The sequence below is a fragment of the Muscardinus avellanarius genome (assembly GCF_963383645.1).
Source record: "Muscardinus avellanarius genome assembly, chromosome: 11".
Taxonomy (NCBI): domain Eukaryota; kingdom Metazoa; phylum Chordata; class Mammalia; order Rodentia; family Gliridae; genus Muscardinus; species Muscardinus avellanarius.
Window position 1 is genome coordinate 63,860,689 of NC_137797.1, and position 71,608 is coordinate 63,932,296.

A 71,608-nucleotide genomic window follows, 5' to 3' on the forward strand; every position below is an offset into this window, starting at 1 on the left:
TCCACTCCTCCTCCAAGCTGCAGGGCTGCCTGCCTCTCCAGGCATCTCCCATGGTCCAGAGACGCCTCTGTGTGGAGGAAGAGGGCTTCCTAACCCTCTCGGGGGTCCCCAGGTCTCACACAAGCCACCTGGACCTGGGTCCCTGTTTTGTAGGATATAGGGTCAAGGGTATGCTGGCTGGAGGGGAGTAAAGTTACACACTGAGATAAAATGCTCAGAACATTTTTGTATGATCTCCTTTTTTGATGAGGACAGGTTTAAAGGAAATTTGCACAAATCTGTGAGACAGACTTTTCTTTTTCTGTAAGTATCAGCCATCATGTTTTATAATTTGAGGACTTAATTTTACCATGGTTGGTGAAGAAGTTTTTCAGTTTCATTACTCTATGAAGCTGAATTTAAAAAAAAGGCTCCCTTAACATAAAATCAGTCATTTTAAGCAACAGAGTGGTGCATCCCTGTGTTCCAGCTACTCAGGGAGGCTAAGGCAGGAGGATCAAAGGTCAAAGCCAGTCTTGGCAACTTAGCCCTGTCTCAAAATAAAAAGCCGGGCATGCTGGCACATGTTTGTAATCTCACTACTTGGGAGGAGGATCACAGGTTTGAGGCCAGCCTTAGCAAGTCAGTGAGACTCTCAGCAACCTAGCAAGACCCTGTTTCAAAACAAAAAAGGTTTAAAAAGGGCTGTGGGTGTAGCTCAGAGATAGACTGCTTCTAGGTTTTATTCCCAGTATCTCAAAGTGTTCAGTTCAAGGGCATTTGGTATACCCACGGGGTTGTGCAACTCCTACTTCTAAGTCCCAGACATGTCTATCACCCCAAAAGAAAACCCTGTGCCTTTTAAGCAGTCATTTCCTATTTCTCCTTTCCTCTAGCCCCTGGCTGCTGCTGCTGCTCCTCCTCCTCCTCCTCCTCCTCCTCCTCCTCCTCCTCCTCCTCCTCCTTCTCCTCCTCCTCCTTCTCCTCCTCCTCCTCCTCCTCCTCCTCCTCCTCCTCCTCCTCCTCCTCCTCCTCCTCCTCCTCCATGGTATTGGGGATGGAACCCAGGGCCCTTCTATCTCGGGCTACACTCCCAGACCTATTTTATATTTTGTTTGGAAACAGGGTCTCTTAAGCCAGCTGAGGCTGGCTTCAAACCTGTGCAATCCTCCTGTCTCTGCCTCCCAAGCGCGGGGATTACAAGCGTGCGCCACCACGCCTGGCTCTTCTTTTTCTTCTTCAGTACCAACTTTGCTGAATCCCTCAGCCCTTATTCTTTCTCCTGCATAGCCTTGGTTCCATGGAGACACCGGGGCTGGCGGCGAGACCCACTCAGTGGCTGGCAGAGGCGTCTCTGTGAACAGTGATGGGGTTGCCCATGTGCCAGTGGTTACCAGCTGGGAGGGGACGCGGCACAGGGCTCATGGCCACATCCCGCATGGTGGCCAGCAGTTCTTTGACTTATTACTTGTGGTAAGCCCCGCTGCCTTCAGAATGAGTTTGTCAATCCTGCCACTGGTGGCCACACCAACCATACCTCTGTTGCCAGAGGAGCTGACACTCAGAGAGCAAAGGACAGCATCATGCCGCCATCTTGGTCTCAGTGGCACTGTCTCCAGAGGCTTGGGCCAGGCAGCGCCCAGTCCTCGGGCTTCTCCCCCAGACAGCACATGACACTCCCAGGAACGCCACCATGTTGAGCTGGGCCCGCTCACTGCGGGACGCCAATGGCCCGTGAGGATGTCCTCCGCGGTGATAAATAGCTCCATCTGCTTCTGAAACTGCTGTCCTCCACCGTGCCCTTCACGGTGTCCTCCACACAGCTGTGCGGTTTGGAGCCGCTCCGGGCGCACAGCACGGTGCTTTCCAAACATGCAGAACACATAGCCCGCCCTTCCTTTCCCGCGGATCCTGAGGCCAGGGCGGGGGGCCTGCTCTTAAACTGCCCGAGAGACCTGGCAACCACCAATCTGCCTTCTGTCTCCATGGATTTACCTAATCTGGATAGTGACTGGAAATGGAATCATACAACAAGTGACCTTTTGTGTCTGGTGTTTTTCACTTAGCATCATGCTTCCAAGGCTCACCGCGTTGTAACTCGTGTCTGTATTTCATCCCCTCTTCTGCGTTGTAACTCGTGTCTGTATTTCATCCCCTCTCTGGCTGAGTAATGTTCTACCATATGGACATGCTATGTGTATCCGCTCAAGGAGGAGATGCTTTTTAGGTTTGCTAATTATTATTTTTAATTTTTAATATTTGGTACGAAGGATTGAACTTGGAAAATTCTATCTCTGCATTATTTCCCTAGGCTCCCCATTTAAAATTTTTGAGACAGGTTCTCACTAAGCTGCTGAAGCTGCCCTCGAATCTTCAATCTTGTCTCAGTCTCCTAAATCCTGAGATTACAGGAGTGCACCACCAGGCCCGGCTAATTAATTTTGTTATTGTGGTAGCTAAGACATATGGGCCATTTATCATTTTAGCCATTTTTAAGTGTATAGTTCAGTGACATTAAGTCCATTTCCATGGTTGTGCCACTGTCAAATTCCCCATCTCCATGAGAAGGATGTTTTAAATTTTGCAGTTTTTTTAAACCCTCCCTTCACCTATTAGACCACTCTCAGACCAACACAGCTGTCAGTCATGGGCTACAGTGTGAATGTGGTTTACTTTGATTTCTTAGATAGTTCTGCATTCTTTCTCTCTTTCTCTCTCACTCTCCCTGATCTTAGTTTCTATCCCATTGGTAGACTTTTTTTTTTCTTTCATTAAGGAGCCTTCCAAAGATTTCTGCTTCCTGCTCGACACCTTTGAGCCCTGCAAACCGAGTCTCTGTAGACCAAGCTCCTTCCAGAGAGCGACTTTGTTCTGGTCTCGGGCCTTCCCACAGGGGCCATGTTGATAGTGATTCCCATTCCTTTTCTTTGTGTGTGTATGTGGTACTGAGAATTGAACCCACAGGCCTTCTACCTCTGACCTACACCCCCAGCCCTATTTTATTTTATTTAAAAAATTTTGAACACTGCCGGGCGTGGTGGTGCACGCTTGTAATCCCTGTGCTTGGGAGGCGGAGACAGGAGGATCGCCCAGGTTTGAAGCCAGCCACACTGGCTTAAGAAACCCTGTTTCCAAACTAAAAAAAATATATAAAATAGGTCTGGGAGTGTGGCCCTAAGTTAGAAGGGCTTCCAGGAACCCCAGTACCACCAAAAAAAAAAAAAAAAAAAAAAAAGGTTTTTTTTGAACACTAAGTTGCTGAAGCTGGCATCAAATCTATACTCCTCCTGTCTCAGCCTCTGAAGTACTGGGACTACAGGTATGCGCCGTCATGCCTGGCTTTCATTGTGTGTGTGTGTGTGTGTCCCTTTTTATTATCTTTTTTTTTTCTGAAATAGGGTCTCACTACGTTGCTGAGGCTGGTCTTGAACCTGCGATCCTCCTTGTGCTGGGATTTCAGGTGTGCACCGCCATGCTGGCTCCTTCCTCTCCTTGTAAGACTGCATTTTAGTGGCTTTTGTCTCTTGGGTCTCCAAACCTTTTCTGCTACGTGGAAACAGCGCCCGGCAGCCACCTGCTCCCTGCCTCTGCCTGTGCCACGACCAGCGCACATTTGCAGCAAGGCGGCTCCTCCTGGCAGAGGCTCAGAGGGAAAGCAGCTTCCTCGGGAAGAAATAAGTGAGAGTTGGCAGGGGCCGCAGAGACGGCGAGGAAGTGGAGGGGGAGGGGGCCGGGCTCCTTGCCAGCCTGGGGGCGGGGCACGCGGCTGCTTTAAGCAGCAGAAGCAGCAGCCCTGAAACAATTCCTGGAAATTTACTCTTTTTCCCTCACCCTTGACCCCATTTCTTCTTATTATCTTTCCCCCTAAAATGTAGACAAGACAGTGTGATCAACAATTAGAAAGGAAGGAAGGTACAGGGAGGAGGTGTTGAGAGGCACAGATAAGGGCAGGCAGCTTCCTGGGGCTGGGCAGAGCAAAGGGCAAGGCAGGCTGTACCAGGAACCCCCGCGCTGCCTGGGGCCAGGGCGACAGGGCAGGTGAATGGTGGAAAGGTCAGGCTGGGGGGTCGGCAATGATTGGACTCCAGTCCCAGCATGAGCTTCCAGAAGGTTCTGAGTGAAGAAGTCATGTCTGGCTAAGGTTATTCTGCCCTGCTGCCACCAGAGCTGCAGCCCCTCTGGCCAACCGTCCTGGGAAACGGGCTCCCCAGGCTCCACAGAGGCGGAGGTCCCCGTCCAGGGCTTTCTGTGCTCAGCTCCTCCCTGCTCACCCGTCCTTCAAGGCGCGCAGTGGAGGTGGTGCCGACCCAGGGACCAACCTGGCTTTGGCAGCTTGTTCCACCACTGAGTGGCTCTGTGGCTTTGGGCAAGTCATTTAGCCTTTCTGAGTTGTTTTTTTTTTTTTTTTTTTTTTTTTTTTGGTGGTACTGGGGGTGGAACCAAGAAGCTTTCTACCTCTGGGCTATCCTCCCAGACCTATTTTATATTTTAAACAGGGTCTCACTAAGTTGCTGAGAGCCTCACTCAGTAGCTGAGGCTGGCTTCAAACCCGTGCAATCCTCCTGTCTCAGCCTCCCAAGTGCGGGGATTACAAGCGTGCGCCACCACGCCCGGCAAGTCATTTAGCCTTTCTGAGTTTCTTTTCTTTTTTTTTTAATGTGCAAAGTAAGACTAATGATGCTTCTCTCACAGAAGATAATACACCTGAGAAAGAGGGAAGAAGGACTCTCCTTTTGTGGGATTAACATTGAAACCATTTTTTTCTCTGAATCAGATTAATACCAACTTCCTCTTTGATTTAGTTATGTTTCTTACATAGAAGGGTGGGGCTCTTTCCAAATACTACTACTGAGTTACCACAGAGGCGATGTAGTAATAGTGATGTCACTGGAGAGGGGTCAGAGGAACCCCTCCAAAGGGGCAGTGGGACCCCAGCTCAGCCCAGGAGGGCCCTTGACGTAAGCTTCTGAAAAGAACTCCTGAACACATCACAGCAAGGCACCTGAAATAAATAAGGATTTATTTAAGGGTAGCAAAAGGGCACACACTCCAAAGGCAGGGCGCAGGTGCCGCTCACCTATTGGAGAAGACAAGTGACCCAACCAAGCTCCAACCAAGGTCAAGCTCTCTGATTATATATGATTTTATTTTATTTTTTTTTAGTATTCAGACTTGAACCATGTGGTATTCCATCTCTGAGCTACACCCCAGCCCTATTTTATCTTTACTTTGGAACAAGGTCTCACTAAGTTTCTGAGGGATTCAAAATTGCTGAGACCAAGCCAGGCATGGTGGCGCACACTCATAATCTCAGTACTTGGGAGGCTGAGATAGGAGGATCACAGGTTCAAGGCCAGCTTCAGCTACTTAGTGAGGCCCTGTTTTCAAAATAAAGAATAAGCCGGGCGTGGGTGGCGCACGCTTGTAATCCCCACACTTGGGAGGTGGAGACAGGAGGATCACACTGAACCAGCCTCACTGGTTTAAGAGACGTTGTTTCCAAATTTTAAAAAATATATAAAAAATAGGTCTGGGAGTGTAGCCCAGAGGTAGAAGAGTTTCCAGGAACCCCAGTACCAAAATTAATTAATTAATTAATTAATTAATAGAATAAAAATAGGGCTGGGGGGGTGTAACTAGGAGGTAGAAGCCCCTGGGTCCTGGGTTCAATCCCCAGTACCATTCATCCACATACAATTACTGAGGCTGGCCTTGAGCCTTTGATCCTCCTGTCTCAGCCTCCCAAGTACTGAGCTTACAGGCATGCACCGCTATACCCAGCTCATATATGATTTTCTTGGGAAGAAATGCGCAAGTTCTCAGCCGAGCTTTGAAAATCATAGCCCATGTCAATCATCTCATATTTGGGGTTCAGAATGTTTCTTTTTAGCTAAGCATCAATTGTGGCTAGATTGTATAAATCATGGGCAAATTGTGCAAGTCTCTGAATCTGACCACATTTAAATTGCGTTTTCATCCTAGTTAATTTGGTATAAGCACGTGTGGGGGGTTTTTCTCATTAAATAAAGACACAACCTGACTGATCATGCTTGTAGATCTGGTTCTCCATCTATCAGGGATCTTTTTTCTCTCTCCACAAGTGCCTACTATCTCAGTAACAGCTAATATTAATTGAATATTTGCCATTTGTTGGACACAGTTGTTGTAAAGGGGTATCTATGTATATGTTTGTTTTGTTTTGGTTTGGTTTTGGTTTCTTTGGTGGTACTGGGGTTCCTGGAAGCCCTTCTACCTTCGGGCTACACTCCTGACCTATTTTATATTTTTTATTTGGAAACAGGGTCTCTTAAGCCAGCGAGGCTGGCTTCGAACCAGCGCCATCCTCCTGTCTCCGCCTCCCGAGCGCGAGGATTACAAGCGTGCGCCACCACGCCCGGCTATGTATATGTTTTTTAATCCTCATAACAGTTTATGAGGTGGGTATAGTCATAGCTGAGAAACAGGCACAGAAGGATTAAATAAGTTGCCCAAGCACACTGCTAGTAGTTCAATAAAGCCATATTAAGAATTTTTTTGTACTGAAGGTTGAACCCAAAGATATTTTACTTCTGAGCTATACCCCATCTCTATTTTATTTTTTATTTTAAAATAGAGTCTCACTAAATGGCCGAGGTTGGCCTCAAACCTGAGATCCTCCTGTCTCAGCCTTCCAAGTCCTGGGATTACAGGCAGGTGCCACCATGCCCTCTCCATATTCAGAGTTCTTAACTGGGATTCTTTCGTAATGGTGTTAGATATGATCGTCCCTCAAAGGACTACGTATGTAAAATTTTGTGTTTTGTTGTGCATTTTTAGGGGGACTCAAAGCCTTCCTTAGTCATCAAAGGTGTCTGTGAAGTCCAAAAAGGTACTGTTATCAAAGGGGTCTGTGATGTCCCAAAAGGTTAAAATGACTGCCTGTTAAGAGCTTCTTTTAGAAGGAACTGGATTGAAAAAGCAAAGTTGGACATCTACTTCTGCAGGTGGTTCAGCCCTGGGAAAGTTCCTGAGTGAGGGAGGAGGGATCTCCTTCCTGGACTCTAAAGGATGGTGAGCCTGCCTGGAGAAGGGCTTAAGAGAGGGAGGTAAATCCTCTCTGCTCCCCGCCCCGCCTTCCATAAGATGAAGGACAAGAGCGAGGATGTCCCAAGAGGGAGGAGAAGGTGCAACAAGAGTTTAAGGAACAGGAAGCTGGGCAGACTGATAAGAGGCCGAAGCCTCAGGAGCCACCCTCTCCTCCCCCTACAGATACCACCCAGAAACCTCCCAGCATGCCTCTGCCTTGCCCCTCCTCAGTTTCCCCAGCCCTACCCCAGCTTCTGTTTCTCCCTCAGATTCTCCAGCTTCTCGGTGGATGTGGTGACAATCCCTTGCTGATTGCGGACTTTTTCAGCTTTTGCTAACTTTTTTTGAGCACCTAGTCTACACTGAAAAGTTTCCCCTTGAATTCCCCAGTGCTTCCTGACACCCCAACTTCCTAAATTTTCACCATTTTGATAGACATATGGATTCTTAGACTCTCCAAAAGTTGGAATTGGGAGGACTTGCCAAACTAATCTTGATTCTCCTCCCTCATGATAAGGGTAAGGAAAATGGAGGCCTCCAGGAATCTCACACTGCCAGACAATGTATGAAATATGGATGAAAATGAAAAGTCCAGCTAGATGTGGGAGTGTCATCTAGCTCAACATCCATTCTTCTCTGAGGTGCCCAGCACTGCCAGGTGCCAGAAACACAAAAATGGTTGGAGCTGGTCCCCACCCCTGGGGTGAGGAGACCATCACAGGCGAGTGTCCAGCACACTCACTGGTGGTGTCCACTTTGCTTTATCCAAATGAAACTATTGCTCAGGCTTAAGCCAGAGCCTCTAGATTCTTATCATTTTTCCTTCTCTGAAAAAGATGTTGGTAATAATATCAGTGGTCTATTTTTAGATCCTGGGGAAAAGTGTTTAAGAATTTATAGGCACACGCCTATAATCCCAGTGCTTGAGAGGCCAAGGCTGGAGGATCACAGATTTGAGATGAGCACACAATAACTTAGCAAGATGCTGTTTCAAAATAAAAAGGGCTGGGGTGTAGCTCTGGGGGAGCTCAGAGCACCCCTGGGTTCAATCCCCAGCACCCCCCCCCCCCCCCACACACACACACACACACACACACACACACTTCTCTCCAAGAACATCAAGGAATGGACTGTTTCTGGTTTCCTGATGGACACAAGCCACAGGCACTCACGCCAGGACCCACCTGGGGCTGCACAGTGGAAGGAAAGCCACATGAAGAAGTCTGAGATGCTTGAGCTTCTCAGTCCCCTCAGACCCCCAGCAGGCCCCACTGCCTTCCCCCTGGAGAAGCCAGGTCCAGGACAGAAAATGGCAGAGGACTGGAGCCCAGCCCTGTTCTGGTGCATGGCTGCTATAAGGAGAAGCTCTCACTCCTTCCCTTTGCAGTCCTGGTTCTTCTGAGGAGTGGAAGGTCACTAACTCTCCACTTCTCCCCTCCAGATCTTCAATTTCTGCCAGGAAGGAGTGTGTCTTTTCAGATTTGGGTTCTTGTTCCTAGCTTAAAGGATTCTACATGCACGGTAGGGATGAAAACAGTTTTGTACCCTGAGAGTGGAGAGAACGACCATTATAAGGGGCTGAAGGGTCTTAAGGGTCCACGGTGGCCCCTTTATAAGGGGCTGAAGGGACCACGGTGGCAGATCCCACACCAACACTTGCACTGAACTGAGACTGCAGTGCCACAGAATCACCACCAGAGGGAGCTGCTAATCGCTGGGCCCTGATTTCTACAGGAAATTTCTCTCAGCTGGTCTACCTGCCAGTCTTCCCTTTACTAAGGGACAGAAATTTGGGTAAATGTGGACAGTCAGGGGCTGCTCAGAGCCCAGAAACCCTCGCTTCTGTCCTTTCCCACTCCTCTGCCTCCCTGCTCCTCTTTGCCCCTACCACGTGGTGAAATGGTGCCCTCTACCTCATCCTAAGCCCAGCCTGTCTGGTCTCCTGAAGGGAAGCTCCCTCATGCAGTCATGGGGTACCCACTGCACAGACACCTCCTCAGCTGTCAGGGCTCAGGCCTCCGCAAGCTGTAGGACGCTCACAAACTCTGTGCTGCTGGTTCAAATGTGTCTTTTCTACTTCTAGACTCTCAGTATCTGAGGGGTTTATTTTCTGGATGTGTGACCAGAAGGGTAGGCCCCAGATCAGGAAGGGAACAGTGACAGGCATGGAAGGCTGGTGGTCTAGAACAACTTGGCCCTTGTGGAGGAGGACCAGCCCCAAGGTCAGAAGAAACAGACCTTCTCGGCCATGAGACTGAAGAAACAGACGACAGAACTAAGATTGCTCAGGGTGCGCTTTACTGAGGGACTGAACCTAAGGAAGCATGGTCTGAGTAGCAACAGCAAGAGATGTGTGTATGGGTGGGACAAAAGTGACTCCATCCTAGCTGGAATTTACCTGGTTTGTCTTAATTTAAGCTGGTATCAAAGAGTTAGACACATTTCTGATGCCAGGGTCTGACTGCAGCTGCACATCCCACTCGAATGGCTTCATCTATTTATAGTTTTTTTTTTTCCTTTGGTGGTACTGGGGTTCCTGGAAGCCCTTCTACCTCCAGGCTACACTCCCAGACCTATTTTTGCATTTTTATTTGGAAACAGGGTCTCCTAAGCCAGCGCGCGCGGCTAGCTTCGAACCTGCACGATCCTCCTGTCTCTGCCTCCCAAGCGCAGGGATTACAAGCGTGCGCCACCACGCCCAGCCCACCTATTTATAGTTTGCTAGACCAAGGTTTGTCCTGGAGGCAGTCATGGCTCAAGATGGCTGCAGTCTCGTCAAGCTGCTCCATACAGCTAGAGAAAGGGCATCTTCAGGAGGTGAAAGTTCAACTGTTTAAGTCATTCTACTTCTCCTTTCCAGCAGCTCTGAGTCTTATTTCTGGGGGTTCCCAGCCCCATTTCCTTTCTTTCCCCCACTCTTTGCCTTTGAGGCCAGACTCCTGTTTGAGATCCTCCACTCCTTTCCAGACTGTTACACCAGGAGGGCACCTCTTTGTGTCCACTCCTCTGCCCTTTTCCTGTGGTCTTAGAATGACAGCGACTCCACATACGTACTAAGCCTGATGAGGAAGCTCAGGTTCAAAGAGAGATTTCATTGTAAATAATACCTTAAGTTGGGAAATATAGGTTCCCAATGACACCTCCTACACCTCCAAGTTTATGATCTTCATGATACCTAAAGAAAGTCTATAGCTGGACATGGTGGCGCGCACTTGTAATCCCAGCACTTGGGAGATTGGGACAGGAGGATCGCACAGATTCAAAGCCAGCCTCAGCTACTTGGTGAGGCTCTCTGCAACTTAGTGAGACCCTGTTTCTAAATAAAATATAAAATAGGTCTAGGAGTATAGCCCAGAGGTAGAAAAGCCCCTGAGTTCCACCTCCAGTATCTCTCTCTCTCTCTCTCTCTCTCTCTCTCTCTCTCTCTCTCTCTCTCTCACACACACACACACACACACACACACACACACACACACACATACACACACACACACACACACAGAAAGTCCATGGTGCAGGGGTGTCAACATGCAAAATAATTAGGGGCAGTTCTGACCCTTGATCTTAAGTTAAAGTGAGGCGTATATTACATTGCGTGGGGCGGGTAGGTAGGGGAGGACAGGGAGTGAAATAGATCAACATTGCTGAGTAGAGATATTTTGTTTGGAATCTGGTCATAGCATATCTAAGGACATCAACATACCAGCAGAAGCAATAGCAGTCTAAAGATCAGAGAGGCGGGGCAGGACAGGGAGAGAAGACTGGCTGCCAGGACACCTGGGGCTGGCCTGCCGCCCGCCTCTCTGCTCTTACTTCCTCCAGCCCAGACAAGAAGCCACACGTGGTTCAGCACATTGGTGCCTGTTCCCTGCAAAGCTATGTGGCTCTGCCTGGCGGCCCTGGTGGGCCTGTACTACCTTGTGCGCTGGTACCGGGAAAGGCAGGTGCTGAGCCACTTGCAGGACAAGTATGTCTTCATCACGGGCTGTGACTCTGGCTTTGGGCACCAGCTGGCCAGGCAGTTGGACATGCGAGGCCTGCGGGTCCTGGCTGCGTGTCTGACGGAGGAGGGGGCCGAGCGGCTGAGGAACAGGACGTCAGACAGGCTGGAGACGGTGATCCTGGATGTCACCCAGACAGAGAGCATTGCTGCAGCCGCCCAGTGGGTGAAGGAGCGTGTGGGGGACAGAGGTACCACCCAGAGTTTTGTCCATGTCTGCTGATTCCCTTTCTGAGGAGATCACCTCCTTTGTGCTCCCTGCAAAACTTCTCACGTGCTTTGGGATCTTGAAGTAATGCCAGCTCCCTCTCCTCCTGCATGCACACTTGAGCCTGCATCTCGGGCACCCAGCTCCTGTCCTTGGTACTCTCTAGCCCTGGGGAGAGGGCATCTCACTGAGAATTTGCCCTCCAGAATTGCTTTCTGTCCTCCTTTCTAAGAAAAAGATCTGGATGGCTGGATGCTGAGGGCCGGGTTAGAGATAAACCTCTTTCTGGAGGAGGGCTGGGGCCTGGAGCCTGGGCTGTGTGCTGGGCCAACTGGAGCCACACTGGAGCCGGCTTGTGTGTCAGTCGTTACCGACCATCCATCATCTTCCTCCCCGAGGGCTACCGTCATGTCCGTGCTCAGAGGAGGACATGGACTGACCTGGGGAAGTCAAGACTTCCTCTTTTTCTGTCTTTCACTACAGCTTTTTGTTTGTGTTATTACAGGAAAAGAAAGCAACATTAACTTCCCTCCCTCCCTCCCTCCCTCCCTCCCTGTCTTCCTTCCTTCATTCTCTCTCTTCTCTGTTTATGGTACTAGTGATTGAACACAGGGACATTCAACCACTGAGCTATACCCACAGCCCAATTTTATTTTTTATTTTGAAAAAGGGTCTCACTAAGTTGCTAAGGTCTTGCCAGGTAGCAGAGGCTGGCCTTGTGCCTCCAATGCTCCTGTTTCAGCTTTCAAAGCACTGTGATTTAAGCCGGGCGTGGTGGCGCACGCCTGCAATCCCAGCATTCGGGAGGCTGAGACTAGAGGATCGCGGTTCAAAGACAGCTTCAGCTACGCAACTTAGTGAAACCCTGTTTCAAAATAAAGAATAAAAAAATAGGGCAGGGGTGTAGCTGGGAAGTCGAATGCTCCTGGGTTCCATCACCAGACCCACGAAAGAAAGAAAGAAAAAGAGAAGGAAAGAAAGAAAGAAAATCAGGCTGGGGGTGTAGCTCAGAGGTAGGGTTCAATCCTAGTACCACAGAAAAAGGTACTGCGATTTAAGTCCTATGCAACCATGCCTGGCTGATATCTTTTCATTAATGATAAGTGCAAATTAAAATTATTGTTGAAAATATGGATTATTTATCATCATAACCAAACCTGTAATGTCACCTAGAAATAAGTGTTTTTAACATTTTTACCTATATTGGATTATTTTTCACTTAAGAAAGATGAATGGTCTTGCCACTTAATGAAAATTTCTTCAAATAATAAGAGTCATATAAAGCATTTTATCTTTTTGATGTTGAGGATCAAACCCAAGGTCTGCCATGCTAGTCCTGTGCTCTGCCACGAAGTCACATCCCCAAACCTAGAACGGTCTATGCTTTGACACAGACCTACTTACTGAAACATGCCTCATAGAGGGATACTAGAATCCTTCCCCACATTTTTTTTTTTTTTTTGGCACTGGGGATTGAATCCAGAGGCATTCTACCTCTGAACTACACACCCTGCCCTATTTTTTATTTTTATTTGGGGTTTCAGTAGGTTGATGAAAGTCTCACCACTTGCTGAGACTGTCCTCCAACCTGCGATTCTCCTGTCCCAGCCTCCCAAGTCTGGGATTACAAGCCTGTGCCACCATGCCCAGCTCCTCCCTACATTTTAACATCAGTAGTGCACTCTTAGTAAACTTCTATTTACATACATAGCTGGGCTCTTAGAAATTAAACCTCTGGGTGAAAGACTGCACATTCCCACAAGGGCAAGTTTCTCTGAGCAGCCCCTGCGCTACTTCTTTCAGATCCACAGGCACCACCACCCCTTGTCCTCAATCAGCCAACTTGCTACAAAATGGTCCCCAGTGTACAGACGCTGTTTTGTCCCAATGTGGCGTTTGCGTCTTCTGGAGTAGTTACCTAAGGTCTGTGACCGGGGGTCTGAGTGAGTGTGGCCTTCAAGGGGAGTGGGAACAGGGTGCCATTGAGGGCGCAGAGGGGAGGGCCAGCCTGGCCTCCTCCCCAAGGCCGTCCTGTGGGCTTTGCAAAAGCTTCCCCAGGGAAGTTGCTTAATGTCCACACAGGAACTTCTGCAGGCCAGTTCTCTGAGAGCAAACATGGCATGTTCCCTAGTTCTCTCCAACTCGGACACGAGGCCTTCTCTCTTGGCCAAATGCTACCCAGATAATGGCTTGCCTTGGTTATCTTTTTCCTCTTCCTCTGTTTCCTTTCTTCCCACTTCTCCTTCTCTTTGTCATTCTTTTCCCTCGAGAGAGAGAGGGGGGGGGACACTCAGAATAAATTGCCTAGAATATCTGAAAATGTAAGAGAAAGAATAAAATGCCAGGCGGAATGATATTCATCTGTGAAAGGCCAACATGACTTCCATGTTTCCAAACTAACAGATAAACAATGATTCACCAGTATCTGTTCTTTTGTGCATGTGTGTATTGTACAAGGAATAGAAACCAGGGGCATTTGACCTCTGAGCTACACCCCCAGTCCTATTTTTTATTCTTTATTTTGAAATAAGGTCTCACTAAGTAGCTGAGAATGGCCATGAATTTGCGATCCTCCTGTCTCAGCCTCCCAAGTGCTGGGACTACAACACCCATCTCCAATATCCATTCTTGCAATCATCAAAAAGGAAGTGACAGCCTGTTAGCTCCCAGGCAGTGAGCTGGGCAGGAAGAATCAAAGGAAGAGGAGGGCTTCCATTCTGTCTCTGCCAGCTTCCAGGGCCTGCACCCCAACCCTGCAAATGCCTGCTCCTATTTGTTCTGCCCTCATCCCCACCCAGCGCTGGCATCACTGTGTGTCTGGGGGCATGTCCCTGAGCACACCTGCGTCAGTGCTTCGCAGGCACAGCAGTGTGACTCTCTCCTCCTCCCACTGCTCCAGGACTCTGGGGCCTGGTGAATAACGCTGGCATCTCTGGGATCTGCCTTCCCAACGAGTGGCTGGACAAGCAGGACTTTGTGGATGTGCTCGAGGTGAACCTGTTGGGAGTGATCGAGGTGACTCTGAGCCTCCTGTCCTTAGTGAGGAAGGCGAGGGGCCGCGTGGTGAATGTCTCCAGTGTCTTGGGCCGCGTGTCACTCATAGGTGGTGGCTACGGCATCTCCAAGTTCGGCGTAGAGGCCTTCTCGGACTGCCTCAGGTAAGTGGCGGGAAGGGGTCCCTGGTTCTGCTGCTCCCGTTGTCCTGGGAGCCTTCAGCAGGGGCGTTATTTAATCAGAGCCCTAAGGCCTCCTCTAGGAGGTCCCTCCCTCTCTGGTTTTTCTGTCTAACGCTACCCTTCTGGATTTAGGTGCTCACTTAGTGGGAACCGCCTTTCCATGTGGGGAGGAGGCCAGGGCCCCAGCACTGAGTTCAGTTAACTCACCCTGCCATGGAGGCTCCACAGTAGGGAAGACTCTGAGCACAGTTGAAACTGGTGTTGCAGGGCCCTGTAGACCAGACACATGACCACCGTGACATTCAGCCCCTGGGAGCCCTGTGGTGGGCCCAGCATCTTAGTTCAACAGATGATGTTTAGGCCCTTGTCTCAGTGCATAGTAAGTTCGTCCCAGCCCAGCAACCCTGGATGCTCCCTGACTTAAATCTCCGGCATCTGAGAAGTGACAATGGATGCAGAGTCCTAGTTATCATTCCTGAGATCAGGTCCTCCATGGTGCCCATGGGAGCCAGCACTATCTGCAGGGTCCTGCAGAAGGGGTCTGAGCCCAGGGTTGAAGACCTGAGCTTGCAGGCTTGCAGGGAGGTCTAGGAAGAACTCCCTGGGTAGCAAATGTGATCAGCTCAGGGCAGGTAGGCATTAGCCCCAGGATCTTCAGGGAGACTTCCTGGGGAAAGGCCAGGCCAGGCCTGGCAGGAGGGAGGCTGGCAGGGGTGCGTGCAGGTGAGTGAGGTGGGCTGCAGAGAGCCTGAAACCAACCGGACAGTGTGTGCCTCATGCTGTGGGTTGGATCAGGGGAGCATTTGGGCCATTCTGTGTCTAGGGCTCCTGCTGACTGCAGGCGGGTCATGGCGCTGTGTGTGTGTGGGGGGGGCGCTACAGCCGAAGGCAGAGACCAATTGCTCTTGGAGGACAGTTGCAGCTGGGGGATGACGGGAGGGGGGCTTCCTGAGGCGGGAGAGGGGAGGGAGGGGCCTGGCAAGGTGGGCCTGAGAGGAGGTAGTGTGGGCAAAGCCTGGTGATCGATGGAGGTGAGGGAAAGGGCAGGAACAGCTCTTACTTGGGGCGTGAGGAGGAACAGGCGGCACTGGGAGCCTGCACGTGGCGTGTGGCTCATGGACCCCACGTACAGAGGCTCAGTGACCTTCAGGATCACTTCCACCCCTCACACCTTCTACATCCCGCGCTCTCCAACTCCCCCAGCTTGCTAGGAGTGTTACTGTGTCAGTTAGTGTTTGTGTTTGCCTCAAAGGGTCCTGAAGTTCTTGCCCTCTTTCTGTCTTACAGGAGGGAGCTTTCATATTTTGGAGTAAAGGTGGCTATTATTGAGCCTGGTTTCTTCAAGACTAACATATGCGATGAGAAGAGACTATGGGAGATGATAAAGAAGCAATGGAATCACATCAGCTTGGAGGTCAAAGAGGTCTATGGAGAGAAGTATCTGGCATCCTGTGAGTACCTTATGAACAGTGGGGAGAGCAGCAAAGGTCCAATGGGAATCCTTAGAACCTCCCATGCGTCAGGTCTGACCCAGCTCTGTGTCCCCACAGCGTGATGACGTGGCGCTCTTCCTGGGTGCCGTTCACCTGAGGAAGGGCCCTGGCTTATTAGAACACTGGGCAGTGTTTCATCTTAACCTTCGTTATCGTGAGGACAAAGGGGGGCCATGGGTGCAAGATGCCGGGTGCTCGTTTCAGGTCTAGCTGGGGAGAGAGGCAGCTGATTTACACGGTCCTGGATTTATCCCGATGTCAGGAGAGACCTTCAGTGTATGTGCTGAGGTGTTCCCAGGAACAGAGACAGAGCTGACTTGAGGTGGAACAGCTGTTCCTTAGGATGAGCTGTGTGGCCCTTGCTGGGAATTTGTACAGATTAGACTTGGGGCATGACTTCTGGGGGTATGGGCAGGAATACTTTGAGAAATATCCCCCTAAGAAGATCTGGCATCAGGAGTGGAGAAGGTGGATGTATACCTTTATCAATCTTGATCCTGTACAGTGCGGGAAAGCTATGGACGGTTGGGACACAATTTCTCAGAGGACCTGACTTTGGTGACGGACTGCATGGAACACGCGTTGACTGCCTGTCACCCTCACAAGCGGTACATAGCCGGCTGGGACGCCAAGTTCATCTACTTCCCCTTGAGCTACCTGCCCTCCTTCCTGAAAGACACCCTAATCTCCTGGAACTTCCCAAAGCCAGCAAAGGCCCTGTGAAGGCAACTTTGGGGAGCCTGGTTTGGGGGAAACGGAGTGCTATGAAAAGGCATTATATCAGGGGAAGGGAAGTCGGCTGGAGGGAACGGTGTCCTATGCCTCGGGCACCCATCACACCTTCTTCACCCAAAAGGTTCTGCCAAGATATTACTGAAGCCTGGTGAAATGAGGAGGAAGGGCTCAGGAATTGTCCCAGGAAAAGGGACCCAACAGCTTCTCAGAGTCTTGACCTGAGAAGCTGCACACCTGGGGAGGTTGACAGCACACTCAGCCCGCAGCTGCTCTGCCTCCTGCCTTCTCAGGGCACACACACCCTGGCTGGCCTGTGCACTCCACATCATGGACATGGTGTGGAGAGAGCAGGGCCACCCCCTCCCCTGAACTCACCTGTGTATGTGGTTAGGAGTCAGGAGGGTACCCTAGCCAAAACATCCACACAGCCCACAGGGACAAATCACAGCTGTTGGCTATGAGGTGGTGTCCTGATTAGGAATTCTGGCAGAAGACAACAATTATTTCCTTATCCTGAAATTCTGGGTCTCTTCCAAGTACTTTTAATTTAGAATACAAGTTGGAATGTTCTCTGCCCCACAATCTGCCCCGTGGCCTGCAGGAGCTGTGGGTGTGGACCACTGGGAGGAGGAGGCAGCTGCCTCTTGGGGAGCAGGAAAAAAAGGATGACTGGGGAGGGATGGGCGGAGGGAAGCTGTGCCATCCCTGGCTCTCTCGACTCTTCCTGCCATGGAGGTGAAGGGCAATTGCTGCCCCTCTCCCATGGCCAGCATGTTCCCTGCAGCCCTAGTGACCCACCCTCCCTGCAAAGCCCTTGCACTTCTGTCCCGCTCCTTCCTTGGCCTGCTGCCTCTGGCCTCTACCCTGTAGCCTCTCCACGCCATCCAGGAACTAGAGTGATAATATCCCCTCGCCCCCATCCTTCATTTCTGCCCATTGGAGCCCTCCTGTCTGCTGAGCGGCAATGCCCTGGAATTACCCTGGTGCCCTGAGACCTGGCTCTGTGTTTTGTCAATTTTGTGATGATCTCCCAGTATGGAATGAACAGAGAAAGCCTTTTCAGAAAGTGACAGAGATTCCTGGGCTAAGACATTGGAGTTGGGAGGTACCTCCCCAGGTACACTAGTTTTCTTTCTTCCCTTTAAAAATGGAGGAGTTTGAGGCTTTAGAGAACCTGGTATAACTGAGCAATGACCAGCATCCCCTGAAAAACGGACAAGTGATGTCTGATGTTGCAGGACTATTCATTTTAACTGATACAAGAACATTAAAATTGTACAAATTGTTGGGGTGCTATGTGATATTTCTAGGTCTTTTTAAAATTTTACTGGATGTTGGTTTCAGCATCAAAATGTTGAAGAAACAAGGCCTACTATTTTCAAAGAAGCAGTCATAGTGTCCCATGCCTGTAATGCCACAAGGTGGGTGACTAGTCAGAAAGATTCAGGTTTAGGCCAGCCTCAGTTACTCTGTGAGACCCTTTATCAACATTAAAAAGTGCTGCAGGTATAGCTCAGTGGTAGAACACTTCTGCATTGAATCCCCTGCGCGCGCACACACACACACACACACACACACACACACACACACACACATACCTGCATGCATGCACACACAAAGTCCAGAAGGAGCAGAGATACTGAATGTGCTCTGATAAGTTCCAGTCATGGACTCAAGGTCAATCTCTGAATATCTGTTGTCCTCTAACAAGCAGAGCATGAGCTGAATATTTACTCTGAAACCCCCTTTCTGCATACACACACACACACACACACACACACACAAGCAGCAGCCCTCCCACCATGAAGTACACTCTCACACACAGAACAGAGAAATGAACTAAGGACCATGATTCACTTGATAGCCAGGTGGGAGTGTGTTCAGGAAGCTGAGACTCACCCCCAGGAGGTCCCCCCAGAGGGGCAGGGGAGGGGAGCTTGGGGAGCTCTTGGGAGATACTATGACTGCTGCTGGAGCTTGGGGCTACACCCAGGCCAGACCTATGGCCAAAGCGTGGACAGAGACTCCAGGGAGCCAGCTTGGTGGGGACTGAGCCACAGCGGCCATGCAGTGAAGCGCAGCGCAGCAGTCCACGTGCTCTGGCAGCAACCCCTCCCTCCTTCCAGACTGCTTTCCTGGGTGGGGGCCAGGTCCACTTGGAGGGACCTGTGCAGAGACTGTGCCAGCTCAGCAGAGAGCCTGGGACGCCACAGGGAGCGACCTCACTGTGTCCCTCTGCTGACCTGCCTCTCCTGGGGGACCACAGAGCCATTGAATCCCCAGTTCAAGTGTCTAGTGCCAACATATTCGACCACATTGGACAAGGTATCCCTTCATTTCCGGGGCCACCAGCCCAGATTGAGTAGGGCTGCATTCCTGCAGGGCTGCACACAGGTCTACATAAGGAGGCCCCAGAGCCTGTTGTTTGCAGCTCTGCTTTGGTTTCCTGTGCCCCCCTTCTGCAGAAGCCCTGCCCTTCAGGGTAGTTCACCCTGAAGCTGGGGAGGCCGTAGGCATGGCGAGCTGGGTTCCCCCGGAGTCCCGCTTCCAGCAGGTGGCTCTGCTCAGAGGTGCAGTGCCTCCCAGGGGCACCAGCTTGAGCCTGCAGGAATAAAAGGCAGCCCTGGTGCCTGTCCAAGCCACTGCCTGAGGAGCAGTAGAGGGAGTTACTTTAGATGTTAGGCTCCACGGAGGGATGGCAGGGTCAGGTTGTCTCCCTGCAGCAGGCTGGCTGAGGATTTCCCTCTGTCCGTGGCTCCAGGTGAGGAGTGCCACCCAGGCTCCTCCTGGCTCTGGCTCTTCTGGAATTTCCAGGGATGCAGACTCTGGAGTGTTCTGGGAAGCTCTGGCCCCCAGGCCAGATGACTGTGAGGATGGGAAGAGAGGGCCAGGAGGTGTGACGATGGGGGGGGGGGTCACTGTGCATGGCTGGCCCTTGGGAATTCACAGTCGGTACCTTGTGGTCACTGAGGAAAGGTGCGCCTCTTGTTCCAGGCCAGGAAGCCCTGAATCTTCTCCTAGCAGGTGGTGCCAGGACTGGGCTTCGTGGGCTCCTTTGGCTGCTGGAAATTTTGGGGGGGAGCTTTTTTCTCCCCTACTGCTTTAGTAAGCCCATGGAGGGGGCACAGCCAGCCAGCCCTGGAGCAGGGCCCACCGTAAGGGCACAGCTCTCCAGAAATGCTTAGCCTGGCAGGGTGAATTGCTGAAGGATGAGGCTATTTTATCATGGTCTCAGAAAGCAGGGGGAAGAAGAGGAAGGACATAGATAGTCCTCCAGACCATCTTCCCAATGACCCAGATCCTTCAGCCATGCCCTGCCTCTCCACTTCACTGCACTGAGCACCTGCTTTCAACACATGAGCTTTGGGAAACATTTTAAATCCAAAGTATTGCAGTCATGGTGGATATGACTCAAGATAGCTACAGTCATTACAAGCAAAATTCATACAGCTTAGAGCATATTCAGGCTGTGAACATTTGGTTGTTTTACGTGCTTTGTGCAAATCAGTCTATTTCTCCTTTCTAGCAGCTCTGGAAATTTTACTTCTTGGGGTTCCTGGCCCACACTGCCTTTCTTTTCCCCTTTCTTTTCCTCTGATGTCAGACTCTCTGGAGTCTCAAATAGACTCCCTGAGCCGGGCTTAATAGTGCACACTTGTAATCTCAGCACTTGAGAGGCTGAGAGAGAAGTATTGCAGGTTTGCAGCCAGGCTCAGCTACTTAGTGAGTCTCTGTTTTAAAATAAAGAATAAAAAATAAGACTGGGGCTCAGAGATAGAATGCCCCTGAGTTCAATCCCTGAGTTCAAAAAGCAAACAAACAAACAAACAAACAAAGTAAAACAGACTCCATTTTGAGAAAACGGCTGTAGTAGGAGGGCACCTCTTCCTGCTGAACCTTTTGTCTTTTCCTGTAGTCCTCGCAAGCATGACAGTGACTTCATCTTCTGAGGAACGGTTCTGGGTGCTCAGCCTGATGAGGAATCTCAAAGGGTTCAAGAGGGGTTTTACTCTAAATGTGTCCTGACTCCAAGTGTAGGTTCCCACTGACGCCTGTGTTCAGAGGGGTTAGGGGAGCCTGGGGAATGTGCACAGATTAGATATGGGGCATGTCAATGTGGCACCGGGAATCCTTAGAAATATTCCTCCATTCCTCCAAATTCAGAACTGTCAGTGGAGCTGGAGAGATGTGCAAAGACATTAAGGATCCTTTTTCATCCTGAACACACCTCAACACAGAGGAAAACATGCAAGTTGAATGCTTGGTGACAGACTGCATGAAGCATTTGCTCCCACCCACACCTGGTACTCACTTCGGCTGGGACTCCAAGCTCCCCACCTCTCCACGAGCTACACACCCACTTCCTGATAGATGCCACAGTCTAATGGAGCCTCCCAGGCTGGCCAAGGCCCCATGAAGCCAAGACTAGGGTGCATGGCAGGGTCCAGTTGGTGTCCTGGGAGAGGGGATATGTCATAGAATGGAAGTGACCTCTTGTTCCCAGGCTCATGTCGGTTGGCCTCCTCCTCACCCTGCCCTGGGTTTTTCCTTGGAACATTAGTCAAACTCTGAAGATTTTTAGGAAGAACAGTCGACAACCTGCAGCCAAGGAATGGAGGCTTGATTGCACGTTCGGCATCCTGTTGCTTGGACAGCCATTGTTGCCACTTGGAGGGATTCAAAATCTGGGAGGATGAGCATCCTGGGCCGAGGCTCCGCACGGCTGCTCTGCTTTCTGCCCACTGCTCAGGTGCATCTTGGCATGGCCAGGTCACCCCTCCCATAGTCTCCGTCCAGAAGGAAGTGACCTGCAGGGGCTGAGGGCTTTTCTCCTCCGAAGATACCTGTGGCCATGGAGCAGGGTAGGAAGGCAACCACCAGCCTGCCCCCAGGCCTCGGGTGGCAAATCAGCAGGAAGACCTGTCATCTGAGCATGGGACTTGGTCACAGCCTTGTGCCCTTCACTTCCATGTCCTGGAAGTTTCGGTTCGAGCCCAGGGGAACACTGCAGCCAGTGTTCCTGGGGCCAGCAGTAAGCAGAAAGGCCTGGGAGGTGGCTGGGTCAGGCCCGGACTTGTGTGGGGCCAGTTCTGAGTCATCCCTCTGCGGAGCCAGAGACAACCCCTAGATTTCAACTGTGTCCTTAAGAACTGGGACACCGCTGGGCCTGCTCAGCCCTTGGGGGACATTGTCTGATATCTCCCAGCCACTACTTCTGTGTTTACTCTCCTGGGAAGCAGAGATGGGGGATGCTTGCCAGGTCTAATATAGGATGTGTAGTGCTTTGGGGAAGCCACAAAGTATATCAGGTTTACCTCCCATCACCCCCACCTCCGTCTGCTATGGTGTTGATTCTGCTCTTCAGAGAGGGTTTATGATCCCACCGCTCCCAAACTCAGTACAGAATGGCCATGCCCTGCTGGGCTTTTCTGAGGTGACACCTGCTTTATATGTTTCTGGGGCTGGCCAGAGTTGGTAAATGGGGGAGCACAAAGATGCAAACTTTCCCTCTAGGGAAACTTGTGGCTCTATTTCTGTGTTAGACCCTCTAAACAAGGAAGGTCTGAGCTCATGTCCAGGCTCCCCTTGAGGAATGGTGACCCTGGAGGTTGAGCCAAAGAACCACGCTAGGTCCGGCATCATTCTGTCTCCTCTTATGCAATCCTGGGTGTGGCCCCTCACTACTCACACCTATCTGGTTTTCTTACCTTTACCTTACCAGCTTCCCTCCTACCTTCCTGTGCATTCCCTGCACAAGAATCTATTTTTTCCCCTCCAAGTCCTCATCCTGAAAAATTTCCAAGTCTTGACTCTCCTATGGAGCATCTTCCTGCTCCTCCTGTACCTCAACCCTCACAGAGTCAACAACTCTGAGCCAGGTGCCTGTAATCCAGAACTTGGGAGGCTGAGACAGGAGGATCACAGGTTTGAAGACAGCCTGGCCAACTTGGGAAGAACCTGTTTGAAAATAACAAATAAAAGAGGGCTGGAGCCGGGTGTGGTGGCGCATGCATGTAATCCCATCATTTGGGAGGCTGAGACCAGAGGATCGTGGTTTGTGGACAGCCTCAGCTACTTAGTGAGGCCCTCTGTAACTTAGTGAGACTCTGTTTCAAAATAAAAAAATAAAAAGTAAGACAGGGGGTGTAGTTTGGAGGTCAAATGCCCCTGGGTTCCGTCCCCAAACCCGCCAAAAAAAAAAAAAAATAGGACTGGAGATGTAGCTTGGAGGTAAGATGCCAAGAAGGAGAGGGAGAGATGGAGGGAGGGAGGGAGGGAGGGAGGAAGACAGACAGACTTGGGGTATAGGATGCCCCAGGGTTCAGTCCCTAGTACTGTCTCTGTCTGTCTCTGTCTGTCTGTCTGTCTGTCTGTCTGTCTCTCTCTCTCTCTCTCTCTCTCTCTCTCTCTCACACACACACACACACACACACACACACACACACACACACACCTGCCCCGGCCCTTCCCTCAGCTGCCCAATGGACTGGCCATCCATCCTCATCATCCGACAGGCTCAGTGAAGCTGGGATCAGAGCAATCCCTTTCCTTCCTTTCTCTCTATGCCCAAGTCTTGCTTCCTGACTTCTCTTGCCATCTGTGTTAGTCAGGTTTTTGTTCCTGTCACAAATATCTGAGAAAAAAGCATTGAAGAGGAAAGACTTATTCTGGCTCATGTTTCCCTCCATGGTTGTCTGGCTCCACTGCTTTGGGCTTGAGGTGGAGTGGGACATCATGGCAGAGGAAACCTCAACTCATGGCGGCCAGAAAAGAGGGAGTGGGGGTCGGGGGAAAGGGGCCAGGGACAAGATTTAGTAACCTACCTCCTCCAGCCTCCACCACCTCCCCATGGGAGGGAGGGATCAACAGAGGAGCCCAGTGAGTTGCTCAGAGGCTCCTGACCCACTCGCTCCCCAAGCCGCCTCTGGACGTTGCTGTACTGGGAACCCAGCCTTCAACACATGAGTCTCCAGGAGACACTTCATATTCAAACCATGATGCCGCCTGTGGTTACGTTACCAGCCCCACACCTTCGAGTCGCTGACTCCGGACCTCCCTTTCCTCTGCTCATCCACTTAGCCGCTGTCACCTCACTTCACAGTCCCTTCCTCCCACGGTCACCCTCCCACCCCCTTTCAGGCTCCTTGGCTCTGGCCACCCAGAATGTGCCTAGTCCCGAGATGGAAGGAAGATGTGCCCAGGGCCCCTGCCCAGGGGAGCTGGGGTGCCCTCAGTCCTTGCATACCTCACTAGTCTGGGCACCAGGGGAGAGGGTGGGTGGAATTCCAGGCTGGTTTGAAGTGCAGTGGGGGATTCTTGCTGGTGACCTTTGCATCACTCTCAAAGAGCCAGGTCCTGAGTACCTCAGGTCTGCCTACTTTCTGGGACTTGGAGCCTCATATCCCCAGCCTCCCCTATAGGAGGGCCCACCGCCCTGGCCTCAGGATACAGGAGGCACACAGCCTGGGAAAACCCTGGGTTTCTCAACATCTCTCATGATGGAGAACTCCCTAAAACCACCAAAGAACAGCTGATCTGGACTCTTGGGGTTTGGAGGGGAGGGTCCGTTTTTTTTGTTGTTGTTCTTTTGCATTAATGAATTGGTCTTGAATTTTTTCCCTGAAAGTAAAAATTAAACATATGTATCTGCCTGCACCTGTGACAAATGATTTTGGTCCCTAGGCCAGAGGTGGGTGGGGTGGGTTCCCAGGGGTGCCCTGGGCTGAGCCTTCCTTTCTCACTTGTCCCCTCATGTCACATCACCACAGGAGGCCTTCCCATTTGTGGCCTCTCCCTCACCATGAGGGCAAGGGGAGAGAGGAGGCAGTCACCAGGCTGTCAGCAGTGACAGGCTTCAGGTTGGACTTGAATTTCTTGCATCTGGGCTAATTGGTGGTGATGTAAATACCTATAAAGATGACAGAGTGGCCGGGCTAGGGCCCTGCCACTAGTCACGAGTGGTGCAGGCTCTCCTCTGTGAGTTCCCACAGACTGCCGGCCGGGCCCTGAGGACCAGCCTCTCCGGCGTTCTCCTTCTGGGCCACCGGCTCTCACTGCCCAATGGCGGCAATCACGGACCTCTCTTTTATGTACCGCTGGTTCAGGAACTGCAATCTGGTCCGCGATCTATCAGAGAAGTACGTCTTCATCACTGGCTGCGACTCGGGCTTTGGGAACCTGCTGGCCAAACAGCTGGTCGATCGGGGCATGCGAGTGCTGGCCGCTTGCTTTACTGAGGAAGGAGCCCTGCAACTTCGGCAAGACACCTCCTACCGGCTGCAGACCACCCTGCTGGATGTCACCAAGACGGAGAATGTCAAGGCAGTGGCCCAGTGGGTGAGGGATCAAGTGGGCGAGCAAGGTGGGGCCAATTGCATTCTTTGGTTTCATGGTTTATAGTCATACTCTCCCTCTCCTCTCTCTCTCTCTCTCTCTCTCTCTCTCTCTCTCTCTCTCTCTCTAAATGGGGTGGCTAATGTTTAAATGGGGTAGGAGATAGAGTAAACAGTAGAGCTGGGGGGGGGGCCTCTGGCTCTGTTTGAAAATCACTGCATAGTTTAGCCTGTTCACACAAAGAAGCAATTTTCGGAGGCAGGTTTCTCTATTAGAAACTCAGAGGGACAGGGAAGAGTCTGCCAACAGGAGGTGAGTAGAGGAAAGATGTATTCTGTATTGTCCAAACCTTTAGATATGGAGGCGCCTCTTGGAGACTTCAGTGGTTCAGCTATCAGCTCCCACAGAACCAGAGAGATAGAAAAATCAAGAAGCAAGCACATTTCTCTTAAGGACCAGGCTAGCAGCAGGGGAGAGGGGACAGGAGGTTGGATTCCATGAATGGGGTATTTGCTGTCATTGACCATGTCAGGCAGGGGCAAGGTAGACTTTTTTCATATCTCCATGGGTGTTGGTGCTTATGTGGCTGCTCCCCTGGGGCTGGGCCAAGAGGACGTGAAGACCTGCCAGGGAGCTTCCAGCACACAGGGTGTGGGTGCAGCATAGGGAGGAACAGGGTAGCTTGTTGCAGAAGCAGCAGCCTGGTGGAAGTTCTCAGTCCCAAGGCAATGAATCTGGGACCACTGCCCAAGTAGGGACAACAGAGTCCTGGGGTCCAAGGCTTTATTCTTCTCCTTAGCAGTTATCCCTATCCAACATACAATATGAAACTTATTTTTCTTATTTGTTATCTATTTCCTCTGTTGGAATAAAACTTTCTGGATGCAGAGTCATCTGTCTTTTATTTAGTGTATATCCTTAGTATCAGAATAGTTCCTGCCACCTAGGAAGCTACTCAGTAAATGTTTATCAGATGAACTAATTAATGAATAATTCAGCAAGGGTGAGCCTCTCTCCCCACCAGGCTACCTCAGCCAGCTCCCTGCATTCAGCCTCAGCCTCGAGCTCCTGTGTGCATGACTCACCAGGCACGGTAGTCTCCTGTCCCTGATGGAACAAGCTCCTGCAAAGCCAGTGGCTTAAACAGCACACATTGATTATTGTGTAATTCTGGAGAAACGTCCAACATGGGCTTCACTTGCTATGCTTAAGGCCTCAGCAGAACTGTGTACCTTCTGGGGGCAAAGGGGAGAGTTTCCTTGCCTTTTATAGCTTCTAGAGGCTGCCAGCTCTCCATGGTGTGTGGCCCTCCTTCCCATCTTCAAGGCCAGCAAGGTTGGGCAGCATCCTCTTCACAGTTTTTCCCCATCTCTCCAGTTCTCTGGCTTCTGCCTTCTTTGACTTAGAAGGGCGCTTATGATCTTACTGGGCTCATTAGGGGAAGCCTGGATGAGCTCCCGTCATGAAGGTCAGGTAATTAGCTACGTTGATTCTCCCTTCTCTTGTAGCCCCACACATTCCCAGGATCCTGAAATTAAGAATTTAAATCCTGATCTTTGGGGGACCATTATTCTGCCTCTACCACTGGGCAACACTCTTAGTCTAAGAAGCACTGGGAACTGGGGGCGAGGAAGCGAGCAGATTCTTGTGTTGAGAGTCACTGAGTAGAAGGATGGCACAGCTCTAAAGCTGATAGCCCTGCTCTGAGTAGTCTCTTTGCAGAAAAAAATAAGGCCATCCTGGCTCCCCAACAGGTACCGCATCCTCTGCCAGAGCCATTTACCAGGACGGTCAGAAGCAGAGGTGGCTTGCATCCTTCTCCACAGGCAGACAGCATTGGGGCATTATGGTTTTGGGGTCTCAGGAACCTCGTTTTCTTCCTTGTAAGGCAAGGTTCCCCTCCTATCCTGGCTGAGAAGCTTCAAAGTCCTGCCAGCAGTTGGTTTCATGGAGTCTCTCTAATTGCAAGAAGGCAGGAAGACAAGGGGTGTAGCTTGGGTGGGGACCCCATACCTATGGGGAGAGGTGGGCCAGGGTGATATTTGCATCCAGACCTGCCCTCAGGAGAGAGCGATCCTGCCAAGTGGGTTCTGGGGAGATGCTGAGGAAGGGGAGCAGCCAGGGTGTGGGGCTTGTGGGAACTTGAATCAAAGAGCCAGAAGGGACAGAAGGGGCCCTGAGGACAACTGAGAGGCCTTTTCAGTGTGTTTTAGCATCACTCCCACACTAGTGGAATTTTATTTGGAAGTTCAATATGTAAAACAAATGAAAAGAACACTTCTTCGTCAGCCCCTCCCCTAGCAGGCTTTGGAGACGGGCTGGAAACAGCTGTTCTCATGCTGACTGGTGAGAACCTGAGGCCAGAGGGAAAAGTGACCTGCCCAAGGCCAGAACTTGAGGTTCTCCAACCCTGGCATGGTACAGAGATGCAGGACCACACGTACCACTACTTCATCCACCGATACCAACCCAACTTACAGAGAGCCCTTATTACATTTCCCATAGTATTTTATTTAAATGTTTTATATACTTATAAATGTTTTTGTTTTCTCTCTGGTCTGTAAGGTTCTTGAGAGATAAGACTGCCTGTCTTCTTCATTTTATGTGTCTTTCACTCTATAATCGGTAGATGAATGAATGAATGAATGAATACATTTATTTAGGTGCTGGCGAACATTATTTAATAAAGACATTTAATACATTTATTTAATAAATACATTTAATAAATACGCTTAATAAATACATTTATTTAGGTGCGGGAGGGTCCCTCCAGGTCCCGGGAGAGACTGGTCCTCCCAGAGGTGACTCTTCCTGATGGACGTCATCTTGAGGCCCAGACTGGGTGCACTCTAATTTCTCAGGCGTGAGCTCCACTACTTTGGGATGTTGGTTACATTTAGGTGGGAAGACAAGGGGAAACCTAACTGATGAAGGAATTCAAATATTAATTCATTGGTATATAAATTAAAGCTCCTATCTTAGAGCTAATTGCTTAGCTGCTCTTAGCCGCATGCAGCCTGGACTGTGGCTGGTTCAGAGGCCCCACAAATGCCCCTTTGGGGAACGCTAGTCAGCAAAAGGCTCCTTGCCCTGCAAGCTGCTGTGGCTCCCCACCCCACCCCAGCCACGCTGTCTTGTGTCTTATACATCCTCCACGGCGCTGACCTGGTGGGTGACAATCCCTGCTGCTTTCCTGGAGACACTGCCGAGTCTCATGCGTACCTCTCTCCCTCCATCTCATCCCCAGGCCTCTGGGCCCTAGTGAATAATGCCGGCGTGGGCCTGCCCAGTGGTCCCAACGAGTGGCTGACCAAGGAGGACTTTGTGAAGGTGATCAATGTGAACCTGGTAGGACTGATCGACGTGACCCTCCACATGCTGCCCATGGTCAAGAAAGCCCGGGGCAGGGTGGTCAACATGTCCAGCTCTGGTGGCCTCGTGGCTATCATCGGTGGTGGTTACTGCGTCTCCAAGTTTGGCGTCGAGGCCTTCTCTGACAGCATCAGGTGACTGGGGCCGTGATACCAAGCCACTTGGGCTGAGAGCTCAGGGGCTCCACCTCAGGAAAAGAGGGGTGGGGGTTCTGCAGCAAGGAAGCTTAACAGCAGCGGGAGGAAGGCTAGACTCAGTGCACCTTCTCTACCGACCAAGAGAAGAGGGTGAAGAGAAAAGGGGGTGGAGATAGCAGAAATCAGGTGGGTCTTCCCTTGAGCAGTCCCTGGATGAGAGAGATGCTGTTTGGGCCTGTGGGAATAGCAGAAAATTCCCCAAACAAACATAGAGGCCGGGGACAGGGGTGTCCCTGGGAGACACTCTGAGGGGCACGCAGGCCTCGTATAGACTCCTTCACTCCTCAGGCGCGTTGGTGCTGGACTTGGGCTCAGAGTGGCCAGACCTGGTGGGAGGCCAGGCCCCGGCTCTCCATTGACTTCCTCCCTGCTGCATCCGCCTCATGCAAACAGCCTAAGCCTGCTGCATGGGAAAGTGCCGAGGCCGAGGAGGGACTTAGTGCATGAAGGTGGCAACGCCAGGACAACTGCTGGGGCGGGAGGGTCCCTGGAGGGACCGGTCCTCCCAGAGGCGACTCTTCCTGATGGCCGTCATCTTGAGGCCCAGACTGAGTGCACTCTAATTTCTCAGGCGTGAGCTCCACTACTTTGGGGTGAAAGTTAGCATCATCGAGCCGGGGAACTACCGGACATCCATCCTGGGCAAGGAGGGCATGGAGACGCGCTTGCAAAAGCTGTGGGACCAGCTTCCTCCGGAGACCCGGGAGAGCTACGGAGAGGAGTACTTCCGCATCTGTGAGTGCCCACAGGCTGGGAGGGGGCATTCAGAGAGGGACAGAGAGATCTTGGGGTCACCGACTGGCTTTCAGTTTACAGGTGATGGGACAGAAGCTCAGAGGAAGTGGAGGCCTAAAGCCATGCAGCTGGGGGCAGGGCTGGGGCCCGAGGACAGAGACCAGTGGCAGGACCCTGGGTGCAGGGCAGGAGGGGGTGAGGGGAGATACCGCCCACTCCTGGCACATCACGGTGCAGGTGGAATCAGGTGGAAAGGCCGCGAGATGAGTATAAAGCAGAGATGGAGCACATAGCTGCTGGGGCCAGGCTGCCCTCGAGCCTGTCCGCCAGCCTCCCTCCGCCCCCATTTCCTCATCTGAAAAATGAGCGTACGATGGTGCCCACCTCGTGGAGCTGCTGTGAGAGTTAATATGTGTGAAGTATCTTGCACCAAGTGCTTGTCAAATAGAAGTAAACAGGCACATGGATATTTCAAAGGTCAGGTCTCTAGGTGGCCTGCTTCTCTCCTAAAGCTAAGGGTCTACTGTGCGCTGTCAGTACTTTGGAGTGGGAATCTAAGTGAGGACATCTTAGCTGTTTACTATGGTGCCCAAATTTTGTGCAGCTTTTCCAGTTTGGGGATGAACAGAGTCCCAGCCTTTGGGGGACATGAGGGGCACAGCCTGAAGGTGCAGTGGAGGAAGAATTGGCCAAATGGCCTGTCGGTGCATCTCCTGGTAGAAAGAGAAGGTCACTGAGAATCGGAGGCCTCCACATTCAGTCGGAGCACCCCATCCCGAAGCCTCAGCCAGCTGGTTGCAGGAGAGTAGGATTCACTAGACTTCCCAAGTCTCTCCATTTCATGGCTCCCGGGGCCTGGAGGGGAAGCAGCCCCTTGGTAGCCGTCCTCATGTGGGGCAGCCTCTGTCAACAGAAACTGACGTTGGCACAATTAGCTGACAACGCCTTGGTAGCACCTCCCTTCTCTAGTTCCCTCTCTGATGAATTCGTCAGCCAAGAAGGTGGTGCTGGCACTGTACTGGCCGAGGAGGTGTCCCCAGAGGGAAGCAGCCATGCAGCCAGCCCCACGCCTGCTCCCCTCGCCTCAGGGGCCCAGTTCCACATTTCTCTAACCCAGATTTTTCTTTTTCTCTTTGCTTGGCTTCTGTGAACATTCTTGAGAGGCAATTTTCTAGTGTGATTAAGATCTTAGGCTCAGAACTAGGCTGCCTGAGTTCAGATTTCAGATTGCTTGCTTGGCCTTACACAAGTTATTTAACCCCTCAGTTTTCTCATTTTCAATGAATTCTGAGAAATAAATTAATAAATATAGGTATAGATAATTTATAGAGCAGCATGTGATGCCTGGTAAAAACAATTCGATTTAAACATTTGTGGTTGTTATTATTCTCCTTCAGACTAAACCTCTTTTTCTCCATTACATTGGTGCCTCTGCGCTACAAGTTCTTATATTATAAATAGAGATCTTTAATAATTATCCGAAGTCCAAGGTGATAAATGTTTGAAATATACCCAGATACTCTAGATGAACGTCTTTGATAGCTTTCTATTATTATAACAAATACCTGAGGCATTCAAGTTATAATGATAAAAGGTTTATTTTGGCTCGCAGTTTTAGAGGTTTCAGTTCATGATCAGTCGGCCCCATGGCTGCTTTGAGCCTTGGTGGCACCTCGCGGCAGAAGCACATGGCAGAGAGAAATGGCTCGCCTTGTGGCTGGAAGACAGAAGAGAGGGCAAGAAAGGGACTGGGGTCCTACCCGCTCCTTTGAGGTCACCCTCCAATGACCTAAAGATGTCCCACTGGACTCCACCTCTTCAAGTTCTACCCCCTGCCAGTAATGCCAAGCTGGGGACCTCGCCTTTGACACATGGGCTTTTGGGGACATTCCAGATCTAGACAATGACAATGGGCTAAATGTAATCATTCAGTCAAATCCATGGCAGGGGTGGGGAGGTGTTATTTTAATAACATTCTGTCCTGGATACTATATATCAACAGAGTTAAAAATCAAGATACCAAGACCAAGAAAGCTATTTCTTCACCTCATACAGCTTTCATTGCTGGAAAGTTGGAGTGGACAAAGTGTGTCTTGACCCTTGTTACCTGTAGCCTCAGACCCAGTGGGGAGTAAAAATGTTAATAACACACACACACACACACACACACACACACACACACACACACACAATGACAAATGGGACTGAAGAAACAACACTACTAAAGAAGAACGGGGCCGGGACTTGGGGCCCCAGTTCTGACTGTGGCAGAGGGAGCCTTCTCTGAGTTCACTTTGAGGCAGAACAAGAGTTAGGCATTGCTGGTGAGCAGAAAGGCGCAGATTTTTGCAGGAGGATTCCAAGGCAGGACACTCCTTTGGGGGAACTTAAAAAAAACAGCAGGTGGGGCACAGCAAGAAGTAGCTGAGAGGGCACAGGGTAACTTAGAACATGGATGCACACCGAGGATGAAGGACATGATCTGATTTGTAACTGGAGAAACCATTCTGGCTGCCCCAGTCCTCCAGGCTAGACATGATGGTGGCTTGGACCAGAGAGGAGGTAGAAGAGTTGGAAAGAAGTTGCTGGGTGCCAGGTGTGTGTTTATTTCACTGTTAGTGAGAAAAAGAGGTCAACTGGGAGGCTGTTGCAGAACCCTATAAAGGAAGAATGAAGACATGAAATTACAGGTCATGGTGACTTGGGAAGTGGTAGTGGTAGGGGGAGGGCACAGTAGAATAGAAAAAAGAAATACTTAGGAGTAGTCATGAAACAACACGTGACAGAAGCTCTAGCCAATGCTGTAGCCAACCAAACAAGCCCCTATTTTGTGAACCCCTGAACTAGGCCCCAAATTTCTGAGTCTTTTTTCTTTTCTTTCTAGTACTAGGAATTGAACCCAAGGCCTGGTGTATGCTAGGCAAATGCTTTTCCACTGAGATAGCTATACCCATAGCTCTTTTTATTTTGAGATAAAGTCTTGCTAAGTTGCCCAGGCTGCCCTCAAACTTGTGATGTTCCTGCGTCAGCCTCCTGAGTAGTTGGGATTACAAGTGTGTGCCCTGCACCCTGCTCTTGGAGTCCGTTTTAACTATATCCAGAGTAGAACCATATTGGAAATGGCTTGTTAATAGCAACTGTCATGAACACATTCCCAAGAAAGTGGTGCCCAGAATCATGGGGACAGGTGCAGTAAAAGAGAACAGCGGTCTTGTACTAGCAGACCAGAAGCTGAGCTGCAGCTGGCCATAGTCACCACTGCCTCAGGCTGGAGGCCTCCTAGTTATCTCTTTGTGACAGACATGGGCCTTGTCTCTTTTTCACCTCCACTCTGCTGGGGAGGTCACAGAAATTCCTCTTTTGCCCCTACATTCTTTTTGGGAAGGGTAGGCATAAAGCCTAGAGATAGAAATTCAACTGCTGGGTCCACTCAAAGTGCCAAAGCCTGCACCCTGACACTTTGTAAACTCTCTCCCTTAATTCTCTCAAGAAAAAAGCATTTGCCTAGATGCCCAAATTCAAAGCCCATGTTCTTCCTCACGGCTGGGAGAGTGATGGGGGCCAATGAGAACTTCTGTCTCCCTTTCCACTCCCCACCTAGCCGGTGCCCACACAAAATAGGAGCTAATAAGCCGGCTGCGGTGGCACACACTTATAATCCCAGAATTTGGGAGACTGAGACGGGAGGATTGTGCAAGTTCGAAGCCAGCCTCAGCTACTTAGTGAGGCTCTCAGCAACTTAGTGAGACCCTGTTTCAAAATAAAATATAAGTTTGGGAGGCAGACACAAGAGGATCGCACAGGTTCGAAGCCAGCCTTGCTGGCTTAAGAGACCCTGTTTCCAAATAAAAATATAAAATAGGTCTGGGAGTGTAGCCCAGAGGTAGAAGGATTTCCAGGAACCCCAAATAAATAAATAAATAAATAAATAAATAAATAAATAAATAAGATAAAATAAAATATAAAACAGGTCTGGGCGTGTAGCCCCGGAGATAGAAAGTCCTGGGTTCTATCTCCAGTACCACAAAAATAAATAAATAAATAAATTTTAAAAAAGAGCTAGTAAATATTTGAGAGGACAGTGAAATAATGTGCCCATACTATCTTCTGTGCCTGGGTCCTCTTCCCCGCTGCCTTGCAGGGCCCAGTGTCCCCCGGTTCCCCTCACCTGGACTGGCCTCCGCCTCCTCAGCCGCACAGGCCTGAGGGCGCGCACTGGTGGACTCTGAGCCAGGCCCGAGTGCCAAGGTGTCCAGGACAATATCTTTCTGTAGACAGTCTGCCTTTAGGTGAATGTGGCTCTTTTGAGAATCCAAAATGCAGCTTTGCATTTCCTGGAGTTTCCACCGGGAAGCAGCAAGGGAGTTCTCAGGGTCGGGTGACGGTATTTGGGTGGCACTGCCCGCCCTCACCAGCCTGACTCCCGGGGGTGAGTCTGCTCACCTGGACCACCCTCAGCTCCGAAGACTGTCGCTCACTCTGTTTGCCAACTGTAATCCCTCATTGGGGTCTCTGACTCTCAGGTCCCAGTTTCTCTGGAGTTCTTGGGGCTCTCATGGAAGACCAGACTCCCCATAACTGCTCCTGTCCAGAGTCCTGAAAAGAGACCCGGCGAGGAGTCACATGGCCTGTCTCCTATGCTGCCAGCCTTGTCAGTCTTGCACACCCAGGGGCCTTGCTCCCGTTTCCAGGCCTGTGCACACACTGCAGGAAGGTCCCCACTACCTGTCAGAGCCCTCTGTGTCCACAGTGGCTGTGACCAGGGCAGGGCCAGGGATACTATCTTTGTTTTGTGGGAGGGGTACTGAGGATTGAACCCAGGGCGCTCTACTTCTGAGCTATACCTCCGGCCCATTTTTATTTTTTGTTTTGAAACAAGGTCTTGCTAAATCACCAGGTGCCAGCCTTGAACCTGCAATCCTCCTGTCTCAGCCTCTAGAGTACAGGGATTACAGGCTCATACCACTGCGCCAGGCTCGAATTACTACTTTCTTTAATAATATCTTTTCTTGCAGCTTTTGCAAAAAATTTGAGAATTCTAGGAAGCATATAGGAGAAAAAAAAATACGAAGCCTCAGGAGCTACAAATCCCACCAGTCAGATGTTATTTTTATTTCCAGTTTTTCTATGCATATAAACATGTTTTGTATTGTGTTATCCCCCACTGCTGACTCTGCTATCAATAAACTCCCAGGCAGGAATCCCTATTCCTGTTTTATAGATAATGAAAGTGGAAGCCCAAGGTCATGCAACTTGTAAGTGGCAGAGTCATAAAAAGAGCCGCACACGCTCCTCCCTGCTCAGTGCAACTGTAGGAATCCACGCACAACTGCAAAACTGGAGCAGAGAAATGCAACGGCTTGTAAAGATCTTATAAGTGGGTGTTTGGCCAGAGATCCCCCGAATGGTGTGGCAGACCTGCCTGAAATGTTAGGTTAGGGGTCTGGTGAAAAGGAAGTATGGGTGGTATTCAGAAAAAAAAAACATCTTTCAGGAAGAATAACAGAGTCTTTTCTTCCCCCTTCCCTCCCTCCAACCCTCAAACAGATACTAACAAGTTGGCAAATATGATGCAGCTGGCAGAGCCCAGAATCAGGGATGTCACCAACAGCATGGAACACGCCATCGTCTCCAGGAGCCCACGGATCCGCTACAACCCTGGCCTGGACGCCAAGCTCCTCTACCTCCCCCTGGCTAAGATGCCCACCTTCGTGACAGATTTCATCCTGAGCCGGTACCTTCCACGGCCAGCAGACAGCGTCTGAGCTGGGGAGGCTCAGGACGGAGCAGACGAGGCGGTGGGAGGTAGGGCTGCGCCTACAGGCAGTGCTGCCAGCCATCCTGGGGGCGCTGGCTGCTAAGGACGCTGCACTAGATTGACTTCGCTGCTGATGAATTTACTTGTGACTTCTAACAGAAGAGGAATGCCTCCTCCCTCCCACGGGGCCCCAGACACCAGGGTGACCTTCCTTCTCAGGGTGAGAGACCTGCAGCGTGGCCCCAAGGACATGTGTCACCCAGGCAGGATACAAGTTTTTCTGGACCTGGAAGAGTCAAGGAGGGAAAACCTGGCTCCTGCTGAACCGTGAGCTTTCCTGGCCTCTGGGAAACACTGTGCGACAATCTAGCCCACGGAAGACTTTCAGCCCTTTCCTGTGGGCCTCTAGATACGTGCTAGCCTTGTACACAGAGTGTGTAGTAGGCGCCCAGGCAACGCAGAAGTGTATCTGACGATAGTTGAAAATAGTTTCTTGCTCTTTCCATCTCTCTGTCCATAGGTGATTGGGATCCATATGAAATAACATTTACTTAATCAACATTAATTCTTCAAATATTTATTGAGTGTCTACTCTGTGCCAGACATTGTGAAGTAGGGGGGTATGGAGAATACAAAGCCATGGTCTTGGTTTTTTATTCTTTATTTTGTGTTTTGTTTTAGCGTACCTATTGAGTAGCAGAGATCAGGCAGCAGTAAAAGGAACAGAAATCAGAAAGTAATATTTAGAGGAACCCTGGGGATTATGGAGTAGTACAGTATTTCCCAAACTCAGCCATACCTCAGAATAAATATACACCCAATTATTGCCGAACCTCAATCTTAGAAAATCTAATTCAGTAGACCTGGAATAGGGCCCAAAATTTTGTATTTATAACAAGGACCTAGATGATTCTGATGCACTGGGAGCCACTGATAGTTCCACAGGAGAAGCAGCTAATGGTCAGAGGCGGAAGTGATCTACCCAAAGTTTTCCTGCTTAGGGGCCAAAACAGAGATAGAACTTGAAGGGCAAAAAACTGCACCGGAGACGACCATACAGCCAAGAGATTTATTTAGGGAGTGGGATCAAAAGGAGAAGCAGTCAGAGAGAGAAGAAGAGAGAAAGAAAGAAAAAAGAAAGAAAGGAAGAAAGAGGAAGCGCAGCTGTGCTTGGGGTTAAATACAGTTTTAGGTGCTTCACCTTTGGCTAACCAGACTGGATGCTGCACCCCATTTGAGGGCCGTATAGCTTTTAAACTCAATGGTTGACAGAAATGATGCATGGACTGTTTGCGTGGTTTCTGGGAAGGGGCTGGACCCTTCCAGGAAACCAACACTGAGTGTGGGGCAAGGACAGGGCGCTAGGCTGGGCCTTGGGCGGGAGCTTTCTCAGGGAACCAATCTGACCTGTCTATCAGATGCTCTGATTCCCAGACCAGGGTTATTTATTTATTATTATTATTATTGGTGGTACTGGGGTTCCTGGAAACCCTTCCACCTCCGGGTTACACTCCCAGACCTATTTTTATATTTTTATTTGGAAACAGGGTCTCTTAAGCCAGCGAGGCTGGCTTTGAACCTGCGCGATCCTCCTGTCTCCACCTCCCCAGTGCGGGGATTACAAGCGTGCGCCACCACTCCCGGCCAGGGTTATTTTTTTAATTACAAAAAAATCCATTTTTGAAATTAGTAACATTGTCAAATAAATAATGGAGCTAACATTTTTTTTAAAGTGTTAAACTTTTAGGTCATGTGATAAAGGTCACATGTGTCTTTTTAATTAAAAAAAATTTTTTTAATGTGGTACTGGGGATGGAACCCAGGGGCATTCTACCTCCGAGCTACAACCCCATCCCTATTTTTTATTCTCTATTTTGAAACAGGGTCTCATTGAGTTGCAAAGGGCCTAAGTAGCTGAGGCTGTCCGCAAACTGCGATCCTCCTGTCTCAGCCTCCCAAATGCTGAGATTACACGCGTGCGTCACCACTCCCGGCTAAATTAAAATATCTTTAACTTATGTCCTCAACATCTGACTGAACTTGAAAATAATAAAATGTGATTTTATTGTGCCTGCAAGGACTTTTCTTTCCAGATTAGGGGTTAACAGTCAGAGTTTCCAGGGAATCTTTGCAGGGCCACCAGGCAACCACTACGGTCTACTATTTACAGCACTTCTATTCCTGACATCAAATTTGGAGTCAGGCAGAGTGCGCTGAGCCAGAAGTAATAGAGAAGCCGACTCCTGTGGCCTTGATCAATAAAGCGAGGGCGGGCCCCAGCGGCTCAGTGGGTGTGGGCTTTTCCTACCTCACCTCCCCTGGTCCTGGCTGCATCCTCTGTGACCGTGGCCATGGAAACCCTCACTTCCTCACTCCCAGATCACAGGAGAGAGGCTTGCAATGGCCTTCAAGCTGGAGAGAATTGCCTCCACAGAGTGGCTCCTGACCGCCACCCTGACCCAGACTAGCTTCGGCTTGTCCATACATGAACCCATCAGCGACTGGCTGGTAAATTGCCAAGAGCTGCTTAATCACAAGACAGAATGAGGATGTTGGGGCATCAGTAGCAAAGCTCACTGCCCAAAAAATTAGAACTCAGATTTCTATGTGATTGAGAGGATTGAACAAAGGTAAAAAAGAAAAAAAAATTGGTTGAAAACACAAAAACTTATTTTTTTCTTTTTGTGGTTCTAGGGATTGAACCCAGGGGTATTCTACTTATGAGCTACATCCCTAGCAATATTTATTTACTTCTGTATTTATAGAGTGAGTCTTTCTAGATTTGTTAGAGTCTCGCTATGTTGCCGAGGCTGTCCTCAAACCTGAGATCCTCCTGTCTCAGCCTCCCAAGTCCTGGCATTAGAGGAGTGTGTTATCAAGCCTGGCTGACACAAAAACTTTCACTAGGAGAAAACTGTGGCTAGGTGGTATTCTGAGATATTATTTTACACTTTTACACTGCTCCTTGCTTTTCCATTTCTCCTTTCGCTACTCAAATAGGTAGCCAATTAAAAAAAACTGGTGGTTTTTATTTTATTATTATTATTATTATTTATTATTATTATTATTTGGTGGTATTGGGGGTGGAACCCAGGGGCCTTCTACCTCCGGGATACACTCCCAGACCTATTTTATATTTTATTTGGAAACAGGGTCTCTTAAGCCAGCTGAGGCTGGCTTTGAACCTGTGCAATTCTCCTATCTTAGCCTCCCAAGTACGGGGATTACAAGCATGTGCCACCATGCCCGGCAGGTAGTCAATTTGATACTCTATCTAGGATGAGATTTTTGACAGAATAGAACAGATAAATTTCCTGCTCTTTTCTCTAATTTAAGTTTCCCCTAACCCTAATATCTTTAGAGAGCTGACAGTTTGGGAAATGAAGAAAAAGGAAACCTTTCTTGTGTGTGGGCACAACATCTCAGAGAAACAGAGCCTGTTCCCTACATCAAGGAAATTGACTCTGGCTAATAAGAGAAGAGGGTGAGACTTGGAGTTTCCAGAACAGAAGGGACCAGGGGTCACTTTCTAGAAGACTGACAAGACCTGGGATAATCTCAGAGAGGGTTTCTATGTCTACCCCAGGCGTGGCAGGAAGGCAGCAGAGAGTCACCGGATATAAAAGGCATGTACAGGCCGGGTGCAGTGGTGCACAGGAGGCTGAGAAAGGAAGGGCTCAGGTTCAAAGCCAGCCTCAGCAACTTAGCAAAAGCCTATCTAAAAATAAATTAATAAGCCAGGCATGGTGGCACATGGCTCTAATCCCCGTACTTGGGAGGCTGAGACAAGAGGATGGCATGTTTGAGGACAGCCTCAGCAAGTAGTGAGACTCTCAGCAATATAGCAAGACTCTGTTTCAAATTAAAGAATTAAAAATCAAGCCCAGAGGTAGAATGCCCTTGGATTCAATGCCCAGTACCACGCATGCAAAAGAAAGAAAGAGAAAGAAAGAGAGAAAGAAAGAAAGAAAGAAAGAAAGAAAGAGTAAAGTAATTTTGTATGCTGCTAAGTGCCAAGGAAGAGAAAACACAGCAAGAGTAGTAGATGACCAACGAAGAAGTGTGTGTGTGTGTGTGTGTGTTTTATGGTGTTGGGAATAGAACCCAGGGCCTTGTACATGCCAGCCAAGTACTGTACCACTGTGCTACACCTCCAGCCCCATACCTTTCTCTCTTTTTCTTTTCTTTTCTTTTCTTTCTTGCGGTACTAGGAATAGAACTCAGGGGCATTTTACTTCTGAGCTACACCCTAGTCCCATTTTTTATTCTTTTATCTGAAACAAGGTCTTACTAAGTTGCAGAGGGCCTAACAAGTAGCTGAGGCTGTCCACAAACCTGTGATCCTCCTGTTTCAGCCCCCCAAGTACTGGGATTACAAGTGTGCACCACTATACCCAGATACCTTTATTTTTTTCTAAACAACATTATTAAGGTAGAATTTACATAAAAACAAATGTGTGCATTTAATTGTACAGTTTGATAAGACATTTTTTGTTGTACTGGGGATGGAACCCAGGGACATTTTGCCTCCGAGCGACACCTCCCAGCCCTTTTTTTATTCTTTATTTTGAAGCCGGGTCTCACTGAGTTGCAGAGGGCCTCACTAAGTAGCTGAGGCTGGCCGCGAACCGCGATCCTCCAGTCTCAGCTTCCCGAATGCTGGGATGACAAGCGTGTGCCACCACGCCCAGCTGATAAGTCTTGACATATGAATACACCTACCACCACCACTAATGAGAATATAGACTGTTTTTCCCATTCTAGAAAGTTCCCTTGTCCCCATTTGCAGTTCATCCCTCTCCCTCAGCCTGGCTCCAGACAACCACTGGATGCTTCATGCCACTCCAGATCCATCCCTAGCCCACTGCTCTCTGCCAGGCGTGGTGGCGCACGCTTATAATCCCAGTACTTGAGAGGCTGAGACGGGAGGATTGCCGGTGTGAGGACAGCCTCAGCAAGTAGTGAGACGCTCATCAACCTAGTGAGACCCTGTTTCAAAAATAAAACAGGGTTGGGAGTGTAGCTCAGAGATAGAACGCCCCCGAGCTCAATCCCCAGTACCCTCCGCCAAGAAAGAAAAAAGTCACTTGTGCTGTCACTGGAGAGTGAATCGGCATGAACTAGATTGGGAGGGCAGGAGAGGAGGAGTCTACAGATAATGAGAGACACGAGAAAACAAGATAATGGAAAGAATTATTAGCATTTACTGGACATTCACTGAGTCCCAAGCACTGTGCTTAGTGTTTTCTATACATTAGCTGCTTAATCTTATTTATTTAATCTCTGCAACAACTCCTAGGAGCTTTTTTTTTTTTTTTTTTTGGTGGTGGTGGTGCTGGGGATGGAACCCTTCTACCTCTGGGCTACACTCCCAGACCTATTTTATATTTTTATTTATTTGTGTGTGTGTGTGTGTGTGTGTGTGTGTGTGTGTGGTACTGGGGGTGGAACCTAGAGGCTTTTCTACCTCCGGGCTACACTCCCAGACCTATTTTTATACTTTACTTGGAAACAGGGTCTCACTAAGTTGCTGAGAGCCTCACTAAGTAGCTGAGGCTGGCTTTGAACCTGTGTGATCCTCCTGTCTCAGCCTCCCAAGCGCAGGGATTACAAGCTTGCGCCACCACGCCCAGCCTATATTTTTTATTTGAAAACGGTCTCTTAAGCCAGCACAGCTGGCTTCGAACCTGCGCGATCCTCCTGTCTCCGCCTCCCAAGTGCTGGGGGATTACAAGCGTGCGCCACCACGCCCGGCCAGCTTATTCTTATTTCAAGAGGAGGAAACCCAAGGCTCAGAAAAGTTCAATGATTTTCAGATTACTCAGTTGCTGCGTGGCAGTCAGGACTCCACCCCGCAGGGTGTGAGGTGCACCACAGTCTACAATAGCAAACAGCTCCCCAATGCTCGCTCCAAGCCAGGCACCTGCTAAGCATTCTAATCTCCACAACAATCTAGAAAGGCAGGTATTACTATTCCACACTTAGACCAGAAGGAAGTTAAGACCCAGAGAGTCATTACATGCCTGATAAGCGACTCGCAGAGCAGGTCGGTCCCATTCTAGACGCCTGCCCTTTGACCAAGGGTTGTACTTCATCCCAGGAAGCATCTGTGGACACTGCATGTGTTGCAGGGCTTCATGGGCAGCAGCTGTGCTGGGGCTTGCTTCTATCCAGGAGCCTTCTGAAGCCCCCCTAACCAGCCTGGCCTGGGTTTTTCTTCCTGCAATTTCTGCCCTCCAGGGTCCTCCTCTTCCCCTGTGGAACACGTTTGCCTTCCCTCTGAGCCCCAGAAAGTTCCCTGCTCTCCAGTGAACCCCCCCCCCCAAAATCAAGGAGGTGAGAAGAGAGAGGAGCCTCTGAACTCTTGCCTGGTTGACTGTTTGGGGCTGCTCTGTGCCAGAGCAGTGTAGTTAGTGCCTCTGCCCCCGACAGAGATGGAGAATGTTCCTGCCAAGCTCAGAACAACAAAGGAAATGCTCCTTTTGGAATTTCTGACGTGTGTGCGTGCGTGTGTGTGTGTGTGTGCGCGCGCGCGCACGTGTGTGTGTGTGTTTTAATAAAGACACAGTTCAACCAGATGACAAAAATGAACTGCAAGAAAATAGTTTTCAGAGACAGAATTGAATCTCTATCTGGAGACATCGCAGAGGACTTTGAATACAAGGAGAGAAATACTAACTCTTCTCTCTAATTTTGCTGGGAAAGGAAAGATCTGGAATAATAGTCCTTTCAATGGAGGGAGAGAAGAAGCCCCTGCCTGGGAATCTACCACCTTCTCCTGTACTGTGAGAGGCAGATGATGGTTCACCATCTCCAAGGCAAATGTGACTTAAACTTGAGGTGTAACTCGGGCTTCAGGAACCTGCTGACCAGACAGCTGGATGTGTGAGGCTTGCGGGTACTGGCTCTGGTGGAGGACAGGGACAAGCAGCTGAGGGACCAGACATGAGACAGCCTGGAGACGGTGACCCTGGGTGTCACTCAGACAGAGAGCATCACTGTGCAGGAGTGAAGGAGTATGGGAAGGAAAGGAGTGTGTTGGGGACAGAAGTATGATATAGACTTCCTTCTCTTCAACTGGATGCCCTCTTGTTTGAATTACCAGCCCCCTAAGAAGATGCTACCAACTTTCCAAGAAAAAGAGACACTTTTCCAAATAGACACTATTAGGTACACAGTTTGCTCTTAATTCTCCATTTTTTTTAATTTTTATTTTTTGGTGGTACTGGGGTTCTTGGAAACCCTTCTACCTCTGGGCTACACTCCCAGACATATATATATATATATATATATATATATATATATATATATATATATATATATTTTTTTTTTTTTTTTTTTTAAACAGGGTCTCTTAAGCCAGCACGGCTGGCTTCGAACCTGCGCGATCCTCCTGTCTCCGCCTCCCAAGCGTGGGGATTACAAGTGTGCGCCACCATGCCCAGTTTAATTCTCCATTTTGATGGAGAGGAACAGCGCTCAGCGCCCAAGTCAGCAGCTAATTCTACTTAGTCATACTCTGTGGTATGGAGCCATAGATAAAGTCAATAATAAGTTGTCTTTGTATAGTACATCACAATTTTGTAAAGGTCTTTCACATTCATCATCCCCTGTTCTACTGAAAAAAATTTAGATTTCACCCCAGATCATTTGAATATTTGGGGGGTCCTAAAAATTGAACCCACCCAGGCCATTCTACCTCTGAGCTATAACCCCAGCACTTTATTTGTTTTTTTAATTTTGTAAGTGAGTCTTGCTACATTACTGAGGTTCTCGATAAGTTGCTGAGGCTGGCCTTGAATCTGCGATCCTCCTGTCTCAGCTTCCCAAGTACTAGGATGACAGGTGTGCACCACCGTACCCAGACATTTGAATATTTTTGAATGGGTCATGCCACCATACTCCAAATGTTTGCTCAAAGCTCTGGCAATCTCTGGTGCAGTAGGAAGTAGGAGTTGGAGTCCAGATACCTGTAATAAAATTCTCCTTCCACTCTGTGTGACATTGGGCAAGTCACCTAATTCCTCATGATTCCCTGTCTTTTCCAGTGAATTGTGAATAATAATGCCTCCCCTAAGAAGCTATGACAATGTATACATGCGCTAACATATATAAAAAGCTTTGTAAAAGAGCTGGCAATGGGGGCACACAACTGTAATCCCAGTACTTGGAAGGCTGAGTCAGGAGGACGGTAGGTTTGAGACCAGCCTCAGCAACTTAGCAAGACCTTCAGCACCTTAGCAAGACCAGTTTCAAAATTAAAAAAAAAAAAAAAAAAAAAAAAGCCGGGTGTGGTGGCGCATGCTTGTAATCCTAGCATTCAGGAGGCTGAGACCAGAGGATTGTGGTTCATAGACAGCCTCAGCTACTTAGTGAGGCCCTTTGCAACTCAGTGAGACCCTGTTTCAAAATAAAGAATAAAAAATAGGGCAGGGGGTGTAGCTCAGAGGTAGAATGTCCCTGGGTTCTATTCCCAGACCCATAAATAAATAAATAAATAAATAAATAAATAAATAAATAAATAAATAAATAAATAAATAAATAAATAAAAGAAAGGGATGGGGGTGTGGCTCAGAGATAGAATACTGCTGGGTTCAATCCCCAGTACAAACAATAACTTTGTAAAGCCAGATAATGGACTGGGGACTCACAGATTCACCTAGAGAATCAGTACTCTGTCTTCTCTGCAATAGGGAGTCACAGCAGTTTGTGTAGAGAGGAGACTGTTTTCTTGACATCTCTCAAATTTCCTTTGTCCATTCTGAATTTGCTTAATTTCTGAGCCTAGAGTCCTCAGTCCTCTGTCCACTGAGAAGCATCCAGGAGATTCTGAGAATTAGAAGAGAAAGGAAATTGTTGGCAAGCAGCTGCTGATACCCTAGTGGCGGTAGCTCCAGACTTTCTTCATGGCAGTGACTGTGACAGGCAGTCAGGTTGGATCAGGGTGACTAAACACCATGTAGGCGCTGCTTTTACGTAGCAAGCCATATCTGCCTCTCAAAGAATAGCTAAGAGCCGGGCGTGGCGGCGCACGCTTGGAATCCCCGCATTTGGGAGGCTGAGACAGGAGGATCGCACAGGTTCGAAGCCAGCCTCAGCTACTTAGTGAGGCTCTCAGCAACTTAGTGAGACCCTGTTTCCAAATAAAATATAAAATAGGTCTGAGAGTATAGCCCAGAAGTAGAAAGCCTCTGGGCTCCACCCCCAGTACCACCAAAAAAAAAAAAGCTAAACATCACAGATCTGGAATCAGACTGCCTGGGTGTAAGTTTCCCTCTGTGTGAGCTTGGGTAAATTCCTTAACCTCTTTGCGCCTCATTTTTCTTACATGCAAAATAAAGATAATAATAGCATCCATTTCATGGGCTTATTGAGTTATGAGCAAAGTAAGCTGAATAGGGCACAGTCCTCAAGAAATGGTACCCGAGCATGTTACCCGATGATTACTGCGTCCTGTCGTTTTACACTGGCTTGGGGTGGCTTAGAAGGCACTGATAGGGATTATGGGGGACACATGCTTTAAAGTGACCCATTGGCACCACCACGAATGATGAGGTTTGTTGCACTGCACCCCTCATTCCTGCTTCCTTGCTTCTTCACCCCCACCCCACAGCCTCTCTGGTCTCCTTCCCGGGATCAGCCCAGACAAACCCCCGCACTTTGGCTCTTCTCTTAATGAGATCCTCCTCAGCCATGTCCATTCCCCCTGGGGACCCATCTCAGAAAGTCATCCCTGTGGAGGCTGGGAGGGCTGAGATGAGCATAGTCAGCCCCTCCACGGAGTTTTGTTCTGGCACAGAACAGAGAAACCATGGCAGGAGCAGGGAGAGAAGTCGGGTCGAGAGATTCCATCTGTTTGTTTTGTTTCTTTCTTGCGCTGGGGATCAGACCCAAGCCCTCATACAAGTCAGGCACGTGCTCTGCCGCTGAGCTGCCTCCTCGGCCTGGGACACTGACTCCGAGATGCAGCAGCATGCTTGTGCCGCCGGCAACCCCAACCAAGGGGAGTAAGTGTGTGCAGCAGGAGGACTGGAGGGACGTTGCTGGGAAGGGATGCGGGATAGGAAAGAGGGGCTGGACACTGAGGAGGGAGGTGTATGCCAGCAGAGGCGTTAGCTCCTGTCCACAGCTTAGCCTCTCCCTGAGACTGCTTTCCTCTCTGTAGTGACGCACAGCTTAAGACACTTCCTGCCTCAGTCCATTTTCTGTTGCTAATAGCACAATACCGCAGACTGGATGGTTATGAAGAGAATAGGTTTATTTTGGCTCCCAGCTCTGGTCCAAGGTCAAGGGGCTGCATCTGGTGATGGCCTCCCTGGCTGTAGAGTCCTGAGGTGGTGCAGGGAATCGTGTGGCAAGGAGCTAGCCAAACTGGCTTTAATCACAGGGCCATAATCCAGCCACCCATTAACCCACTCATTCATTAGTCACATGAATAGATTAATCCATTCATGAGGGCACAGCCCTCGTCACCTCTTAAAGGTCTCGCTGGTTCTGCCTCTTAACATATCATCATAGGGATTAAATTCCACATGAGTTTTGGAGGGGGCCGACCATATTCAAACCACAGAAGCACCCAGCCGCACAGCTCACAGATTCCTCATCAGAGCAGAGTCCAAACTTGCTCTCACTGGAGCCGCGTTTTTTGTTAGTTTGTTTGTTTTTGTGTTTTGTTTTGTTTTGTTTTGTTTTGTGGTACTGGAAGGTGGAACTCAGGGGCTTTTCTACCCCCGGGCTATACTCCCATACTTTCATTTGAAATAGGGCCTCATTAAGTTGCTGAGAGCCTCACTCAGTAGCTGAGGCTGGCTTCAAACCTGTGCAATCCTCCTGTCTCCGCCTCCCAAGCACTGGGATTACAAGCGTACACCACCACGCCTGGCTGCCAAGTTTTTTAAATACGTGAGAAGTTGCCCGGCGTGGTGGTGCATGCTTGTAATCCCCGCACTTGGGAGGCTGAGACAGGAGGATCACGCTGGTTCGAAGCCAGCTTTGCTGGTTTAAGAGACCCTGTTTCCAAATAAAAATATAAAAATAGGTCTGGGAGTATAGCCCGGAGGTAGAAGGGCTTCCAGGACCCCCAGTACCACCAAAATAAATAAATAAATAAATAAATAAATAAATAAATAAATAAAGTGAGAAGTGACAGTTCCCGAATCCATTGGCTTCAGTCTCCTGTCACTATTACCAGCCTAGCTCGCAGAGGCCTATTCCTCCATCAGCTGACAGGGCCCAGAGACAGGAGGATCTGCAAAATCATAGCGTCTTCCATTTAGACCAATGATAAGAGTATTTTTCAGAAAAAGAAGTAAAGAATAGAACCGGGCATGGTGGTGCACGCTCGTAATCCCAGCATTTGGGAGCCTGAGACTGGAGGATCATGATTCGAAGCCAGCCTCAGCTACTACTTTGTGAGGCCCTTTGCAACTCAGTGAGACCCTGTTTCAAAATAAAGGATAAAAAATAGGGCTGGGGGTGTAGCTTGGAGGTAGAATGCCCCTGAGTTCCATCTCTAGTACCGAAAAAAAAAAAAAAAGAAGTGAATAGGTATGTGAGTGCTATTTTTTTTTTTTTTTTTTTTTTTTTTTTTTTTTGGTGGTACAGGGGTTCCTGGAAGCCCTTCTATCTCCGGGCTACACTCCCAGACCTATTTTTACATTTTTATTTGGAAAGAGGGTCTCTTCAGCCATCGCGCACAGCTGGCTTCGAACCTGCGCGATCCTCCTGTCTCTGCCTCCCAAGTGTGGGGATTACAAGTGTGCGCCACCACGCCCAGCCTATGTGAGTGCTATTTCAAGCCAGCAAGATAAATGTTCCCCACATATGCAAAGTGGAAAAAGTAGATTATAAATTTATTGTTTGGGGGACTTCCGGGAAGACGGCGACGGAGAAAAGCGGGGCTTACGAGCCCCGATAATAACCAATCTCTATTACCACAAAATCAGAGCCTTTCATAGCCAGAAAACACCATCAGCAGAGAAACAAAAAATGTAATTACAAGGGACAGAGAAAAAGAGAGCTGGAAAAACGAGACACCAGAAAGAAACCAGACCGCAGTGCTGCAGCTGGAGCTGTGGCGCGAAGCGACGGGCGCCATTTTCCCTTGCAGCACCAGGTTCCAGAGAGGAGGGGAACTCATAATGGAGCTCAGAACCAGAGAGGAGATAAGCCAGCCTCACGCCCGAGGATGCGGCAGCAGCACCTTACTGCCGGCGGCAGCGGCAAGCTCACCGGACGGCACCAGACCAACGCACTCAACAGCCCACCAGGCTCCAGAGAGGAGCAGCGGACAGCGAGCCGAGGTGAGCCGCTGCGGATCAGCCGGGCAGAATTTTCGGCTCAGGGAGCATCTAAAGCTCCCAGAGGCCGAGCTCAGCACACGCTGCAGGGATTCAGAGCGGAGCTCAAAAACAGAAAAGAAATACACCAGCCTCACAGCTGAGGGTGTGGCAGCAGCGCCATATTGCCACCGGTGGCAGCAGCAGCGAATTCACTGAGTCCACTACAGCTCCATCTGCGCACTCAACAACAGTGAGTCAAATTGTGGCCCCTAGAGAAGAAATCCCAGTACTGTACTCCCAGGGACTTGACCCAGTGGGGGAGTGGTGGTGGCAGAGATATCACACAATAGGAGAATGCCCAACCTGGCAACCCCATGGTCAAAATCAGCCTCGATTGACTCCCAGGGTCTGAGACTCTGCGATACAACCCAGTAAAGGAGTAGTGGTGACTGAGATACCACAGACTCGAGATCCAGAGCACCTTAAGTGAAGTCGTAGTGACCCAAGGGAAGAACCCAGAAAAGGCACAAACTTCCGAAATCATGGGAAAGAGGAATAATAATGGAGCAATGAATGCCCACAACCCCACAACATCAGAACCTGATAAAACAGAAATTCAGAGATTTATAGAAGATCAAATCAGGAAAATAACTGTAGAAATAATAGAGGTGTTTCGAAAAGAATTCAAAGAGAGCCAAAAAGAGGTAAAGGATGCAATTAATGAAGTAAAGGCCTCAATTCAAAGTACAAACAACCGATTAGACCACATGGAGAATAGAATGTCGCTCTTAGAAGATGATCATTCAAAAAATGAACGCATAGTTTCTAATCTAGAAAAAAAAATCCGACAGCAGTAATCTGAAGAAATATGGCCCCATTTTAAGAGAGCTAACCTAAGAATAATTGGAATAGAGGAGGGAAAAGAAGGTGAAACCAAAGGGATCAACAATCTCTTCAAAGAAGTAATAGCAGAAAATTTTCCAGGCATAGAGCAAGAAGTCAATACACAGGTCCAGGAAACTTATAGATCTCCCTTTAGACAGGATCAGAGAAGAGGATCCCCACGCCACATAATTGTCAAAATGACCAATGTGGAAGCCAAGCAGAGAATCTTAAAGGCAACAAAAGCAAAGGGCCAAGTGACATTCAGAGGCAAACCAATTAGAATCACTCCAGACTTCCCAAACAAGTCATGAGAGCCAGAAGGGCTTGGAGTAACATATTCCAAACTCTGAAAGAAAACAACTTCCAGCCAAAAATTTCCTACCCAGCAAAACTTTCTATCAAATTAGATGGGGAAATAAGAAGCTTCCATGACAAACAGAAACTGAAGGAATTTATGTCTTCAAAACCAGCGCTAGAGAAAATACTCAAAGAGTTATTAACTACAAAGAAGAAATAGGTAACACACACCAGAACCAGAGAAATAAGATTTTCCATCCAACAGACAACTAAGATTGGTTATCTTTGGAGATTCATTACTTATGTTAGTCTTTTACCTATCTCTAAATTGTATTGTTTGCTTTTATTTTTGTTAATTTTTAGGATTTCTAGTTGGAATATTAATATACCTTCATATATAGCATTTGGAAATATTTTTTTATTTTTTAGGGAGTTTGTTTACCCTTTTGTTGCCTGTGCCATTGAAATCATAACCAAGAAATCACTGCCAATTTCAATGTTGTGAGGTTTTATGACCCAGATTTTCTTCTAAAAGTTTATAGTATTAGATATATATTTAGGTCTTTTATCTATTTTGAGTTAATATTTGTATATGGTGTTAGGTAAGGGTCCAATTTTATTCTTTTTCATGTAATTATTATTTTTCAATAATATTTAGTTAAAAGATTATTATTTCCTCCACCAAATGTTCGTGGAAACCTTGTTAAAAATAACGACAATATATGGAAGAATTTATCTCTAGGCTTTTATTTAACTCCAGTGGTTTATATATCTGCCTTTAGAACAGTACTACACTGTTTCAATTATTGTAGCTTTATATGGTTTGAAATCAGAAAATATATATCTTCTAGCTTTGTTCTTCTTCGAGATTGTTTTGGGTATCTAGAGTCCATATTCCATATCAGGATAGATTTTTTCTGAAAAATAAATAAATGTATAATAGTTTCACCTAAATATATATATATATATATATATTCTCTGGTAAGAAAGAAAGCAAAAAGAAATATTGAAATGTTATCTTTAAGTCATCAAAAGCTTGGTATCAGACAAATGAAACTGTTATGTGAGATTATCATTGTTAACTTTGGATAAATTGCTATAAAACTAGATGTCTACCACTAAGCCAAGCATGGGAAGGAGGGATGGGGAGGGAACGGGGTGGGGATTGGGTAGGGGCTAACTGGGTGATGTGTGTATGTATGTCTAAAAAAATATTTTCTTTATACCATTATGATGTATGAATACAGTGCACCAATAAAAAAAAGAAAAAGAAAAAATAAATTTGTTAAAAATTTAAATTTTGTTCAAAAATAATTTTAAAATGAAATATTAAATATATACATAATGAATATACTTTGTGTGTGTGTGTGTGTGGCACTGGGGATGGTACCCAAGGGCCTCCTACCTCTTGGCTACACCCTTAGATCTACTTTTTTTTTTTTTTTTTTGGAAAATAGGGTCTTGCTAAGTTGCTGAGAGCCTCACTATGTTGCTGAGGCTGACTTTGAACCTGCAATCCTCCTGTCTCAGCCTCCCAAGTTCTGGGATTGCATGCATGTGCCACCATTCCTGGCTATAAATATACTTTATGATATTACATATTTCTAAAATTTTTTATATTTAGCAGGTTATGTAACACAAAATTAACCACTAACAATATTTTTCCTGGGTAATAGGAATGAGGAAAACTCTGTGTGTGTGTGTGTGTGTGTGTGTGTGTGTGTGTGTGTGTGTTTTGCTAAGAGCTGAACCCAGGAGCATTCTCTCTCTGAGCTATACCCTTAGCCCTATTTTATTTTTTGTTTTGAAACAGGGTCTCACTAAGTTGCTGAGGGCCTCACTAAGGAAGATTCTAACTTTACAATTCTATTCCTCATTTTTAGTGTATTGACACATTTTTAAATCATGGAATAAATACATATAACTTCTGAAGAAAGTATTCTTTTTATCATATTCCTATTGATGCATTATATTAAACTGATAAGAACAGTTTGATCTTAGCCAAAAGGCAGAGAAGTGATGCCCTATAATTATGCATCCTAGTCAGACTCGGAGTGGTACAAACACACATGTTCACATCACTGGGTGTCTCTCCCTCTGTACCTCCTCTCCCCATATATCTAGTGACACTGGCTGTGATACTTTGAAACATGATTAACATTTATTCATTTTTGCAGTTCTGGGAATTGAACCCAGGGGGCATTCTACCTCTGAGCTACACCTCTAACCTTATTTTATTTTTTATTTATTTTTTATTTATTTTTATTTTTTATTTTTATTTTTGGTGGTACTAGGGGTGGAACCCAGAGGCTTTTTACCTCCGGGTTATACTCCCAGACCTATTTTAAATTTTATTGGAAACAGGGTCTCATTAAGTTGCTGAGAGCCTCACTAAGTAGCTGAGGCTGGCTTGGAACCTGTGTGATCCTCCTGTCTCAGCCTCCCAAGTGCGGGATTACAAGCCTGCACCACCACGCCCGGCATTTTTATTTTTTATTTTGAGGCAGGGTCTCACTAAGTTGCTAAATATGGCTGCAAATCTGTGAACCTTCTGTTGTAGCCTCCCAAGCACTGGGATTACAGGGTGACAACCATGCCTAACTTGATTTTTTTTTTTTTTTTTTTTTTTTTTTTTTGGTACTGGGGATGGAACCCTTCTACCTTTGGGCTACACTCCCAGACTTATTTTTTATATTTTTATTTGGAAACAGGGTCTCTTAAGCCAGTGAGGCTGGCTTTGAACCTGCGTGATCCTCCTGTCTCTGCCTCCCAAGCGCGGGGATTACAAGCGTGCGCCACCACGCCCGGCTAGATTTTTTTTTTTTTAATAAATCAAAGGCAGCACTTCAAGCTCATCAAGACGATGGCCCCTCCAAGTCTGATGCTCTTCAGAGGCTTGCAGACATGACGGTCTCCTGCACAATCTAGAGTTGTATCCCTGTCCACCCCATCCAGCAGTCTGCTCAAGAGCTGAAGAGGACCCTAGTTTGCTGCAGCAGCATTTAGAAGGGGCATATTAGATTAATTCTGAAGGGCAAAAACCTCACTGGAGACAGCCATACAGCCAAGAGATCTATTTAGGCAGTGGAGTCAAAAGGAGAAGCAGTGGGTGCAGAGAAGCAGCCAGAGAGAAGAGAAAAGAGAGAGCGAAAGAAGAGGAAGAGAAGAGAGCATGGCCGTGCTTGGGGTTAAATACAGTTTTAGGCTGAGTTGGCACTTTGTCATTGGCTAACTGGACCGATATCGCATCTCATTGGAGAATCATAAGGCCTTTAAATTTATTGGTTGACAGAAATGACACGTGGACCGTTTGCATGGTTACTGGGAAGTGGTTGGACCCTTCCAGGACGCCGAAACTGAGTATGGGGACAGGGATGGGGCTGGGGGTAGGGATGGGGCAGCTAGGCTTAGCGTTAGGCTGGGGCTCTCAGCCTTGGGCTGGAGCTTTTGGCCTTGGGCTGAAGCTTTCTCAGGGAACCGAGTTGACCTATCAAATTCCTTCCTAAATTTTAATTAATTTATTTATTCATTTATTTGGGTAATCCCCAGCCCAATTTTTTATTCTTTATTTTGAAACAGAGTCTCAGTAAGTTTCGGAGGGCCTCACCAAGTAGCCAAGGCTGGTCACGAACTTGTGATTATCCTGTCTCAGCCTCCCAAGTACTGGGATTACAAGCATGCACCACCACGCCTGGCTTTCATCTTCAATTTATGACAGTTTTCTATGGCTCTATTCTATTTTTGTGGTATGAGGATTGAACCCAGGGGCATTTTCTCTCCACGCTACAGCCCCAGACCTTTAAAAAAAAAAGGATCTTGCTAAGTTGCTGAGGTTGGCTTCAAACCTGCAATCCTCCTGTCTCTGCCTCCCAAGTTCCCAAGTCCTGAGATTACAGGTATGTGCCAAAACAGCCTGCCACTCTATGGCTTTATTTTAGGTGGAGAGGATTGTCTTAGAATTTTGAGGTGTTCTTCTGAATCCTTGTCCCTGAGATGTCTTTTTTTTTTTTTTTTTTTTTTTTTTTGGTACTAGGGATGGAACCCAAGAGCATTCTACCTCCAAGTTATAGCTCTACCTCTCTTCTTATTTTTTATTTTTTAATTTTTGAATCAGGGTCTTATAGGAGGAGACATTTGCAGAAGCTGGGTGTGGTGGTGCATGTAATCCCACTACTTGGGAGGCTGAGACAGGAAGATTGCAGGTTCAAGATCAGCCTGAGCAATTTAGTAAGACTCGTAGCAAACTAGAGAGACCCTGTTTCAAAACAAAAATAAAGCTTGGGCTAGGGGAATAGCTCATAGGTAGAATGCTTCTGGGTCCAACCCCCAGTAAAACACACACACACACACACACACACACACACACACACACTAAGGATGGGTGGTTTTTTGCCTTCCAATTTTCAAGCTCTTTTTCAGTCTTTGACTCTGTTTCCAGAAAGCTGGGGCTTGTGTGAGTCCCAGGGGCCGCCCACCACAATATCTGTCCTGGTTGATTTGATTTTGCCCATCGGTGTTTATACCCATTCTTCTCCAGCACAGGCAGAGTTTGGGGCAAACTCATTTCAGAATAATTTTCTGCCTTTGCATTTTTCTTTCTCAAAGAGATTTTCTTCCTCTCCTCTCTAGCGAGACCCTTTGGTCATCCTCCTGCAGCGGCTTGTACTGTAGCCTTTCACAGCGTCTTCACAGGGCTTTTCATGAATGCTGGGCTCAGACCTGGAGTCAGGAGCTCAAAGATCACTGGCCACTCCCTGCTCCCCACTGGGAGAGTAGCTTCAGTAGTTCCTGGTGCTGGAGCCAGCCGGCAAAAGTATGGGTTCTGAAGAGAGGCATGAGGATAAAGAATTCAACTCTAAGAATTTGATTCTCATAATATTTAATGTATTCTAACATGGGGGGGCCCGCCAGCCCACTATCTCTACTGGCTGACCCCTCCTCCTGGGTCAATATTTTCTACTGGTCGACGACTACTCTTGGGTCAGTATTCTCTATTGTGCCGATGCTGGGTTTGTTTTTCTAGAGGTATTTATACAGTTACAGGTCAATCAACATCTTTGTGCTGCCACCACCAGAATACAATAAAGCACATATATTACAGATAGGTTAATCAGTACTCTCGTGCCATCACCATCTAATCTTTTCCCAGACCTTATACTTTGATCTTTCCATGACTCCAAACCTTGTTGACTCTGGGCAAAGGACAGTCAGCTGAGTCAGAAATATTAATTTAGGGGAAAGCCTTAATGGCTCCCCACATCCTGGCAGTTTGGTTGTCTGATTTATTTTCTTCACATGAAGAAAAAGAAATTTGCCAATCACAGCCACATTCTCTAGGTTCACACTAGGCTTCTGTTTCTCTGCAGAAAAATGTTCCAGATATCAGAGCTGGAGAGAAATTATCAGTCTTCCTCCCTCCCTTCCTTCCTTCTTCCCTTCCATCCTTTCTTCCTGTTTTGTTTTTGTGGCACTGAAGATTGAGCCCAGGGACATTCTACCTCCAAGTTACAGCCCTATTTTATTTATTTTGAAACAGGGTCTCGCTAAGTTGATGAGGCTGGCCTAGAACCTGCAATTCTCCTGTTTCAGCCTCCCAGGGATTGGAATTACAGGCATGTGCCATCATACCCAGCTCCTTTCTTTCTTTCTGAATGATTAATGTAAATAACCTACTCAGTGGCCTCACTCTGTAGCCTCTGGATTGATAAAATAGTCTAAGAAAATTGCATTCTTCTTGTAGGATACAGTTCTAGCTGCATCTTCTTGTAGGATACAGTTTTAGCTGCATATCAGGGGCACCAAAATGAACACATAGCGACTTCTCTCTTCTTCTCATGGAAAAAGCTGGAATGATAGGGATTTGTCTTCTATCTCATTTGTCAGGGGCCCAGATTCTCTGTCTTTTTGCTCAGCCATCCTGTCATCCAGGATGGCTCCAGCCACCAGGAACAGGAGACAGAAGACAGGCCTCAGCCCATCAACGGCACAGCACGTACATTTTGCACATTCTCACCTGTATTCACACCCATTCACCAGAAATTAGTCACACAGTCACACCTCACTGCAAGAAAGGCTGCAGTAGGCTCTCCTGAGCAGCCGTGCATTCAGCTAGAGATCCCATTACCATGGAAGGAAAGCTGTGCATTGTGAGCGGCTGTTGCCCTGCCACACACTCAGCCAGTCCTTTGCGGGATCATCAGTAACAGAATCTTTGGTGTTAGGTTTAATGGTTGTGTTTCTGAGTCTAGATAGTCAACTGGTAGGACTTTTTCTAGGAGGGGTGGCTTAAACTTTGAATCTAGGAAATTCTCTTCTAAAAGTATCTGGGCAGAGCCGGGCGTGGTGGCGCACGCTTGTAATCCCAGCATTTGGGAGGCTGAGACCAGAGGATCGCGGTTCGCAGACAGCCTTAGCTACTTAGTGAGGCCCTCTGCAGCTCAGTGAGACCCGGTTTCAAAATAAAGAAAAAATAGGGCAGGGGGTGTAGCTCAGAGGTCAAATGCCCCTGGGTTCCATTTCCAGACCCACAAAAAATAAAATAAAATAAGACAGTATCTGGGCATCTCTCTCTCTCTCTCTCTCTCTCTCTCTCTCTCTCTCTCTCTCTCTCACCTAGAGGCATTCAACCTCTAAGCTACAACTCTTATCCCTTTTTTATTTTTTATTATGAAACAGAGTCTCACTAATTTGCTAAGGGTCTCACTAAGTTGCTGAGGCTGGCCTTGAATACTGAGGCTGGCCTTGAATGCTGAGGCTGGAGATCTTGTCTCAGCCTCTCAAGTACTGGGATTACAGGTATGTCATTGTGACCAAACTGGGCTCCTCTAACAGAAGAGAATTGAGAGTTTGGAGATATTTTCTTTTTTTTTAAACAAATTTTTAATTGAACATAAATGGTATACATTTAAACTATATTTGGTCCCCTCTCCCCCCCACCCCTGTTTTCCCTTCCCCCCTCCCACCAATGGTTGTCCAGGGTAACCATGTCATATTCATAATTTTACACATATTCAGATGTAGACCCTCATTAATCAAGATCAGCCTTCCTCCTCTCCTATCTTTCCATTCAAACTTTGCTGGTATTTCCCCTCCATTATCTGGAGTCCCACTGGTATCCTTTGTGTTTCCTAGTTTGGGCATATTAGAGGAAACATATGTACCTTCTCCTTCTGTGCTTGGTTGATCTCACTTAACATAATGCTCTCCAGGACTTTCCATCTTCTTGCAAATGGTATGATTTTGTTCTTCTTTATGGCTGAATAGAATTCCATTGTGTGTATTTCCCAAAGTTTTGCTATCCATTCATCTGTTGATGGAGATCTGGGTTGGTTCCATATTTTGGCTATTATGAATTGTGCTGCTATGAACATAGGTATGCATATGTTGCTGTAGTTCTCTGAATTCAACCCGTTTGGAGATATTCTCTATGATGAATTCTTGGTCTTTGGATTGCTTCCTTTGTACCTTACAAATTCTTGCTGATTTGTTTCTTTTAACATTTTTGTTGAGGTATAATTTTTATATCATCAGATTCACTTGCTAAAGTTTATGTAAGAACAGTTTAATAGTTTTTCTTAAATTTTTACAATTGATGCCCAAGATCCAGCTTCTGGAGCCTGACAGCCCCATGGGCCTGCCTGAAAACCCCACCCCAGCCACGGAGAAACTGTTTGCCCTCCAGGTGTGGGACACACTTTTCTATCATGCCCCACCCCTTTCAGCAATCACATTTAAAAGACAGTTCATGTGTAAGCTCTGCCACAGGACATTCAAGACCGCCTTCAGTCTTTGGAGTCACGAACAGACACACAATTGAAAGGCGTGCCTTGCTTGCCTGTTATGAAATGGGAGCCCCCTGAATTGTGAACTGTCCTAAGAAACAAAATATTTTTAAGAAAAGAATAATAAAGGTTGGAAATCGTAAAAAAAATTTACAATTGAACAACTATCATATAATCCAGTAATAAAACATTTACTTCATCCAAAATGTTCTCTTGTGCCACTTTGAAATCAATTCTAACTTCCACTCCTGGTTTTCCTAAGCAATAATTGATCTGCTTCCTGTCTTTATAAAGTTACCTTTTGTAGAAATTTTATAGGAATAATATTATATCCCATGCAGTCCATTATCTCTGGCTTTTTGAATAATGTTTTGGGGCTTATTCATATTACTGCACATCTCAATGCATCATACTTTCTATAGCTGACTTGTATTCTATAGCATGGATAGACCACATTTTATTTACCCCATTCACCAGTGATGAACATTTGAATTACTTATAGTTTGGGGATATTATAAATAATGCTACTGTAAGCATTCAAATACCAGCCTTTGTGTGAATATAGCTTTTGTTTCTCCCAAGTGGATACCTAACAGTGGAATTATTGGGTCCTTAACTTTTTAAGAAACTATTATTGGGTGCAATGGCGCACTCCTATAATCTAGTACTTGGGAGGCTGAGACAGTAGAATTGAAGGTTCAAAGCTAGCCTCAGCAACTTAACAAGACCCTCAGCAACTTAACAAGACTTTGTTTCAAAAATAAAAAATAAACAAAGGAGCCAGGGACTCGAAGGTAGAATGCTCTTGAGTTCAATCCCCAGTACCATACAGAAAGAAAGAAAAAAGAGGGAGAGAGAAAAGAAAGAAAAGAAAGGAAGGAAGGAAGGAAGGAAGGAAGGAAGGAAGGAAGGAAGGAAGAACTGAGGAAGAAACTTCCAAGCTATTTTCCACAGTGGCTGTACCATTTTACATTCCCACTAGCAATGTGTGGCAGTTCTAATTCCTCCGTATTCTCATCAGCATTTGGCATTGTCAATCTTTTGGAGTATAGTCATACTAGTAGATGCGTTATAGTATTCTATGATGATTTTAATTTGCGTTTCTCAGCTGATTAATAATATTAAACACATGAAAAGCTATAAAATTCTCTCTAAGCACTACTTTAACTGCTTTCTATAATTTTTGCTCTATTCAGTGTGTGTGTGTGTGTGTGTGTGTGTGTGTGTGTGTGTGTGTTACTGGAGATGGAACCCAGGGGCTTTTCTACCTCTGGGCTACACTCCCAGACCTATTTTATATTTTATTTGGAAACAGGGTCTCACTAAGTTGCTGAGAGCCTCACTAAGTAGCTGAGGCTGGCTTCGAACCTGTGCGATCCTCCTGTCTCAGCCTCCCAAGCACCAGGATTACAAGTGTGCACCACCAAACCCAGTGCTATATTCACATTTTTACTTTCATTCAATTCAAGATATTTTCTAATGTTCCATATGACTTTTCTTTGATCCGAAGATTATCTAGATATGTGTTGTTTAATTTCCAGATACTTGGGGAGTTTTAAATTTTTTCTTGTTGAATTTTAATTTGTCTATGGTTTGTATTATTTTAATCCAAACTGTATTTACTGAGACTTATTAAGTAATATATTATCTCTTCTAGAGAATGTTTTATACATGCTTGAAAAGAAAGTGTACTCTGCGCTTATTGGCCAGGAGGCCACAGATATCTGCCAATCTCACCTGAAAATCTAGCAGTTTCATGAATAGAGGACTCTGGTTTGAGGGTATTGTTGTTGTCTGTTTGTTTATCTTTGGTTGGTTTCCAGGACCCCTAAATGGTTTTCTTTTGTTTTTTTGACAGTGTTGTCCAATTTCATGCTTGTTTTTGAAGGAAAAGATTTGCTGACCTCTTCATTTCATAGTTAGAAGTCTCCCTACCACTTCTGATTAAAATCTGCATCATACAATCTGACAACATCAGGACACCCATACTCACCGTTAAAAAGGTAAAACGAATTCTTGAAGAAGTCTAAAACAGATGTAGGCTAGAAGAAATAAAATAAATGGGTAGAAAGGAGACATAAAGGGAGAACAGGGGAAATGTAACTTTAATATGGAAGCCTGTGGCAACATTACCTAACACCACCCTCCCTCTAGCCAGGCCTGTGTGTCCCAAGTTTCTGAGAAATGTGCAAGTCTTTAATAATTACCCTGAGCACTGTTGATATCTTCAAATAGATATCATTGATTAGACAACAGAGACCACACAGGATCTGGAAAGGTGACAAAACACTATACCTGGAAACTCACTTACTTGCAAAATACCTTGAACTGTCAACTCTCCAATCTAGGAATAAATAGAAGAGATATCTGTTGGTCAGAGGACTGGGATCACGCAAAAGAGTAATCTCTTGGGGCACTGTTAGCCATCCTTAATCGTCTGAACAAGAGATGCCTATTGAGAAGCTAGTGAAGGCCCCATTAGGACCCTGAAGCTGAGCAAAACCCCAAATCATCTTGTGTCCACTGACGCCATCTTCACAGACCGCCTCCTATCCACCCCTCAGGAAGTGTCCTATAAGAGTAGAGCCTGGAACCCCAAGGTGTGCCTCTCACTCTGGAGATGGCCAGCATTCTTCCTTGAACGTGTACTTCTTGCTTTCCTAAATAAATCTCCGTCTCTGGCTCATGCTGAAATTCTTTTCTGCCATGTAAGCCAAAGATCCCACAAGTCCTAAGCTGTTGTTCCTTTCTCTCCCCTGCTGGGAACTTCTCTAGTCCCTTCATGGAATTGTCTTTTCTCCTGAGATAGAACCATGTTTCTCTGGAGAGAAGAGAAAGCTAAAAGAAGTTCTTAGAAATCTGTCCTTAGAAATCTCCTGCCGGCAATCAGGCAAGTATTTTTGACTTTTAGTTCAGAACAATTGAGTGTGTGTGTGTGTGTGTGTGTGTGTGTGTGTGTGTGTGTGTGTTACTGGGAGTGGAACCCAAGGGCTTTCTACCTCCGGGCTATACTCCTAGACCTATTTTATGTCTTTATTTGGAAACAAGGTCTCACTAAGTTGCTGAGAGCCTCACCAAGTAACTGAGGCTGGCTTCAAACCTGCATAATCCTCCTGTCTCAGCTTCAAACCTGCACAATCCTCCTGTCTCAGCCTCCCAAGTACTGGGATTACAAGTGTGTGCTACCACGCCCAGCTAGAACAATTGATTTTGAACCCTGAACAGACAATGCTGGCAGGTTGTATCTTCAGAGAGCTAACATCCTAAATAAGGTCTCATGCCATGGCAGTTGCTCCCTCCCTCATCCTGGGCTTCTCCACACTCCCATCTGCCCAGCACACACACTGGCAAGGACTCACAGCATAAAGCAATCCAAGTGTGGCTTCGGTGAGTCAGTAGCCTATATTCAAGGAACCCCGATGAAGGATCTCTATAAGGGGATGCTGAAAATATTCTCCTCCAAGGGCCCAAAGTGAAAGGCAATCCTGCATTGATTCATTCAGCTGATTTGTGTGGAAGAATCTAGTGTGACCCGCAGTGTGCTGAGGGCCCAGGAGGAGGCAGTGAGGAAGCCGCCATTCTTGCCTAGAGAGACTTTCAGTACTGAGAAGTAGACACAGGTCAACGGGCTCCTTGTGGTAAAATGTAATAGCATAACGGTGAGAGAGAAATGGGCTGTTCTTGGAATTTGTGTACAGCAGGGGCAGAGTAGGGGGGTCAGCAAAGGCATCTAAGAAGAACTTAGGGTCTAAACCTAGAAGAAGGAATGAGCTGGAAGGAGGCAGCTGGCTTAACACGGCGCATTAGTCACAAATGTCCAAACTGGTGCAGTGTAACTCAACCTCTCACCCCGTACCCCGCTTCCTGGTCATCTTCTCTACCTTGCCTCCTCCTCCTCACCTCGTCCCTCTTATGGAATTTAGTATGTGCTCTTCCAAGAATGCCAGCTCATTTTCATATTTATTTGAGCCAGAAAGATTTATGAAGGTGAGTATGTGGCAATTAATACAAATAATATTTCTCTGGTGATTGAGAAACAAAACCCTTTTATATTCCTGGCAGCTTCAGAGTAAAACCAGTTGACTTGGTTTCTTGATTCATGAACCTCATGAGACTCAGGCTAGATAACCCTGAAATTCTAGTCCCTGCCACCCCTTGAGTAACTGTGATGTTGGGCAAGCTTTTTAAAATCTCCAGGTTCCATCGCTGGTTTTTATTATTAGTGTAAATAGTAGTATTAAAAAGAGAAGGGTCAGCCAGTCTCCAGTTGCCTTCTTCCTCTAGAACAGGTAAATAAGGTTTATATTCAAAACTAGGTAGAAATGATTCACTAAAATTAGGACAATTCTACCTAATGTGTCAGGGTGGAGTTTAGGATAGAGCCACAGATCTCCAATCAACCCCGGGGTGATCTTGGCTCATTCTGCCCTGGTCCCACGGGTCTCTTCCCTATTCAGGGCTGAAGGAGGCTTCTGCTCTGCCCCAACAACAACAAAAAGAACAAAAGAAAAATATATAATGTTCATTGTCAACCACTGATGGTGAATGATGAACGTTATTTATTTTGTTTTCTGAAACAGGGTCTCACTAAGTTGCAGAGGACCTCCCTAAGTTGCTGAGGCTGGCCACAAACCTGGGATGCTCTTGTCTCAGCCTCCCAAGTACTGGGATTACAGAAGTGCATCAACACGTGCCTGGTGGGCCCTGCTTCTTTATGGGGATCTCTGGCTCCATCACAGGGTTCTTGTGAGATCCAGGGAGCAGGGGAGGGGTGGCTAATTGATGTGAGACACCCACATGGCCCAGAGAAAGAAAGAGAGAGCAGTGTACACATGGGAACAGAGGAGAATAGCAGAGGATGTCTGATTTATTTTCATTTCATTTGGAGAAAATTAAATATGAATGATTGAGCTGCTCAAAATTGACACAGGCATATTTAGGGATGTTTCCATTCTAACCTATGAATGGTGCCTTGTGTAGAAGAGGATACTGTGAAGTGGCAGGTCACTGGCTCTCTCAAAGTGGGAGTTTTCCATTGTCTTAACTTTGAAAGCCTCCTATAAGATATGAGGAAAATGAAAACAATACTAATGACCAAAATTAAATGAGCCCTTTCTATGTACTAAAGCCCTGTACTAAACATTTGCATACACATATTTATGTGCTTTTCCACTTCTATAGTTATAAATTATTATTTTCTCTATTTTATAGAAAAGGAAACCGAGAGGTTGTAGCACTTGACAAGTTCACAGCACTGATAGCCTTGATTTGAGCCCAACCTAAGTCAAGCAAGTAGACCTTCATCTCTGGACAGTCAGCTGCAGATAACCAGGGGCCCTGGCCTCTCAGTCCAGGGGGTCTGGCCCTCCGTGCTGAGACATCCCACTGCCCGTGCTGCAGCAAGCTACTTGTGCAGCTTTATGGACGACCAGGATCCTGACAGCTTCTCCTCTCAGATTGTCATTTCCTAAATGTCACAGTGTATAGTGATGATGGCCATAATTGTATCTTTTTTTTTTTTGGTACTGGTGATTGGCCTTAGAGGCATTCTACCTCTAGCTAAACCCCTGCCATTTATTTATTTATTTACTTACTTACTTATATATTTATTTATTTTTGCAGTACTGGAAATGGAATCTAGAAGCATTCTACCTCCGAGCTACTTGGCAAGGCCCTTTGCAACTCAGTGAGATCTTGTTTCCAAATAAAGAATAAAAAATAGGGTAGGGGATGTAGCTTGGAGGTAGAATGTCCCGGGGTTCCAACCCCAGTACCAAAAACAATAAATAAATAAAATAAAATAGATATCTTAAGAAGTTTTTTTAAATATCTTGAGTTTCATGGCTAAAGTGTTAAATAATTTTACTGCAACCATAGCTTTCATGTGGAAATAAAATGCCTGCTATGTACACATAAATCATATGTGAAATAACTTATTGATGCAGATTCAAAAAATAAAATAAACAGGATCTTTCTAAGTTATTAAGAGTCTTCTTAGCTGGGCGTGGTGGCGCACGCTTGTATTTTCAGCCCTTGGGAGACTGAGACAGGAGTATTGTACAGGTTCAAAGCCAGTCTCAGCTACTTAGGCTCTCCGCAACTTAGTGAGATCCTGTTTCCAAATAAAATATAAAATAGGTCTGGGAGTGCAGCCTGGAGGTAGAAAAGCCCCTGGGTTCCATCCCCAGTACCACACACACACACACACACACACACACACAAAAAGAGTCTTATTAAGTTGTTGAGGCTGACCTTGAACCTAGGATCTTCCTGTCTCAGCTTCCCTCCTACTGGGATCGTGGGTGTGCGCTACCACACACAGCTCGTAATTACATCTTGTGTTCCAGAGTGTTTGAGGATTAAATGAGATAAATGTCAGCAAAGTGCCTGAGATTAGGAATCATGATATGTTTAGACTAAACATGGCCAGTCCTACCACTGACAGTGTCCTCTTGTCCTTTGCTGTTTACATTTCTATCCCCACTTCTTTTCTCTAAACTAATTCCTCATTATAGTTATGACCTCATTTTTTTTTAAATTGGCCCCAGAGTAGAATTTAAACTTCCAATTAACTTGTCTCTACTCCATTAATACCTACCCACATTGCAAAACCACTGCAAATGTCTTGTCCAGTTAAATCAAAATGCTTTGGAAATGTGCAAACGGGATGTGACCTCGTCCCTGCATCGTTTACTTCCGGAACCTGGGGAGACTAGAGAGGACCACTATCGCAAGAGGGACCTGCAGCTCAGGTAGCGCTGACCTCAACATCTGTCTCTATTCTAGAGATCAACGCCTCCCCCAAACACATTTCCAGAAGGAGGATTGTGGCTGGGAATGTCTTCCCAATCCTTCTCCACCCAGCAATGCCACCAGCTCTCCAAGGTCCTCTCAGAGCGCCTTCTCCAGGAAGCCTTCCCTGCGCCCTCCCACGCTGGGCTGGCCGTGCTCCTGCCTCCCACGCCTGTGTGCACAGAGTTCCACACTGTCATCTTTCCTGATAGTCTTCCTCCGTAGACTGTGCTCCTTGAGGGAGGGACTCTGTTTTTTGTTTGTGCATCCCCAGCCCACGACAGGATGCTCCACTCTTAGGAAGTTCAATAATGTCTGTGGGATGAATGGATGTCACATAGTCATTTGCTTCCTGAAGGAAAGAAACATTTGTCAAGCATATCTTCCCTTTATAACAGTGCTGCTTATACTGTTCCTGAGCAGATAAATCACAAGGAGTGTCTGATTATAAATTTAGTTAACCTCAACTGTGTAATCGATCCTGGGGTCTCCTTTGTTTGTCCATGTTACCATTTACTTTAAAACAAATGGACACACACACACACACACACACACACACACACACACACGTGCCTGTTGATGGTTTTTGCTCATTATATAAGTAATATTGGCTAATTATAAAACATTAGAGCCGGGCGTGGTGGCGCACGCTTGTAATCCCCGTGCTTGTGAGGTGGAGACAGGAGGATCGCACAGGTTTGAAGCTAGCCACACTGGCTTAAGAGACACTGTTTCCAAATAAAAATATAAAAAATAGGTCTGGGAGTGTAGCCCGGAGGTAGAAGGGTTTCCAGGAACCCCAGTACCACCAAAAACAAAAGACAAAAAAAATTAGAATATATGGATAACAAAAAGAGAAAATAATAATGAACATATTTCTCCCACTCAGAGATGCCACTATTAATATTTTTATGACCTACATGTAGTTTTTTAATGTATGTGAATGCTCTAAAAATGGGTCACAGTATGCCATGTGTAGTGGCACACACTTGTAATCCAAAGTACTTGGCAGGCTGAGACAGGAGATTCACAGGCTCGTGGCCAGAGACCCTCTGCAACTTAGTGAGACCCTGTTTCAAAATAAAGAATAAAAAATAGGGCTGGAAGTGTAGCTCAGAGGTAGAATGCCCCTGGATTCAATCCCACCAGTACTGCAAAAATAAGGTCATAGTGTCTTATATACCTTTTTCTCTTAATATATATGTATTTTTCTCTTAATATATACTTAGTTATCTTTTATGTCATTTTTAGATCATATTGTTTTTATTGTATGAATGGACCACCTTTTACTTTTGGGTGGCTGGATCATTATCAATTTTTATCACTTATCCACAACACTGCAAGGTACTTAAATGTTTAAGTGGTTATTTTATAATTACCTTAGGGCGAGTTTTTTAAAATGAAAATACTGGTATAATTATTGTGCTCATTTTATGTGGTTTTTAAAAACTTTTAATGAGTTACCAAATTACTCTCAACACTTGTAGGGCAGGAAAAGAGGTGACTATTTTTCTGCACATCACAGAGGGCCATATACCAAGAGGCATAGAGGTGTCAACCAGGACCAACTATGTCAATCAGCAGGAGGAAAACAACACATTTATTTGATCATCGTTTAGGTGACCCAGCAGTCATTAGCTGGCAGGCCCAAAGCCCCAAGGAACTGTCCACTTTTATCCTCAGATTCTATAAAGCAGGGGCAGCCTTGTTAAAATATGAGCTGATGGAGATAGACAGAGGAGGAAACTCAGCCAGGCCTGTCTACCCAGATTCTTCTTGGCTCTTCAGTTGTAGCATTAACCTTCAGATATGGAACAGGACCTCTCTGGAATGAGGGTGTTGGTTTCTTTATGGCCAGGGAAAGTTAGAGTAATTTTTTTTTTTAGGTTTAATTGCTGGGTTTAGGGGAAGGGTGTTCTGGTTCCTATGACCTGGCTTGGGGAAGAGGAATTCCAGTTTCTGTGGTTTGTCTTGGTGAAGAACGAGAGTAGATAGGAGCACATGAGGAAGGAAGAAAGATATTCGGCTTCTGAGGCCTTCATGTTGGGGTATGATTTTCTGAACTTTCATATTCTCTGGTCTCAAATTTCCCCAAGGAGTTTCACAGCCTAGAAACTGGGTTGTCTCATAAGCCACTGAACCAGTCTCTTGGTCCCAGGCACAGGCCAGGCTAGGCCAGTTACATAGTTAACAGCCCCGGCTCATTTTGGGTTCTGGTGTTATGGACCGGCTCCTTCCAGGCCAGACCTATGTAGGATCTGAGCAATTGGATATTTGAAAAGAGGCAGGTCTATGGAGACAAAAGAAAACCAACAGCAATGGTTAGGACAAACTACGAGCTCAGTTTTTGAGTCTGGAGAGCAGCCAGTCAAGAATTCTAGATCTGGGTTCCAACTACCTTTAGCAGCGCCCTGACATTCTCCTGACTTGCTATTTGGAAGGTGTTCCAGTGAACTCTCTGAGGTCTACACAGCAACAGACACGAAGGACACAGGGGCCCGAATCAAGCTGACCAACTTCAGCCTGCACAGCCTTAGAGACAGTTCACTTCAGTGATTCCAAGTCACGGCATAGGTCACAGCAATAAGAAAACCAAAAATAGGCGCTGGGAAAGGCACAGCCATACCAGAGGGAACTATAGGAATTAGGGTCTAGCCCAGGCTGCAGGTAGATAGTAAAGCCTCAAAAACAATATGGTAAAGTCTAGTAATAGGTGCATTATACTTTTCTTTTAAAACGATTTTCTTTCTACAGTTACCTCTATTTTTACAAAGATGATCACAGTAATATCAACTTACTTGCAGAATAAGTTTAGACTTAGCCTGCTTATCAGTGCAGTAAGAATAATGATTGGTCATATAAATTCTTTTCAAATTTGTATTGCTTGGGGAAAGGTTGATCGATGGGTACTAATTTACAGTTAAGTAGGAACAAGAAGTTCTGGTATGCTATTGCTCAGTGATGATTATAAATAACAATTATATACTATACATTTCAAAAAACTAGAAGAAAGAATTTTGAAAATTTTTACCACAGAGAAATGATATTTGAGGAGATAAGTATGTTTAGCTTGATTTAACATTTACAATGTATATGTGTCCAACATAACATGGTATACATTAACATATACAAGCTGTGTGTGTGTGTGTGTGTGTGTGTGTGTGTGTGTGTGGTGTGTTTTGCAGTACTGGGAGTGGAACCCAGGGGCATTGTACCTCTGAGATAGACCCCCAGCCCTATTTTAGTTTTGAAATAAAATCTCACTCAGTTGCGAAGACCATCGCTAAGTAGCTGGGGCTGTCCATGAGCCACGATCCTCTGGTCTCCACTTCCTGAATGCTGGGATTACAAGCGTGTGCCACTACATCCAGCGCAACCTTTATGTTTTTGAGTACCCGTTTAAATTGTTCCTAAAAAAAAGAAAAGAGAAGTGGGGCATGTGTATGCTTATAATCCCAGTACTCAGGAGGCTGAGACAGGAGGATGCAGGTTTGCGACTAGTGATCAAGAACTTAGCAAGACCCCGTTTTAAAATAGGAAGGAGCTGGGTGTGATGACACACGCTTGTAATCTCAGCATTTGGGAGACTGTCAGGAGGATCCGGGTTCGTGGACAGCCTCAGCTACTTAGTGAGGCCCTTTTGCAACTCAGTGAGACCCTGTTTCTAAATAAAGAATAAAAAATAGTGCTGGGAGTGTAGCTCAGAAGTAGAATGCCCCTGGTTTCCACCCGTAGTAAAACAAAATAAAAATAAAAAATATAAGAAAGGTGGGGGGTATATCTCAGTGGTATATTTTTAATTATAGAACTAATCTTGCTTATAACCTAATTTGAAGCCACACTGGGTTTAATTCCCAGTAACACACACACACACACACACACACACACACACACACACACATTAAAAATAAAAAAATAACAAATTTGCATTGCTGGAATTTGGTATGGGGATAGTGGGGATGGAACCCAGAGGCATTTTATCTCTGGGAGACATCCCAGCCCTGTTTTCTTTTTTGGTTGCAAACAGGTTCTCGCTAGGTTGATGACAGACTCGCTAAGTTGCTGAGGCTGGCCTTGAACTTGAGATCCTTCTGTCTTAGCCTTTCAAGAGCTGAGATTAAAGGCATGCACCGCCACGTCCAGCTCCTTGCTGGAACTTTTCATAAGAAAATTTGGACTAGACATTTAAAAAGTCCCTCCAATCCAAGTGTGGTGGCACATGCTTGTCATTCCAGTACTTGAGAGGCTGAGACAGGAGGATCACAGGTTCACAGCCAGCCTCAGCTACTTAATGAGGCCATATTCAAAGGCCTCATTAAGAGGCTACTTAGTGAGACCCTATTTCAAAATAAAGAATAAAAAAATTGGGCTGGGCGTGTAGCTCAGAGGTAAAATGCCCCTCGGTTCAATCCCCAGTATCACAAAATAAATAAATAAATAAATACATAAATAAGTAAAATAGCCCCTTCAAGCCAGGAAGCCAAACCCAGGGTTTGATGCCAGGCTGCCTATAGCACCTGTAGAACTAGATGAATTTCTTTTCTCTTAAGGTTCCCAAATATCTTAAGTTTCCTGAGACTTTCAGGAAGTGACATTTTTTACTTACTACAAGTCCAGGAACTCTGTATGGGAATCATACGGGCAAGGCACCAGGCCCAGTTTTCCCAATGGAGAACTTTGATGGCACCAAGGACTGAATCTCAGTTTGTTTATTTTATTTATTTATTTATTTTATTTTATTTTTTTTTGCAGGTCTGGGGATGGAACCCAGGGGCATTTGACCTCCGAGCTACCTCCCCCTGCCCTACTTTTTATTCTTTATTTTGAAACCGGGTCTCACTGAGTTGCAGAGGGCCTCACTAAGTAGCTGAGGCTGTCCGCGAACCGCGATCCTCCAGGTCTCAGCCTCCTGAATGCTGGGATTACAAGTGTGCGCCACCACGCCCGGCTTGAATCTCCATTTCTTAAAGTGGTCCACTCATATCTGAAAACATGACATGCCAACCAAAACCTAGGTAGCATATCAGCTGTTTCCAATTGCTAGTTACACAGAGAACAGATTCTTACTGAAGTTGTATAAATGATGATATTGACATAAAAAATAAAAATATTTAGTCTTAAAATTTTGAAGTAAAGAAAAAAGCAAATACTTTACAAAATTGCTTTAGGCTATAGTTAGCTTGAAAGAAGGAAAAATATTTCCTCAAGTCTGGAAAACATTAAAAGAATCAGCAATATTTCAAACAAAAAAGTCATAAAAATCATAATCCTTCATCAGTTCAGTTTCATGTAATTGGTTCTCATTCTGCCCGATTTAAAATGGCAACCAAAAATATCACAGAAATTCACTACAGGATTTTACAAGAATGCACATACATAGACAAACCTAGGACAAAATTCTGAAGTCTGTTTAAAATAACTGTGTCAATTCGGGGGTCTCTCAGAGCCTGAGGGGTCCAGGAAATGAATCTGGGTGCAGTGATAAAAGTACTGAATCCAGCCAGACAGGGTGGTGTGTACCCATAATCCCAATACTTGAGAAGCTGAGATAGGAGGAGCGCAAGTTCAAGACCACTCTTGGCAACTTGGCGAGGCCCTTGGCAACTTAGTGTTACCCTGTTTCAAAATAAAAATTTAAAAAGGGGGATTGAGCTGGGCGGGCGCACGCTTATAATCCCCACACTTGGGAGGCTGAGACAGGAGGATCGCGCAGGTTGGAAGCCAGCCTCAGCTGGCTTAAGAGACCCTGTTTCCAAATAAAATATAAAATAGGTCTGGGAGTATAGCCTGGAGGTAGAAGGCCCCTGGGTTCCAGCCCCAGTACTGCAAAAATAATAATAATAAAATAAAATAAAGGGCGGGGGCTGGGTATGGCTCAGAAGTAGAATGCCCCTAGGTTGAATCCCCAGTAACCAAATTAAAAAAAAAAAAGACAGTGAATTCTACTCACTGGACCACCAGGGCTCTAATAGCTTCAAAATGCTCAAATTCTGTCCACTGTTAAGTTATGGTTTGACTTTGGCTCTGAGATCCATTTGACCAACTCAGCCAATGACCTTCCCTGCAAGAAGTTGCCACTGACTGACAATGTCTGTCCGACCTAGGCAAGGCAGCTTCCCTTGTCAAAGAAGCAAAGAGAGCCGGGCATGGTGGCGCACGCTTGTAATCCCGGCATTTGGGAGGCTGAGACCTGGAGGATCGCGGTTCACAGCCAGCCTCGGCTACTGAGTGAGGCCCTCTGCAACTCAGTGTGACCCGGTTTCAAAATAAAGAATAAAAAATAGAGCAGGGGCTGTAGCTCGGGGGTCAAATGCCCCTGGGTTCCATCCCCAGATCCAACAACAACAACAACAAAAAAAAAGCAAAGAGGATAGAATCCACATATTCAAATTCCCAAAGCCGAAGGTCATCCCCTGCAGTGGTAGCCATTCATTTTACCTTAAAATTTGCAGCTTTTGCCAGTGACCCCAAGTGCCTACAAACTGGAAAGTCAGTGCCATGTCATAGCATCAAGAGACCTTTGGAACTTTCAAAGCCAGTGAGCTCAGAGAGTTCAAAACAAGAGGGCTTCAGACCTGAGAGGAACCACTGCTGCTCTCTGTAGGTGTGAGAGACCAGAGACCCAAGAAGGGAGTCAGTGTTCCTCAGGAGTCTTGGGCTTGCGAAAGAACGGAGGGGAAGATGTGAGTGGAAAAACCAGATCAGAGAGGAGCCAATTTGATGAGATTTTTAAACTTCCCCAAGAGGCCAGGGAGTTTCATATTATCCTTGGACAAGGCAGGTCAACAAGAAAGGAAGCCAAGGGAGGGAGCAGCATATCGTTGGCAACAGCTGGAGCAAAGGGATTTCAGTCGACTGAGAGATTGTCATGGGGCAAATAGGATCCAATAGAGAGAACAGATAAACCTGAGAAAAAGAAAGGCCTGAATACCCGCTGCAGTGAAGTGGAATGCTGGCCCCACGACTCCCTGAAGAACAAACCACAACACTTTCAAATCACTTCTTAGCTCTTTTTCTTTCCTTTTAATTTCTTTTCAAACCAAAGGCACCCACCAAGTGACTCAGAACCCAAACCAATAAGCCTCCCATGGCTTCACCGAGGACATAGTGGAGTCTCCAGAGACACAGACCAGCTGCACGGGAAGGCGGTGGTGTGAGAGAGCACCCCGCTCCTGGAGATCTTGCCAGCCCCAGACACGTGTGCCGAAAACAAGACATAGCAGACAAGACTTGCTTACTTATTGCAAAATCACTCTTGTTTGACTTGATATTTCCTCTCTCTCTCTCCCTCCCTCTCTCTTTGTACTGAGGATGAAGCCAAGGGCATTCCACCTCCACACCATACCCCCAGCTCTATTATATTTTTATTTGTATTTCAAAACAGGGTCTCGGTAAGTTACTGAGGCTAGCCTCTACCCTGTGATCCTCCTGTCTCAGCCTCTCAAGTACTGAAATTACAGGCATGTACTTCCATACCCCAAAACTTGGTATTTCTTTAATCACTGGGGAAATTCAAATTCATGTGCTTATTAATGTTATTCTCCTTTGTAAAAGAATATTCCAGTCTTGTTTATTTTTTTCTTCTCTCTCTCTCTCTCTCTCTCTCTCTCTCTCTCTCTCTCATTCTCTCTCTCTTTGCGTGCATGCATGGCACTAGGGATTGAACCTAGGGGTATTCTACCTCGAAGCTACACTCCCCCAGTTCAATATATATACATATATACATATTTTTTAAAGAGTCTTGCTAAGTTGCTGAGACTGGCCTTGAACCTGCAAATCCTCCTGTTTCAGCCTCACAAGTACTGGAATTACAAACATGCATCACCAACCCTGGCGAATTACTCCATTTGTAAAACAGTAGTTTGCCATGAGTTACTCCATTCTGAGTATAAGTGCCAGGGTGAAATGACTCTACACCTTGTTTGTACAAGTAAACAACCCCGGCCTGCCCAGCATAGCCATAGGCACAAACTGATAAAAAAAAACATATTCATGCCACTTAGCACACCAAGTTAAGAATACATTAGAGCCAGGCATGGTGAAGCACGCTTGTAATCCCCGCGCTTGGGAGGCTGAGACAGGAGGATTGCGCAGGTTCGAAGCCAGCCTCAGCTACTTAGTGAGGCTCTCAGCAATTTAGTGAGACCCTGTTTCCAAACAAAATATAAAATAGGTCTGGGAGGATAGCCCAGAGGTAGAAAGCCCCTGGGTTTCATTCCTAGTACCACCAAAAAAAAAAAAAAATACATGGACACATGACACCCCAAATCATATCATGAACAGACACAAGAGCTTGTCACCCTCACTCAACATAGCCCCTTACCTGAGACGCATAAAAGGAGAAGCACCCTAAGACTGGACATGATGTACACTGGCCCTTTCACCTGGTCATCAGGACCAGGCACTGGTTAGTTGAAACACTCACCTGACCACCTACAGTGGCTGTCTGTATCTTCTCTCTGCCTCCTGAACCCCTGCAGCCACCATAACGCTTTGTTAGCCTTTCTGTAACATATGTAT

The 71,608-nt window shown here is 47.0% G+C and overlaps 2 protein-coding genes across 2 annotated transcripts; both read left to right on the forward strand.

Moving 5' to 3' along the window:
* Positions 1-10,922: 10,922 nt before the first annotated feature.
* On the forward strand, positions 10,923-16,644 carry LOC308269483 (retinol dehydrogenase 7-like; the record flags this gene model as incomplete). The annotated part of the gene is made up of 4 exons (XM_080704848.1): positions 10,923-11,235; positions 14,152-14,410; positions 15,716-15,951; positions 16,427-16,644. The coding sequence occupies 4 exons, from the start codon at positions 10,923-10,925 to the stop codon at positions 16,642-16,644; spliced, it is 1,026 nt and encodes a 341-aa protein (XP_080560974.1).
* An 8,070-nt stretch (positions 16,645-24,714) lies between these two features.
* LOC308270547 (short-chain dehydrogenase/reductase family 9C member 7) lies at positions 24,715-35,059 on the forward strand (the record flags this gene model as incomplete). The annotated part of the gene is made up of 4 exons (XM_080706465.1): positions 24,715-25,018; positions 28,238-28,496; positions 29,131-29,294; positions 34,842-35,059. Exons 1-4 carry the CDS (start codon positions 24,718-24,720, stop codon positions 35,057-35,059), a joined length of 942 nt encoding a protein of 313 aa, XP_080562591.1. The 5' UTR covers positions 24,715-24,717.
* Between the last annotated feature and the right edge of the window lie 36,549 nt (positions 35,060-71,608).